General features: G+C 48.2%; 3 protein-coding genes across 3 annotated transcripts in view; 2 read left to right on the top strand and 1 right to left on the bottom strand.

The window, feature by feature from the left end:
- CTU1 (cytosolic thiouridylase subunit 1) overlaps window positions 1-645 on the bottom strand; it is an 8431-nt gene extending 7786 nt beyond the window's left edge. The window contains exon 1 of the mRNA XM_032612855.1: window positions 535-645. The gene's annotated coding sequence lies outside the window, so the exon portion shown is untranslated. The remainder of the gene's footprint in view (window positions 1-534) is intronic.
- Window positions 646-22920: 22275 nt separating this feature from the next.
- LOC116744063 lies at window positions 22921-45122 on the top strand. Its single transcript, XM_032613363.1, has 17 exons — window positions 22921-23072; window positions 23139-23516; window positions 23717-23995; window positions 24226-24273; window positions 25565-25661; window positions 26584-26665; window positions 29179-29348; window positions 31633-31787; window positions 35064-35135; window positions 35201-35564; window positions 35602-36080; window positions 36302-36349; window positions 38786-39043; window positions 39129-39413; window positions 39720-39810; window positions 39995-40241; window positions 44287-45122. The coding sequence occupies exons 1-17, from the start codon at window positions 23039-23041 to the stop codon at window positions 44467-44469; spliced, it is 3270 nt and encodes a 1089-aa protein (XP_032469254.1). The 5' UTR covers window positions 22921-23038; the 3' UTR covers window positions 44470-45122.
- A 12601-nt stretch (window positions 45123-57723) lies between these two features.
- On the top strand, window positions 57724-58376 carry LOC116743859 (UPF0193 protein EVG1-like). The gene is given in 2 exon segments (XM_032612941.1): window positions 57724-58135; window positions 58138-58376. Coding segments are annotated over 2 exon segments (651 nt in total).
- The last annotated feature ends 9298 nt before the right edge of the window (window positions 58377-67674 follow it).

Raw genomic sequence — 67674 nt, 5'->3', positions numbered from 1 at the left:
TGACGGTATCCGTGGTGACAGACCTGTCTCCCCCGTTGTACTGTGAGCTCACTAACGGCAGGGACAGGGTCTGCTTCGGCCACCACTGACTTCTCCTGCCTCGCACGGGATTTGGCACAGGGTCGGTGCTCAGGAAAGATCTGTAGGCTGAGGGAATAATAAATGCGCCCGGAAGACAAGACCCAGACCCCCAGGGATGCCTCCGAATCGCAGCCCTGTCGGAAGGACGGAGAGTGTTTAACATCATTCTATCAAAACAGAGGTTCCAGGACAGAGTAGGGACCTCCGGGACGTACCCAGTTGGAAGCGGGGGCAGGGAAATGGTCGAATTCCAACCTGGGAGAGGGGAGGGGCGAGCAAGAGACAGGCCGGACTGCAGTGCCCAAAGTGGGGATCCTGGTCAGAAGGCCTCTGCGATACAAGCGTTGGGAAATCAAAGGCGAGTGGCTTCACCCCCAGAGAGACCCTCAACCCTCACACGGCACCGCAACAAAGAGCGGGCGCTCACGAGCCGACCAGCTGGTGAGGAAATACCTGAGTAGAACGCGGTGCTGTATGGTCCAAACTGCCGAACACGCGGAACTCCGGCGCGGAAGTGGCTCCAGAGACTACGACTACCACAAGGCCTTGGGGGGCTGTCTTGCCTACGACTCCCAGAACCCCATGCAACAGCTCCACCCGAAGCACCTGTGGTTACTGGGCTCTCAGCCTTCAACTCCCAGCAGTCCCTGCGGCCCCTTGTTTCGCTCTGCCTACCACACCCAAAATGCACTGCCTTGTTTCCGTCTGCGCCTGCGCACGGGCAAGGGACGCGGGGCGTGTACTGTTTGCTGCGGTAGTAACCTGTTACCATGCCGGACGCTTAAAAGGCGAAATGGCTGTATTCGGATGATCTGCTTTAGTGGGATTATTATAGACTTTTAGAGGGATTATAGAGCACATTATTTTTACCCTTTGAGGTGGGGTTGCGGGTGGGAATTGAAGGTGGGAGTGCGGGGTTTGGTCGTGGGTGTAAAAGGAGACAGCGCATGCGCAGCGCAGAGAGCCTGAAGGTGGGGGTTCGGAATGGATCTAGGCATTGCCTGCAGGGGCGGTAATGGCGCGTGTGGACGCGTAGGGTGGGGAGAGGGAGCAGTGTGTGTGTAAGCTGCGGTCTCTACGCGTGCATCAGCCCTAGAGCCTCCGACTTCTGAGACTGAGGGTTCCAAAGACCCAGATCCCTGAAACTCACTAGTCCCTAGGACCCGTGTCATAGAGACTCGGAGTTCCAGTGACCCAGAGACCCAGACCCCTGAGACTTCAAGCAGCCGAGAGAACCAGTACTCTAGAGACAACTCTCCCCAACCAAAGCCTAGAGACCTGGAGAGTTCACCCCCCAGGCCCTCGAAACTGAAATCTGAGGGCCAAAGAAGACCAAAGATTCAGATCTCTTAGACGCAGAAGACCAGAGATCCTGGGCCTCAGAAACTGAGACCCAGGGTCCCCAAACCAGATCCCCCCAAAACTGGTGTTCAAAGGTTCTCACGATGAAGGGACTAGAGCCTCAGGGATCCCAAGACAGAGGTGCACAGCCCCAGGGTGTGCGGGTCTGTGGTGAGTGATGTCACGAGTGACTTGACAGGCACTGTGGAAACCATGTTTTCCTCATGACAGGGGAGCCATGATGCCTTAGTGTAAGATGAGATGGCCTCCATGAAGTCACCGTCAAGGGTCATCATGGGCCAGTTCTTGTCATCACTGGCTCGTTGGTTCATCTGTTGAATGGTCATTTCCTGAGGTCTCCTTGTGCCAGGCTGGTCCTGTGCTAGGTTCTGGTGACACAAGCGAAGTCACAGTCCTCTGAGCCCTCTGCCTGGTGGGGGTGAGAGAGACCCCCACCAGGCAGACTATTATGTATTATGTAGTTAATACAGGTGACAAAACTTGACGTGGGTGTTAGGAACTCTGGAAGCTGAGCCTCAATCACTGCTAGCCAGGGCATCAGGGGAAAAAATTCAAGCAGAGATTATTAGACAGTGTGCTTAGCACTTTACCTGCACTGTCTCAGTTTGTTCATCTGTAGAATGGGGATGATCATAGCAATACCTGCTTTAAAGGGCTTATGTGAAGTCAAATTGAATTAACAACACCTACAAAGAGTGGTTTATGCTCTAGAAAGTTTATTCCAGTTGCCAAATTTGAAAGAACTGGTAAAATGAATCTCCAGAGGTGGTGAATTTAAAGCATTTTGGGGCACTTTCCTTGGAGGTCCAGAGGCTAAGACTCTGCGCTTCCACTGCAGGAGGCACAGGTTCGATCCCTAGTCGGGGAACTGAGATCCCACATACTGCGCGGCACAGCCAAAAAAAGAAAAGAAAAGAAAAGCACTTTCACTCAAGATAAAGTGGAAGCAAAATAAATGCCCAACCTCATTTGAAAGTTTTATTAAATATAGCACATTCCCTCTTTTTTAAAAAAAAACAGGGGACTTCCTTGGTGGTGCGGTGGTTAAGACTTTGCACTCCCAATGCAGGGGGCCGGGGTTTGATCCCTGGTCAGGAAACTAGATCCCACATGCGTGCCTCAAATAAGAGTTCGCATGCCACAACTAAGGAGCCTGCCTGCCACATCTAAGACCTGGTGCAACTAACTAACTAACTAACTAAATATATTTTTTTTAAGTGAGAATTGAATTTAGAAGACTGGGTAATTGCCCAGAAAAATAAAATAGAACAACATAAAATCATACTTCCAATAGGACGTATAATAGAGAAAACAAATGCCCAGAAAAAAAAAAAGAAGGGAGTCTACCAAGGTGGTAATCAAATGTCGTTGGCTCTGGGAAGCTGGACCTGGTGTTGATGATGTTATAGACCATACCGTGACACCATTTAACCTCATGTGTGGGATGGTGCTTTGCATAGAGTAGGTGTTCAATCAACATTCAAGAATGAGGGAAAGTCAGCTGGTCCCTCCAAAACCTAGATCTAAACATTCTATTTAATAAGTACAAATCATACCTAGTAAGGTCTTATGAGAAAACATATTTTAACATTTTTCCTGAAATATAATAGTTAATGAGGATTATGACTACTTCTCACTATTATTATAATTACTTGCTGAAACTGACGGTCCCTCCCCGATGAGTTCCTATCAGTTCATTTCTCAATCTCTCTACATAAGGTCCAATACTCTCCTGTAATCCTTCTCTCTCTGGTCCCCATTAGTGTCCTCAACCTTAGGCCCCATGGTCTTTCCTGTAGACTCACTGTCCTTTATTCCTTTAAGCAATTAGGACAGGCAGACATGCAGAAGCATCCCTGAGGATGAACTAGGAAGCAGAGAGAAAAATAAGAGAACCCCAGCCCACTGATAAGAGGGTCTTCTTGTCCCCCAATCCTTTTCTGTTAAGAAGACCTTATCTTTTCACCACTCCAGGTTATATGTCTTCCTTCCTGGCCTGAGTCTTGGATCCCATGCTTGAGGGATCAGACCCCTCCTGGAGCTGGACGATTTTTGAGCTCAGGATCTGGCTCTATTTCAGCACCACGGGCAGCGCCACCCTGTTGTTTGGAGCTCACCAGCCTGACACGCCACAGGTTATCTTCACTGAAGGCTTCAAGTTACCATTTAAAAGTCATCCTTTAAATACAGTATATGGGGGAATTCCCTGGCGGTCCAGTCGTTAGGACTCGGTGCTTTCACTGCCATGGCCCGTGTTCCATCCCTGGTCGTGGAACTAAGATCCCGCAAGCCGTGCGTTGCAGCAAATAAATAAATACGTACGTACCTACATACGTACTTACATACAGTACGTGAGAAAATTGGTGGTGAGTAAGCCTCCAACTTCCCTTTTCCCCTATTAGCTATAATTCGTGTGGGCTGCTAGTTTGGTTATGTATGCTAGTTTGGTTTGCACAGCAAACCACCCTAAAACTCAATGGCCCCAACAATCATTTAGTGCTATCTCATGGTGCTATGAATTGGCCAGAGACCAGGTGGGCAGTTTCATTTCTAGTTTTGCCTTGAGCTCTTTCAGGCAGTCGTGTTGAAGCGGTTGCTGGGGCTGAGGATGAAGGTCTAACCCCTCAGGGTTTCTCTGTGTAGCATCTCTTTCCATCAGAGTCCCCTTACATAGATGCCCAGGGATCCATGAGGCAGGAGCAGAAGCTGCCAGGCCTTCTTAATATCTGAATCATACAAATCTCAGGACGTCTTGTCCTCCACATTTTATTGGGAAAAGCAGTCACGGGCTCAATCCAGATTCGAGAGGAAGACATAATAAATTCCATTATGTAATAAAAGGATAACCATGTTTGCATAAGGCAGGGGTAGGATTGTTTGGAGTGGTCTTTGGAGACTAGTACCTACAGCTACTCATCCGTCTGTCAGCTGCACCCTCTCTCTGTTGGGGGCATTACCCCTTCCTGTCAGGGGTGTTCAGAAAATGAAATGAGACCATATCTGTAAAAGGGTAGCACAAAACTTTCACCTTCCCTGAGCTTGGACCGGTGTCGACAGCCTATGTTGTTGAATGTCCATAGGACATTCCTGAGGGTTGCCAGAAGGTCAAGGAGGAGAAACAGAGGTCTTCCTTTCCCCTGAGCGCTTCCTCGCAGGCAGACCTGGACCCTTTCCAGCACATCTGACACATTGACCTTCCTGAATACAGACCTAGGGTCCCTGTTCTTTGTGATCGGCTCCCCCTCCTCTGCCCCAGGATCCCTGGGAGCAAGTCTTGGGCAGAGGCCCGACCCCTGCTGGGGCAGAGGTGGGGGTGGTCACGAACAGAGCACAGAACTTGGTTGCTGGTGAAGGATTCCCAGCACAGTGGGAGAGTAAGTGGGATTGAGAACATAGTACCTGAGAGTCCAGGACCATCTGCAGAATTCACATACCCTGTGAGTGCCTGAAAGTCCCTACTCTGTCTACCTGGCCTATTCCTCTCTGAGAACTCACCTTCTAGTCCAGAAGAACAAGAGCCCCACCCATCACCTGCCTTTGTTTCTCCCATCACAGGCATTTTCCCTATGGCACTGAAATTGTCAAGTAACCTGTCCCCCCAATCAGATGCTGCTTTCCTCAAGAGCAAGAGCTGAATCTTTACTAGAAACCTAAAGGCACAGTGTGGGTGGTTGACGAGTGACTGAAATTTCTTCCCTCGCCTCATTGTAAGAGTAGACAATTCTTCCTTCTCATATTAACATACACTTCTTATCACCCAGTCAATGAACCCTGGGCAACGATTGATGAAGTGTGTCCCTGTGCAGTCAATGGTGCATGAGACAGGGGTCCTGTGTGATTTGGACAATTCACTTGCCCACTCTGAACCTCAGTGTCTTCTGCGAATTGCATAACTGGGGCTAAAAGTCCTCCTAGCTCTGATGTCCTGTGGTTATAAGTTCCTCTTTCGCACACTGTTACATTCTCTGTGGCTTCCCTGTGTCTCTCCTCCAATTATTCTGCTTTTCTTTGCAAATTGAGGACCATGGGAAATAGTTTGGGCATAGCCCCGCCCCTCTGAGCACAGAGATGCTGTAATTACCCCTGCTAGGAGAGAGTGAGTTGGCCAGGACGGGGGTGGGGGGGAGGGCGGCAGGAGGGGGATGGGGCTGCAGGATGAGATACCAGCTGAAAATGCCGGAGTTGGTGATGGCGTGCCCTGCATGCTTAGACCCCGCACCTTCCCTTCTCAATTATCCCAGCACCGACGCTACCCCGTGTTATGGGTAATGGTTCCAGGAAGGGGATGATATAGGACGGGCAGATTCATGAAGCTGAATGGAAGAAAACAGATGGCAGTTCTCTCTCTTTATACCGAGTCTTAAGAAAAACAAGTGCAAAGCCATAGTACTAAAGGCAGCATGTTCGGATGTTAAAACTACAGAGAAAAGCAAGGAACCAAATAGCATTAAAGTGAGGCTAGGGGCTTATTGAAGGAGTGGGGTGTGGGAATGGGGAAGAGAAACAAGAGAGAGATCCTGGGGGGCTGGCAGTGTTCTATTCCTTGGAGGGTGTTCGTTTTGTGTTGAATCAGTAAATTGTCTTATATCTTTCCCCAATAATATTTCCAAAAAACCCAGCATGGCTCTGAGGAGTCACCACTTGCCATGCCTTCCAACCACTTCCTCCCAGCCCCCAGCCACACAGTTAAAAATAATCTTCTGTCAGTTCAGTGCATGTCTCTTCTCTCACGAAATTCTCACCATCCCCGAGGGTGGGCGACTGCCGGGCTGGTGTTCCTCGCTCCAGGTCTCCTGCACACCTGTACTTCTGGGGGCAGAAGCTGCGCGGGCAAAGCCCCAGAGGCTGACAGACCCCCACCACGGTCTGGAGTAACAAAGAGAAGTGTGGTCATGAGACACACCAGCAGTGAAGAAATAATCCTGGCGCCTGGACAGCCACAACACATGGGCTAGTTTCCATCCCTTTCGAAATCCGTACAGAGAACCATGCTCTGTTTCCCAGGCATCCTGAAAGCCCACCTCCCCTCCAAGTCTTCCATGTGTGTTAATACACAGAATCCTCAACTCCACTGCCCGAGATTCCCCTCTACTCAGTCCTCCTGACACTCAACTTCCAACCCTGTGGGGACAGCGACACCCTACACCCCTGTGCATCCCCCATCACAGCTCCAGGTGCCAGGACATCTATTGTCTCCCCACTGGACGGTGACTCAAGGGACAGCGTCTAGGCCTGGTGTGTGACGTCATGAGCAGAGAGGGGATGCCCATCACATGGACACTGGGAGAGGTCCCCTCCACCTCCTGTGTCCCTACGTCCCACCCTGGCTGGACCGACCTCCACAAACTACACCCTGCGACTCAAGGGGTCTGGCCAGAAGGGACCAACTTTCACTTTGCAGAAGATGACCCCTGAGGGGAAGGGCATTGACAGGGAGGCAGGAAATGGAGCTCAGGCCCAGCATGGGGTGTGGATTTGGGCAAGTCTCTCACCTTCCCTGGTCCAGTGTTCCCAGGAGTGGACGTGGGGTGGTGCGTGGTTGATCTCTAAGGGCTCTCCTGGTGCCAACAGTCTCTGGCTGTGAAGTTCCTCCTCTGAGGAGGCTCAATGTTCTGACCTCACCCACGTCTTCCTGCTGGGGCTCCTCTAAATCTTGCAACGTTTAGTTCCTGAAAGACGAACGCTGAGAAACAGACTTTCCCTGGGGGACCCTGGCACTGTCAACCCCAGACGTGCTTCTGCTGCTGCTGGTGGCCCTGTTCTGGTAGACGGAGGGGGCCGAGGGCCAGAGGGAGTCCAGGAAGGATTACATGTTGCAAGTGCAGGGGCTGGTGACGGTGCAGGAGGGCCTGTGTGTCCATGTGCCCTGCTCCTTCTACCATCCCAGGAGATGCTAGACTGACTCTACCCCAGTTCATGGCTACTGGTTCCAAGATACAGACTGGGAGGCTCCAGTGGCCACAAACAATCCAAATCATAAACTACAGGAGGAAAATCAGAGCTGAATCCTCCTTCTTGGGGACCCCCAGACCAACTTCTCCCTGGACATCAGAGATGACAGGAGGAGGGACAATGGAAGATACTTTTTTTAGGTTAGAGAGAGGAAGAATGAAATGGAATTACATGTCTAACCTGGTCTCCTTGTATGTGATGGGTAATGAATAGGATCCAGGAGCGGTCACAGGGGAAGGCCTTAGAGGTCCCTGGGTAGGGCTGGGATGAGACACTCCTCCTGAGATGGGGGTCGGGGTAAAGCAGGTGGGGGCTCAGAGGGAGTAGCTGGACCCAAGCCTGAGGCTTCTCTCAGGGCCGCACCTCTAACCATATTCTCTTTTTTTTCTTTTCTTTTCTTTTTTTTTGCGGTACGCGGGCCTCTCACCGTTGTGGCCTCTCCCGCTGCGGAGCACAGGCTCCGGACACGCAGGCTCAGCGGCCATGGCTCACGGGCCCAGCCGCTCCGCGGCACGTGGGATGCTCCCGGACCAGGGCACGAACCCGTGTCCCCTACATCGGCAGGCGGACTCTCAACCACTGCGCCACCAGGGAAGCCCCTGCTGTGCTTCTCTTGACTCGTCGTGGCGACTTATATTTTCTATTTAATGTCGCTCTAAGAAAAATTAAACTTTAAACTATTAGCGTCAGTTTACCATTCGTCTTTCTATTGTGCAATGCCAGTTTTGAATACAAGGACATTTAACCCATCTATGGAATCCCGGAGTTTGCGCGATTCCTAATTCATCAGTGGTACAGGTGTATGTATTCTGTTCTTAACAGAATAGTGGAAACACCGCACTGCAGTAATTCAAATTTGTGTGTGTGTGGCAAAGGGTACCTAGCATAAAATGGACTCTTTTAACCATTTTTAAGTAGTATACAAGTGCCGTGGCTTTGAGTGCATTCACATTGTCGTGCAACCGTCACCACCATCACTCTCCAGACCTTTTTCATCTTCTGAAACTGGAAATCTGCACTCATTATACAATAAGGTTTTGTGTTAGTCTTCTCAGCCTGCCGTAACATAGTACCACGGACCGGGTGGTTTAAAAAACAGACCTTTATTTCCTCACGGTTCTGGAGGCTAGAGGTCCAAGATCAAGGTGTCTGCAGGGTTGGTGCCTTCTGAGGCACCGTCTCTCCTTGACTTGTGTATGGCGGTCTCCTTGCTGTCTTCATAGGGTCTTGCCTCTTGGTGTGTCAGTGCCCTAATCTCCTCTTCTTGTATGGGCACCAGGCAGATTGGACTAGGACCCACCCTAATGACCTCATTTTTCTTTAGTTATGTCTCTAAAGGTCCTGACTGGGGGGATAGGACTTCAACATACGAATTAAGTTGGGGGTAAACAGTAGGTTCATAACATTCCCTGTTACCTCAGTGTTTTCATTTCGCTTCCTGATACAGGCACATTCTGCCCACGTGCTCTGCCCTCAGATTCCTGATGAGTAAGGAAGGATGAGAAGGAGAAAGAACTCTGGGGCCCTATCCTTCCATTTCCTCCTAGGGCATCATTTTCAGTATAAGCTGTTGGCTAATGCAGGGAACTAATGTGATAAGAAAGGATGTAATCGAATTCTTCAGTCTTTTGTGTTTCTTAGAATGTCATTGCCTTCTTTCTGCGTTCAAAGCAAGTTCTGATTTGGATGAAAAGCATAGCCTTTCTGGGGGGCACTATCACCACCGCCACCCCCCACTTTCTCAGTCTTAGAACACGCTTACCTTTTTTTTTTCTTCTACATTAGTTATGTTTTTAACATCTTTATTGGAGTATAATTGCTTTACAATGGTGTGTTAGTTTCTGCTTTATAACAAAGTGAATCAGTTATACATATACATATGTCCCCATATCTCTTCCCTCTTGCATCTCCCTCCCTCCCACCCTCCCTATCCCACCCCTCCAGGTGGTCACAAAGCACCGAGCTGATCTCCCTGTGCTATGCGGCTGCTTCCCACTAGCTATCTACCTTACCTTTGGTAGTGTATATATGTCCATGCCACCAGAGGGCTTCACAGGCGAATTCTATCAAACATTTAGAGAAGAGCTAACACCTATCCTGCTGGAACACACTTACCTTGATTCACGTTGAGTTTCACCAAACTCCCACACGTTGTGATGCTATCAGAATTCTGCCCCTGGGTCATCTTGAATGTTACATACAAAAGGGGCGGGAAAGAACAAGCGTCCATGGTGGGGGGTGGGGTGGGGAGGGGGGTCTTTATTACTAAAGAGAAGTGGGGGATAATAGGAGGAGACCAGCAACCTCTCTCACAGAGAGCTTCTGACCGGACCTCTTTGGCGACATCCGACATGGAGCTGCCCCATCAGATGGAGTTTTGTGCCAAGTTATTGCAGAGAAATGTCCCTCCCTTTTATTCAGACTGTACGTGATCAGCGATGACTGGTCCAATGAGTCGGAACCAAGATAGATAGAACCGGTTTCATTCAGAGCCCAGTTCCGGTTCATCGCACGAACCTGAGAGTTTAATGCAGTGAGACCCTCGGGAGGTGATTGCAGGCTTGCAACACCTCCCAGCCTCCAGAGACTCACTCTCCTGCCTTGAGGCAGACGCCGGAGCTGGCCCTGGCCCATTCCATCCTGGATTCCCTATTACTTGGAGCATCTTGTCTGAACCCTAGTCAGGAGCATGAGGTCTCCTACATCATCAGCCCCCGAACATCCGGAATCAGAGAAGTCTGACCGATGTTGCGGAATTGATTCCCTCCGGAGACACATGCTAATACCAGGTACAGCTCCCCTTAGCCAGCCCCAGTGCTCACCTGGGAGCAGGGGGCAGCCAGGGGAGCAGTCTCGAAGAGCCCTTAATCGCTTTCCGGAGCCCAGCTTTGTTCTTTCTTATCAGAAGAGCAAAACGTCACAGCCCCGCCCACGGCAAAGTCCTGCCTGGTGCAGCCAGCATGGACATTAATAAGCTTCCACTCCCACCTATGTATCAGGCCAGGAGAGCACAAGGAATATTAACCTGGAATCTCTGTGGAACTGTAAACAAGGTGGAGTCCTAATAACCCCCAGCCCCCATCCTTGTGGACCTGCCTGGGCAAACCCCATCACCCCAAGTGCATCCGACCACCAGGGGGAGCCATGGAGTTGTGAAACGCGGCAATCCCGTTCTTGGTCTACATCCTCATGGGGGTACAGTAAGAATTGGATAGAGAGGGTAAGTGGCAGGGTCCCCTATCAGCTTCCAGAGAAGAAGGGAGTGGAATGGGAAAATAGTAATAAGATTAACAGTAGCGGGGCTTCCCTGGTGGCGCAGTGGTTAAGAATCTACCTGCCAATGCAGGGGACACGGGTTTGAGCCCTGGTCCCGGAAGATACCCACATGCCGCGGAGCAACTCAGCCCGTGCGTCACAACTACTGAGCCTGCGCTCTAGAGTCCGCGAACTACGACTACTGAGCCCGCGTGCCTAGAGCAACAAGAAAAGCCACCGCAATGAGAAGCCCACGCACCGCAACGAAGAGTAGCCCCTGCTCGCCACAACTAGAGAAAGCCCGCGCGCAGCAACGAAGACACAACGCAACCAAAAATAAATAAATAAATAAAATTTAAAAACCAATAGCACTGTTAATAATAACAGTAATAATAATATTATTATTTCCTATTTTTCATACCTATGCAGTGAACTATAAATCTTGAGATAGATTAGCCCCTGAGTGAAAGGGTGGGAACTAGGCATCAGGAAGAAGTTGATAGTCAAAAAATATGAATTGAGGGCTTCCCTGGTGGCGCAGTGGTTGAGAGTTGGCCTGCTAATGCAGGGGACACGGGTTCGTGCCCCGGCCCGGGAAGATCCCACATGCCGCGGAGTGGCTAGGCCCGTGAGCCTCGGCCGCTGAGCCTGCCCTCCGCAACGGGAGAGGCCCGCATACCGCAAAAAAAAAAAAAAAAAAAAAATATGAATTGAAAAAGTTGGGGTATTCCCTGGCGGTCCAGTGGTTAGGACTCAGTGCTTTCACTGCCGTGGTGGGTTCAATCCCCGGCGGGGGAACTAAGCACAGCGCTGCCAAAAAAAAAAAAAAAAAAGATGATCAGGGCAGTGGAAACCTGTGCAGTGATCCCGGTAATTCCCTGGATGAGCAGCAGAGGGTGCGCTACCAACGTTCCCCAGGGAACGTTGAGCTAGATGCACAGCTGCAAGGGTCCAGACCTCCTGGGGCAGTGAGATGTGCCCAGACTCCAGTTTCTAAAGGGAACTTACCTAACCTCTGCAGGCCGCAGTGTCTTCATTTGCAAAGTGGACATCACAGCTCCTACCTGTATGAATCTGAGAGCAAAAACCAGGCTGAATCAAATCAACACCACCAAAAAAGCAAGGAGAGAGAGAGGCCCTTCCATCATATGCACCCTGAAATCCAGCCACATCTAAAGCCAGGCCAAACTATGTCCTGAATAAAAAAAAAATAAAGGGGACTCAGGAGGCAGAGACATATAAGACAGGAGCCCCAGACCTGGTGGACAAGTCAACACTTAACTCCAATCCACATTTTATCCCTCACTATATATTTTTGTGGGGTGGGGGGCAGGTTGGGGATTAGGATTGTACTGTTAAAAACAGAAACAGACCCACAAACACAGAAAACAAACTTATGGTTACCAAAGGGAAAAGGGTGGGGGTGGAGGAGAGAGGGATTAATTGGGAGTCTGAGATTAACATATACACACTACTACATATAAAAGAGATAACCAACAAGGACCTACAGTATAGCACAGGGAACTCTACTCAGTATTTTGTAATAATCTATCAAGGAAAAGAGTATATAAGTCTGAATCTCTTTGTTGTACACCTGAAAGTAGCACAACATGGTAAGTCACCTATACTTCAGTTTAAAAAACAAACAAACAAACAAACAAAAACCCAGATGTTCTAGAGCAGCGGTTCCTAACCTTTTTGGCACCAGGGACCGGTTTCGTGGAAGGTAATTTTTCCATGGACAGGCGCAGGGAGGGGGGATGGTTCAGGCGGTAATGCGAGAAGTGGGGAGCAGTGGGGAGCAGCAGGTGAAGCTTGGCTCACTCGCTCGCCCTCCACTCACCTCCTGCTGTGCGGCCCAGCTCCTAACAGGCCGAGGACGGTACGGTCCACAGCCCGGGGGTTGGGGACCCCTGCTCTACAGACAGGAAGATGAGATTCAAATCTTGTCTCCAAGCAAGAGCTGGATCTGCTCTCTAGAAAGCGGGGTCATGAAATATCGCCATGCGGTAATAGTCTATTATAAGTTGACAACGGTTTAACTTTAATCCCATAACCAAATGCTACAATTTCACCCCCAACACTTTACGTTCTTCGTGTGGCAACTTATATCTTTTTATCTTATGTATCCATGAACAAATAGTGGATACTTTCAGACTCAAATTAAAAGTGATTTACACACCACCATTGCCCTGTTACAGTATTCTGTATTTCTCTCTTTGTCTGCCTTTACCAGTGAGTTTTACGCTCCCACATGCTTTCATGTTGTTCTTTACCATCCTTTCGTTTCAACTTGAAGAACCCTCTCAAGCATTTCTTGTAAGGCGTTGTGCTAAGTGGAATAAGTCAGCCACAGAAAGACAAATGCTTCCTGATTCCACTTCTATGAAGTATCGAAAATAGGCAAATTCAGAGAAGCAGAGAATGGAGTGGTGGTTGTCAGGGGCTTGAGGGAGAGGAAATGGGGATATAGTTTCAGTTATGCAAGATGAATGAGTTCTAGAGATCTGCTGTACAACATAGCGCCTGTAGTTACCAGTACGGTGCACAGGTAAACTCTGGGAGGTGATGGGTATTTTTCTTATTTTGGTTGTGGTCATTGTTTCACAGGTAAATGCATATGTCCGAACTCATCGATTGCATACATTAAATATGTCCCATGTTTATAAATTATATCATATATAAATGATACCGTATATAATTGTATGATATATAAATTCATATATAAATTATATCTCAATACGCAATTTAAAGCAAAAAAAGAAAGAAAACGAGTTGACATCTCTGAACCTCATCACCGGTAAATGGATCATCACTACTGACCTCGGCAGGTGGTCGTAAGGCTCAGAGGATCTGTTGTAGGTAAATAATTTAGAACAGTAATTAATCGACACTAAATGCTCACTCTAACATGCTTCAACCTTAACTGGACTACATCTGGCTAATCATACAAGTCTCAGATAACCTGTCACCTGATTCCAATAGCTGTTGGGTTTAATTAAGACTAGAAGTTGAGGAATTGTTACTGCCATCTGATGGCCACAACCTGATTTCTGCCTCTGAAAATCCCCAAAGGGGGGTGGTCTCAAACAGGCAAGAATGCCCTCCCTCATCCTCGTTTGGTGAACCGCGGTTTCGCAGTAGATTCTGTTCTGGCTTCTCTGCACTAGATGGGAGGTTGGTAAAAAGTAGCATTCCAGGAACTTCTGCAGAGAGAGAGGAGGGCTTTTCGTGGCTGCTACACAGGAAATTTTGTAACAGAACCTTACCGCACACTGATACAAACCTATGTCCTGCCTTCATACCAGACACAATTTGCCCTTCCCACCACAGAATAAACAGTAGTCTGTGTGAATCAGGCATCTCCGGGCACACGCGTACAAGGTGCTCAGAGCATGTGGAAAGCAAGAGAGACAGTCGCACGTGTTAACCTTGAGTAAAGGAGGTGCTGCCCAAAGCAAAAGCCTCCATTAAAAAAAAAGATTGGGCTTCCCCGGTGGCGCAGTGGTTGAGAGTCCGCCTGCCGATGCAGGGGACAAGGGTTCGTGCCCCGGTCCGGGAAGATCCCACGTGCCGCGGAGCGGCTGGGCCCGTGAGCCATGGCCGCTGAGCCTGCGCATCCGGAGCCTGTGCTCCGCAACGGGAGAGGCCACAACAGTGAGAGGCCAGCGTACCGCAAAAAAAAAAAAAAGATTGATGTGGGATGCAAGCTCCAGAGCAGTTTTGCACTTTGAATTAGGCGGAGAGGAACAGCCTTCATCCGTGTACTCAAGCATTCTTTCATAGAAACCTGTAGTGAGCTGCTGTTTTGGACCACCTCTTCACGTGGGAAATTACAGAAGCAGAGGTTCAGGTTGTGGCCACCGGATGGTAGTAATGACCCCCCCACCCCCACCTTTTAAAACAAACAGATGTTGGGATTAGATGTGTGGTGATTCAGGGGAAAACCTAGAAGAGCGAGGGCTCTGCTCTTCCGCTGTTCCAGCTCCTATCACCGAAATGCTGGAATTGCCTACGACCCACCCCACTAAACAGTGAGCGGTGAGGCCAGGTCTTAGTCCCAGCCCCTGGTGCACTGAATGTGTTCACTCTGTATTGCTAATTAAACGAAGGAGTGAAAATCTTCCTCCCTCAGCTCACTTGGGGTTCTTCCACACCCTTCTACCTTTAAAGCCAACGCGGGCTGCTCCAGAACTAATCCCCAGCAGGAATAATAGGCCAGCATGATGAGAAGTAGTGACTCATGCCTGCCCGGGAGTGCCTTGGTCCCTGGCGTGCAAAGCGGGTTCCAAAGGGCAGGACATGGAGAGGCAGCCAGGAGACGGCGGAGCAGATCTTGCCTTTCCGAGTATCTTGGGTTGTCCGTTGCCCTCTCTGGACTTCAGTGTCTCTCTGAAAAACGAGTAAGTGAGGACCATCTCCCAAGACAGCCTAGCTCTGATGAGAGCAGGTCTAAGACTCCTCTCCCTCTCTCTCTCTCTCTCTCTCTCTCTCTCTCTCTCTCTCCCTCCCTGCCCCTCCCTCTCTCCCCCTCCCCCCACACACACTTGTTTTCAGGACCTCCTCTTGGTCTTAGCGCTCTTGGTTCCTTGAAAGAGGGGACCTAGACGCCAGAAAAGGGCTTGGCCCTTCCCATTCCAGAGCTGGAGCTGCCCCTACCGTGTGGGAATGAGTAAGTAGGATGGGGGCGAGGGCTGAGGTCAAGCCTCTCACCCCCAGGGCCTCAGGCTGAGCATCTGGATTTCCAGCTGGAAGTGAATAAGTCCTTGATGATACAGGAGGGCTTGTGCATCCCTGTGTCCTGCGCCATCTCCTACCCTCGGGATGGCTGGAATGAATCCACACCTGCCTGCGGCTACTGGTTCCAGAAGAGGGACAAACCTGGTAAGGATGTACCTGTGTGGCCACAACCCACCTGGACTAGATATTGCAGGTTGGGATTCAGGGGGTGATTCCAACTCCTTGGGGGACCCTGGGAAACATAGCTGTGCTTTCAGCATCCTGGAAACCAGGATGATGGCGAATGGGACATATTTCTTTCCAGTGGAGAGAGGAGATACAGAATATAATTACTAATGTGGCTTGCTTTCTTTGCATGTGACAGGTATGGAATTTCCTATGAAGAGGACAAGACGGAATGTGAGGACCCCATGGAACCTGAATGCTACAGACGGGATGGTGTCCCCCGCAGATTCATATGTTGAAGCCTTAACTCCCCAGCACTGACTTATTCAGAGTGCTTTTCCAAGATCATTGAGATTCAATAAAATCATAAGGGTGGAGTCCTAAGATTGATGGCCTTATAAGAAGAGGAAGAGAAAGAGCGATCTCCCTCTCCCCGCCACACTCCCTGCCACATGCATGCTATGAGGAAGGACCCTGTGAAGACACAGCAGGAAGGCAGTTATCTGTAAGCCAAGAAGGGAGCTCTCACTAGGAACCAAATTTGTTGACACTGCGATCTCGGACTTGCCAGCTTCCAGAACTGTGAGAAATAAATGTGTTTGTTCAAGTCACCTGGTTGGCGTTTTGTTACAGAAGCTGAGCTGACTAAGATAGGTTCCCAATCAGCAGTGGGATTATTCAAACGAGCCCATCAAATCCTCTCGCGGGAACCGGGGGTCAATTGTGGGCGCAGGTGTGGCCTCCAGCAGGAGTGGCAGGATGACAGAGTGTCAGCCCAGGACGAAGGGAGGTGAGAAATAAAGCAAGACCTGAAGGCCAGCTGAGGGCACTGTGAAATGCCAGGTGTCACATGAGCAGCGAGAATGAGGGAAGAGGTGAGAAGAGCCCCCCTCCCCTGATCTACCCTCTGGGCGATTTGGCCTCTTCATTGACCCTGGGCCCACAGCAGGGTCCAAGAGCTGAGAATCTTCGTTATTGTCCCCTCAGAGTCCAGGCCATGTCCAGTTGATCATTTGTGTCCAAAGCAACCTGCTGACAAAGCCTGTAACCCTGCTGCCCCAGCCCGTGTTTCCACCTTCAGGGTCTCCACCAGACGCTTGTAGATTTGTCTGTGTCTCCCCGGGGTGGCGGGGAGCATCAGGACATGTATAGAGTTGGCTGTGTCTCCTCTTTGCCTCCAGACTCATCACAGACCAGACGCTCACTCTGTGTTTGTTGAGTGAAAAAATGACGGAGTGAATGAATGAATGGGTGAACTGCTTCCAACAGTTACCTAAGACCCTTACTCATCTGTTATGCCCCAGACACCCACACAGAACCACCAACACTCTGTTACCAAACCAAGCTTGGGTCTGCTTCCCCGACGCATAGCAAAGCCAATCCACTGATACCAAGATGTGGTGAAGGAAAGTACAGCATTTATCGCAGGGCACCAAGCAGGGAGAATGAGTAGTTTGTACTCAAATGACCTGAACTCCCCTCCCCAGTGGCTTTCAGAGAAGGTTTTTTTTTTTTTTTAATTTATTTTTGGCTGCATTGGGTCTTCATTGCTGCATGCGGGCTTTCTCTAGCTGTTACGAGTGAGGTTACTCTTCGTTGCAGTGCACAGGCTTCTCACTGTGGTGGCTTCTCTTGTTGTAGAGCATGGCCTCTAGGTGCCCGGGAGACAGTAGCTGTGGTGCGTGGGCTCTAGAGCGCAGGCTCAGTAGTTGTAGCACATGGGCTTAGTGGCTCCGCGGCATGTGGGATCTTCCCAGAGCAGGGCTCAAACCTGTGTCCCCTGCATTGGCAGGCAGATTCTTAGCCACTGCACCACCAGGGAAGTCCCTAAATGCATTATTTTCTATTGAGGAAAAATCAGATAAAATAATATTCACCATTTTAGCCAGTTTAAAACGTACACTAGTTGGCTTTGAGAACATTCACGATGTTATACAACCATCACCACTACCTAATTCCATCCATCTGATGTTTTCATCACCCCAAAGAGAAGCCTGGTACCCATGAAGTAGTCACTCCCCACACTCCCCTCCCCAGCCCCTGGCAACAACTGATCTGCTCTCCGTGTCTCTGGACCTGCCTGTAGTGGATACGTCATACAAGTGGAATGTTACAAAACAGTGGCCTTTTGCGTCCAGCTTCTTTCGCTAAACGTTTTCAAGCATCATCCGTAGAGCATGTATCAGTATCAAGTCCTTTTTGTCTGAATAACATTCCATTGCGTGGATGCACCAGCTTCTCTTCATCCAGTGAGCAGTGGATGGACATTTGGGTTGTTTCCACTTCTTGGCTATTACAATGCTGCTATGAACGTTGCTATACTTTTCCTTTTTTTTTTTTTGGATCATTGATTTCAGTTTTCTCGGGTATATACCTAGGAGTGAGATTTCTGGGTCAAATGGTCGTTTCTAATTTTAAATTTCTGAGGAAATGCCAGATGTTTTCCACACTGGCAGCACCATTTTACATTCCCACCAGCAATGTATGAGGGTTCCAATGTCTCGAGACCCTTGTTGACGTTATTTTCCTTAAAAAAAAATTCGAGCCTGCTAGTGGGTGTGAAGAAATATCTCATCGTGTTTTTTTGTTTTTTTTTTTTTGCGGTACGCAAGGCTCTCACTGCTGCAGCTTCTCCCGTTGTGGAGCAGAGGCTCCGGACGCGCAGACCCAGCGGCCATGGCTCACGGGCCCAGCCGCTCTGCGGCACGTGGGACCCTCCCGGACCGGGGCACGAACCCGCGTCCCCTGCATCGGCAGGCGGACTCTCAACCACTGAGCCACCAGCGAAGCCCTTGAATTGTTTCTTATATAGCTTTTATATAGGCTGGATATCACACACATATCGAATCTATCATAATTTGCAAATATTTTCTCCCATTAAATGGGTGGTTTTTTCACTTTCTCAGTCGATTGATGAGCCGGGTTTTTCATTTTCATGAAGTCCAACTTATGCATTTTTGTTTTCTGTTCAGCTGCTGGAAGGTAAGGGCATGGGGTGCGCTGATACCCCGGGCACATGGGGTTCGGCATCCGGTGGATGAGGGAAGCCTGGAAGACCAACGTCCAGAGTCCTCCTGGGAGCGGAAGGACACAGGATTGAGGTCCAGCAGATGATTCCATCCTGCTCCCACTTTCCTGCAGGGCAGTCGGGGCGCGTCGCAGCACAGGTGATTCTGACGGCCATCTGGGAAGCGGCTGTCAAGATCCCGCTACTCTTCTTGGTCCTCATCGCCCTCCTGTGAGCACCCCCAGGGAGGGGGGGAGGGGATGGGTGGGGAGGGCAGGGCACAGGTGGCTGCACCCTGGAACCAGCGCTGGAGGGGGCGGGGGCGGGGCCGGCAGGAGGCTGACGGGAAGGGGGAATGGGGTGCGGAGCCTGGGGGCGGTGAGGAGTCCCCGGGGGCGGTGAGGAGTCCCCTGGGGCAGGGGCTCCTCCCCGCCCAGTGTCAGGGTTGAAGGTAGCCACTGTGCTCTAGAGAGTCTGTGGGGCCAGACCTGCCCTCTCCCACCTCAGTCATCCCCCCGCCCCTGAACAAGGAACAGGGTGAGTCTGCGGCCCGCGGCACCCGATCTGACCAGAGCCTGGTCTCTTCTCTGGCTCAGAGTGACGTCCCGCAGGAGGAGGGCAGCCAGGCCGGCAGGAGGCGTGTCAGATGCAAACGCCAGGCCTGCAGGGGGCGCGTCTATTGCAAACGCCATTCCAGGTTACCCCTCTGGGTGAGTGATGTCGGCATCCTACCACCCAACATCCCACTGCACACCTGCCCCAGAATGTCCCCCAGGATTGCTCCACTCAGCATACCCAAAGTGGAGCTGCCATCTTCCTCCCCAAACCCACTTCTCTGCTGGGTTCCCTGTCACACTGATGACAAGGTAGCCCCCATCTCTAAGGCCAGAAGGAAGGACGGGGTTTGCCCCCTTTCATCCCGCTTCTCTTCTCCAGAATCCAGTAATCATTAAGTGCTGTCCATCCTTCCTCCTATGCACAGCTCGTCCTGCTGCCCGTCTCCTTCCCATCTTGACCCCAGTCGTTCCAGCAGCCTCATCTCTTCCCTGGGTCTCTGAACCCACCCACCTCCTGCCTCCATCTCCCTGGGAAACACAGGCCTCCGGACTGTTCGCAGAGACGGTTACCATCCACTTGCTGCACAGCACGGACAGCTGTGTTTCCTCTCCACGGCCAGAGACCAAGGTGCACACACCACTGGCTGGATTTGCAGCCCTGGCGGGCTCTGCCCTGCTGGACTCTCCACCCAGATCCCTCCTCTCCCTGCATCTCCCCACATCTCCACACCCAGCCTGGCCAGACCTCTGTGACTCTGAGACTTTGTATGTGCAGTCCCTTCCCCTGAAACATCCTTCCCCCTCCATTCCTGCGTCTCTAAGTCCTGAGCATATCCTCAGGCTCAGTCTTAAATGTCACCGTGTGTGTGTGTGTGTGTGTGTGTGTGTGTGTGTGTGTGTGTGTTTCCTTGTCTGGTTTTGGGTGGAAGAGTGGCATACACTTAATTATAGACTATTCGGCAAGAACTATTGAACATGTACTCTGTGCCCCCTTGTTGGAGGTTCCCAGGGGGCAAGAGTGAACACAGCATCAAAAATCTCTGTCATCGGGCTTCCCTGGTGGCGCAGTGGTTGAGAGTCCGCCTGCCGATGCAGGGGACACGGGTTCGTGCCCCAGTCCGGGAAGATCCCACGTGCCGCGGAGCGGCTGGGCCCGTGAGCCATGGCCGCTGAGACTGCGCGTCCGGAGCCTGTGCTCCGCAACGGGAGAGGCCACGGCAGTGAGAGGCCCGCGTACCGCAAAAAAAAAAAAAAAAAAATCTCTGTCATCAAGCATAGAGAATAAGCTTGTGGTTACCTCGGGGGCGGGGGGGTGATGGATTCGGAGTTTGGGGTTAGCAGATGTGAACTATTATATATAGAATGGATAAACAAGGTCTTACTGTACAGCATAGTGAACTATAGTCAATATCCTGTGATAAACCATAATGGAAAAGAATATGAAAAAGAATATGTATTATATGTATATGAATAACTAAGGCACTTTGCTGGACAGCAGACATTAAACACAACATTGTAAATAACTATGTTTTAATAAAAAAAATTTTTTTTTAATCTGTGTCATCACAAAGCTGTCTTTCTGGATATAAGAAGGATAGAAACATTAAACAATAAGAAAAAGTATTGAGTCTGTTTGATGGTAATATGTGTTTGGAGAGGCATCAGGCAGGGGGCGAACACGTGACATTTGGGGCTATTTTCTATCGCTGAGAGTGTGCCCGAGGTGATGTTTGAGCCAAGACTTGAGAGCGGAAGAAAGCAGGTTCTGTGTTCACGTAAGAGACAATTATCCCAAGGGCTTCCAGGCCAATGCAAGTATCCGGAAGCCTTTGAGGAGAGCAGAGATAGGATTGAACTTTCATTTGAAAAGGATCCTCATGGAAATGCAAATCCAAACTACAATGAGGTATCGCCTCACACCCGTCAGAATGGCCATCATCAAAAAGTCTACAAATAATAAATGCTGGAGAGGGTGTGAAGAAAAGGGAACCCCTCTGCACTGCGGATGGAAATGTAAACTGGTGCAGCCACTATGGAGAACAGTATGGAGGTTCCTTAAAAAACTAAAAATAGTGGGCTTCCCTGGTGGCGCAGTGGTTGAGAGTCCGCCTGCCAATGCAGGGGACACGGGTTCGTGCCCCGGTCCGGGAAGATCCCACATGCCGCGAAGCGGCTGAGCCCGTGAGCCATGGCCGCTGAGCATGCGCGTCCGGAGCCTGTGCTCCGCAACGGGAGAGGCCACAGCAGTGACGCGTACTGCAAAAAAAAAACAAACAGAAAAACAAAAAAAACAACTAAACATAGAGTTAGCATATGATCCAGCAATCCCACTGCTGGGCATATATCCGAAGAAACGTCTAATTCAAAAAATACGTGCAGCCCAATGTCCATAGCGGCACTGTTCACAACAGCGAAGACATGGAAGCAACCTGAGTGTCCATCCACAGATAAAGGGATACAGATGTGAGATATATATATGAATATATATAATGGAACATTAGCTAGCTGTAAACGAATGAAATAATGCCATTTGCAGCAGCATGGATGGACCTAGAGATTATCATACTAAGTGAAGTAAGTCAGACAGAGACAAACATTATATAATATCACTTACAGGTGGAATCTAAAAAATAATACCAGTAAATTCATTTACAAAACAGAAACAGACTCACAGACATAGAAAACAAACTTATGGTTACCAAAGGGGAGAGGGATGCGGGAGGAATAAATTAGGAGTTTCGGACTAACACATACACACTACTATATATAAAATCGACACTCAACAAGGACAATGCATAGCACAGGGAAGTCTACTCAATATTCTGCAATAACCTATATTGGAAAAAAGTCTGAAAAAGAATAGATAGATGTATATGTATAACGGAATCACCTTGCTGTACAACTGAAACTAACGCAACATTGTAAATCAACTCTACTCCAATACAAGATAAAAATGAAACTAAATTGAAAAATAAATAATTTGGAGGCCCGTTAAAAAAGGAAATTTCCTTTGCACTGACATAGAACGTGTGCTCGCCCGTTTGTTTTACATGAAGATGCTACATGGTTTTTATTCTGAAAATGCCATTAAAAGTTTGTGAATCAAAAAAAAAAAAAAAAAAAAAAAAAAAAAAAAAAAAAAAAAAAAAGTTTGTGAATCAACATAGTAGAAGTGAAAAAAACATCCCATGTCATATTTTTAGAAAATACCGAGTATGCTGCCGGACTCTCGGCAATCTCACCACTGATGCAGCTCTAAAGCCCGACACTGCTGCCTGTTTGGGGAGGAAGTGATGGGCCCGGGTGGGAGCATCTCCCGGGCAGGGACCAGGCCAGCCGTATCCCTTCTGGTCTCCAGGTCAGCAGCCCAAGATGCTCAGTGTTGGGGGAAGGAGTGAAGGCATGATTGGCTGCTGCCTTCACGTCACCCAGGAGCCCCTTCTTGTCTTCTGCCCCAGACGTTCACACAGACCCTAAAGAACCCTACATCTTGCAGGACCGACCACCCGAGGGTCCAGGTGAGGCTGGGACCCTCCAGGTCAAGAGAGGAGCTGAGCGGCTCCCTGGTGTAGACAGCGGCGCTCAGACGGGAGGACCTTAGGAGGCTCACCGTGTCCTACGCCTCCGTGTCCTCAGAGGCTCTGGTGCTGGAAGGACCCACCCGAGATGGGGGGCAGGACAGGGCTCTCCTCCTTGCCTGCTCCTCTCTGGGCAGGTCTCCGGGGTCTCTGGACCGAGGGGTGTCCGTCCGCTCTGTGCGGAGGGGGGCCGAGCTCCGGCTCTGCAGTTCCTCTTCTGTGAACAGCTGGGTCTTGTGTTCCTCCCCGGCTTCCCGTGGGTCTCCCCGCAGCCTTACCTCCCTCTCTCCTGCCCCTTCTCTTTTCACACACAGGACGCCCAGAGGCCCTCCGTCTCAGAGATGCTGCCGCTGCTGCTGTCCCTGCTGTGGGCAGGTGGGTGGGCTGCGGGGAGAGGGGTGGGCAGGGCAGGGGCTGCAGCTGACCCTCGTTTCCCCGCAGGGTCCCTGGCTCAGGACAGCGAATACTGGCTGGAAGTGCAGGACTCCGTGACGGTGCAGGAGGGCCTGTGTGTCCGCGTGCCCTGCTTTTTCTCCTATCGCTGGAAAAAGAGCGACAAAACCGCCCCAGTTTTCGGCTACTGGTTCCGGGAAGGGGCCGATGAGAGGCTGGCTGCCCCTGTGGCCACAAACAACGCAGGACGTGAAGTTCAGGACGAGACCCAAGGCCGATTCCACCTCCTAGGGGACCATGGAAACGATTGCTCCCTGGACATCAGAGACGCCAGGAGGAGGGATCAAGGTTCATATTATTTTCATGTGGAAAGAGGAAAGACATTACGGAGTTATAAGTCTAACCTGCTCTCCTTGCATGTGACGGGTAAGGAGCGGGGTCCGGGAGAGGCCTCGGGGGAAGGACCTGGAGCCCCAGGGCAGGACTCGGATAGGACCTCCTCCTGGGAGGGGTCGGGGGTAAAGCAAGTGGGGGGTCAGAAAGAGGGACTGGACCAAAGCCTGAAGCTTATCTCAGGGCTGCACCTCTAACCCTCCTCCTGACCTCGTCTCCCCGCTCTTCATCAGCCCTGAACCACACACCCCACATCCTCACTCCTGCGACGCTGGAGGCGGGCCGCCCCGGGAACCTGACCTGCTCTGTGCCCTGGGCCTGTGAGCAGGGCATGCCCCCCATCTTCTCCTGGACGTCAGCCGCCCTCACCTCCCTGGGCCCCAGGACTCACCTGTCCTCAGTGCTCACCATCACCCCACAGCCCCAGGACAATGGCACCAATCTCACCTGTCAGGTGATGTTCCCCGCAAGCGGTGTGATCGTGGAGAGGACCATCCAGCTCAGTGTCACCTGTGAGCGCTGCGCCGTGATGCCTGGGGCGTGAGGGGATGGGGGCAGGTGGGCCAGGCCGGGGATGCTGGGTGTTGTTGCCTGGAGACCTGGCTGAGTAGGAGGGCCTAGAAGACAGAAGCCCTGTCCCTCTTGCATTTCTGTGGCTTCTGGGTGTGTGTGGGGGGGATGCCTACGCTTATATCACCCCAGTCCTCTCACTGAGGAAGGAAATCCTGTCTTCCTCTCTTAGGTGCTCCACAGAGCACAGGAAGTGGTGTGTGCTCTGGGGATGGCACAGGTAAGATGGAGCCCCCCCCCCCCATCCATGGGGCATTGACTGGAGTGGGTTCTCTTCCAGGTTGGGTCAGAGCTGCACTTTCAGAGCTCAAATGGTGCAGGTCGGGAGTGGTCCTGCATTTAGACACAAGAAGCCCCCATTAGGTCTCTTCCGGCAGTATCTTCCGACTCTGGTCTTGCCAAAGTGACCCACACCTCCCTCTCTGCCTCTTCTAAATATGATCTTTATCTTTCTCCGGTCACCGAAGGCCTTGCGGGCGGGCATTTTTTAAGTAGACTTTTATCTTTAGGAACCGATTTGGGTTCGTAGCAGAATTCGTCAGAAGGTAAAGAGACTTCCCTTGTCCCCGCTGCACTTTCCCAGACACGCATGGCCTCCCCCCAACAGCCTGCCCCACCAGAGGGTACCTGTTACAATCGATGAATCTCCACTGACACGTCATTTTCAACCAAAGTGCATGATTGACATTAGGGTTCCCTCTTGCTGTTGTACATTTCATGCGTTTGGACAAAGTATAATGAAATGTATCTGCCATTATAGTATCATACAGAATAGTTTCATTATCCCAACATCTCTTTGGACCATTTTTGTGACTGTCAGCCCCTCAGCCCTCACCCTGAGCCCTCTCTGGAGCCCAGCGCTCCCCTCACTGCTGCATTCCCACTGGTCATAACATCTGGTCGCCCGTCTGGGCAGAGCCCCATTAGGGCTGTCTCAGCAGTGCCCACCAATCTGTTGACAGGTGACGCCCAGACGCACATCCCTTGCCCCGGGTGTCGGGGTGCCACCAGGCAGGGCCAGGAGAGCTGTCTGGGCTTCCTGCTGCCACCTCCTTCTGAAGGCACAAAAGATCACCGTGGACCCTGAGTGACAGGGCCAATAGAGGCCAGGAGAGCAGATTTAGACCCCCTCCCTGGAACGAAGGAGAGACAAGGCCCTTCAGCATCCCACAGTGCTCTCTGTCTGTCTGTCTCTCTGGAATGTCCACGGGGCACAGAACCTCATGGCTCTGCTGTGGCCAGGTCTGGAGTCTTTTGCAGAGAGACCCTGGATGGAGAAATAGCTGACTCCACGAAGAGCTGAAGTTTGTTGAGAGTATGTGGGCTGGAGAGGAAGTGTGGCATAGACTGTCCTTTTGGACAAGGCTGAGGTCCTACAAACGGTGGGGGAACCTAGGGGCTGAACCCTCGGTGGGAAGGGAGGGGCACTCCTCTCTACCTGCTAAGGAGAGGAGGAGACTTATATCTCCTCACCAAGATTGGAATTCTCCCCGAGTCTCTCTTGTATGCAGGAAAATTGGGGACCAGGGCAGGAGTGATTGAGGGGGCCCTTGGGGGAGCTTGTGTCACCATGCTGCTTGTTCTCTGCCTGTGCCTCGTCTTCTTCACGTGAGTTGGGTTGGCTGTGGGCCAGTGGAGGAGAAGAGGGGCCTGGAGGGGTTGTGCGGACCCAGAGCAAGGGTGGGGCGCTGCAGGGGTAGTGAGGATCCAGCTCGTAGACACCCAGCCAGACATGAGTGTGTTCCCAGCCCTGGTCCGAGATCCAGAAGCCGGGAGGGAGAAGGGACCTTGTTACAGTCTTGTTATAAAGGCTCCTGGGCTCCCTCTACCCTTTTAATTTTTATTTTTTATTGGAGTAGAGTTGATTTACAATGTTGCGTTAGTTTCTGGTGTACAGCAAAGTGAATAAGTTATGCATACACATATATCCACTCTTTTGTAGATTCTATTCCCATATGTCATTACAAAGTAGTGAGCAGGGTTCCCTGTGCTATACAGTAGGTCCTTATTAGTTATCTGCTTTATTTGTAGCAGTGTGTATATGTCAATCCCAATCTCCCAATTTATCCCACCCCTTTTCCCCCTTGGTAACCATAAGTTTGTTTTCTGCGTCTGTGACTCTATTTCTGTTTTGTAAATAAGTCCATTTGTACCATTTTTTTAGATTCCACATATAAGCCATGACATTTGCCTTTCTCTGTCTGGCTTACTTCACTCAGTATGACAATCTCTAGGTCCATCCATGTCCCAGAAAATGGCATTATTTTGTTCTTTTTCATGGCTGAGTAATATTCCACTGTATATATGTGCCACATCTTCTCTATCCATTCCTCTGTCGATGGACATTTAGGTTGCTTCCACATCCAGGCCATTGTAAATGTGCTGCTATGAACGTTGGGGTGCATGTATCTTTTCGAATTATGGTTTTTTCTGAATATGTTGGGCTCACCCTACTCTTGATCTGCCTTAGTCACTCACTCCAGCCTCAAAAGAGACACCCTGTGTCACAGACCCTAGTGTCTCCCAACAGAGCGAAGACCTACAGGAAGAAAGCAGCCAGGACTGCAGTGGGTATGGAGGACATCCAGCCTGCCATAGGACCAACTTCCCCGGTGAGTGACACGGGCATCCCGGCAATGCAGCGTGCCCTGCAGATCTCCCGGGGTGGCCCACAGCCATGCTCCATTCAGCATGTCCAGAAATGAGCTCTTCCCCTTCCTGCTTTTTTGAAAATGTAGGATTTATTATGATTCCTCTGTGTGAGGCCAACAGATCAGGAGACGATTGTCACAAAAAAGACAGGTAGTACAGTTCCCAAGAGGAGGGGGCGTGCCACACCCTGCAGGGCCATGAGAGGCAGCACAAGGGTCTGTCAAGAGGCAGAGGGAGTGAGGAGGAAACCTGGGCAAGAGATTTTGTGGTTTATGTGGGAAGGAACAGGCAGGGTAAGCAGACTGAGGACTGTCTAGTTTGAATGGTTTCAGAATGCTCTGGGGTGTAGGGGTTGTCTCTGGTTTTCTGGTACCTGGCCCCGGGGCGATGAGAGCAGGATAATGGTCCAGAGAGTAAGAGTTTGATAAAGGAAGTGGTTTGGGCTGATCGATTTGCAATATGAAGGGCAGGCTTGCAGGCAGACCCCTTAGAATCTCTAGAACTTGACTAGCACTGGCAGGGGCAATCCCTCGAGGGTTAACAAAGCCCCAGTTGTCAAAACATCAGAAACACATGGTGAATACATCCCTAAATATACTCCTGCTGGGTTCTCCAATTCATCCCTGGTACTCTTGTTCCTGACTCCCAAACAGAGATCTATGCCTTTCCCCCATCACCTCTTCCTGCACTGATATACTGCAAAGCACGTCTGTGTTTCTTCTAAATACAGCTTGATACAAACGCTCCCTTTGAGCTGAGCTCCCCACTTAGTTCTTATCCTGCTGAAGCCTCCCCACCTTCCCCCAAACATCTGCATTGCCTGCGTCTGCATTGCCTGCATCTGTATTAGACAGTCGTCCCATCCTGCCCAAGTGTGAAATGCACTATTTCTCCAGTGCCTAGCAACTTGATTGACATTTAGGGCGGGAAAACCAGAGTCAGCTTTAACGCTGCGCTTCTTCCAAACAGGCTTGCTCAAGCAAAGTAAGATTTCTGCCCCTCAGAATCATTGCCCATCTGCCCCCTTCTCCTCACGTGTCCGTATCAACCAGCCCTACTCATGCTTACCCTCTGATCCCTGACTTTCATTCATTTCTTGAGCTATGACTAATACGGCCATCACCGAGGTTTCTGAGCGAATCCATCACCCATGCCTTCACTTATTCCTTCAGCAACTATCTCCCACTTGTTGATTGTTCTGAGAACTTGGGTAATGTCTGTGTTTTTACGGAGACACATGTTACGAGTGGAAAATGTCCCTTGCTGTCAAGGACTTACATTTACTGAGGGGAGTGGGGCGGTTGTGGCGAAAGCAAGGAACAGGTAAGTAGGGAAAATATACAGGAAATGAGAGCTATGGAGGGAAATGCAATGGGAGGGACAGTTCTGGGGGTGGGAGTCTTTGAGAAAACACCTGCAGGAAGGGAAGGAACACAGTGTGAGCCCCTGAAAGAGAGTCGTTGAAGGGCTCTAAACAGAGGGAGCCACAAGTGCTGGGCTCAGAGGTTGGGACAAACCTGACGCATTGGAGAGATGCATCACTTAATCATGATGAAGCCTCCATAAAAATCCCAATAGGATGGGGTACAGGGAGCTTCTGGCTGGTGAACAAGTGGAGGTGCTGGGAGAGTGATGTGTCTTGAGAGGGGATGGAAACCCTGCCCCCCTTCCCACATACCTTGCCCTGTGTGTCTCTTCATCGGACTTTTCCTGCCTTCCTAAGCTATATCCTTTTATAATAAACTAGTAATCTAGTAAGTAAATGGTTTTCCTGAGTTCTGTGAGCCACTCTAGCAAATTAATCAAACCTGAGGAGGAGGTCATAGGAACCTCTGATTTCTAGCCAGCTGGTCAGAAGCACAGGTGACAACCTGGACTTGTGATGGACATGTGAAGTGGGGGGGGAGGCAGTCTCATGGGATTGAGCCCTTAACCAGTGGGATCTGACACTATCTCCAGGCAGATAGTATCAGAACTGAGTTACGTTGTAGGACACCCAGCTGGCGTGGGAGAATTCCTCGGTGTGGGTGTACAAAGAACCCACACATCTGGTGTCAGAAGCGCTGCGAGTGTGGTAAGAGTAAAGGAGAGACACACAGGAAAAGTGAGTTTTTCCATAAACGCCCTCCTGTTGATGGAAAACCTCAGGAAACCTCAGAGGGCCAGGAGTTGAGTTTGTGATAGATGTGTGACCCTGGGAAGAACCTACCCTCTCTGAGACTTCGTTTCTCTCCCTGTAACATAGTAATATTTTCTCCATAGGTCTGTGTGGGTGCTCAGTAGAACTGGAAAACAATCTATAGCATTACATTTGTTGGATGACGGAATAAATGGCACCTTCAGAAACGTTTGGTAACAGAATGGAAGAATGAATAGACGCTCTGTCCCAGAGTCAAATTCACTTCCTGGACCCTCTCTCCCTTCTCCCCCCGAAACTACCTTGATCTGACCCCTTCCTTTGCTCTCCATCCAGGATCACCGGCAAGAGTCCAAGTTAGAGGATCCTCCTTACCCCACGAGCTCGGCAGGGGCCACCCCCACCTTGGGGATGGAGGAGGAGCTGCATTACGCCTCCCTCAGCTTCCATGGGATGCACCATCCTGAGGAGAGCACCCACTCAGAACACGCGGAGAACAGGACCAAGTGAGGAACCGAACGCGGCCTCAGCCTCAGCCAGAACGTCCATTTCCTCCACAGGAAGGGGGACCCACAGGCTAATCCTTAGAGACTTAACATCCCCATAGGTGATGGGTTTATGAACTACTGTTAGTGACTTTCCTGCTATATTGGAACTATCTTAGGCTTTGCGTTCAGAGAGACCTGGCATCAAATCCACGCTTTTTCATTCATTGAGAGTATGATAGCATGCGTGACACCGTTCCCCTCCATGTCTTGGTTTTCTGCTTTGGAGAAATGGATGTGAGAGGCCCGGCAACACGAGGGTGTTGTAAGGATTAAACGAAAGTACCAGATATGCAACAGAAGTCTTCATACATTGTGACCTTTGTCCACTGAAAAAAAAGGACACCACCTAAAAGTTGCACGTTATGTTTTATTTGGGGACCTTGCTGAGGACTGTAGCCTGGGAGACAGCCTCTCCCATAGCTCTGACGAGCTGCTCCAAAGAGGTCGGGGAGGAGCCAGGATATAAAGGTGTTTGTGCTGAAAACAAACAAACAAACATGTAGTCGAACATCAAAAGATGTCTAACCACAAAAATCAGACGTCTCAGAGTAATGACTTTGGAGCTTTTAGAGCTTTTCTATGTATGGGAAGATGCAGGAGTCTGAGCTGATGGGAAATGATTCCTTAGATATGCGCCTTAACGATCTAGGGCCAGGATCGTTTTTTTCTCCATCCTGAATTCCCCTCAGGGCACACCTTCGGGGGAGACCGCAGTGGTTGATTGTTTAATGGAGGACAACATCCTTTGTTTACTGAAACGGCAGGCAAGATTTTTTTTGTTTGTTTGCACATTTCACCCAGAGGCTGGGTATGTCCTGTCCCGGGCACCACATCCGCTACGTGTCAGTCTCACTGTCTACTCAAAACCCTCCCATGGATCCCTTCCTTCACTGGACCTCCAGCACCATCTCTTTCCATTCCTGAATCTTCCCTTTCCACCCTCCCTGTCTTCTACTAGTCCTGCTATGGCCAAAATCAAGTAATAACATTTAGAGAATTTCCTAAATCTTAGAGCTGACCATAGCCAAAATACTGCTCTCTCCTCAAGCCCAAAGAATAATTTACAAGCTTCTCAACCTGACGTTTTAGGTCAGGGGTCAGGAGACCTTTCTGCTAAAGGGCCAGATAGTAACTATTTGGGCTTTTCAAGCCATAGGGTCTCCGTTGCAACTATTCAACTGTAGTGCAAAAGCAACCATAGACAATTTGCAAACGAATTAATGTGGCTGGGTGCCAACAAAATTTTATTCACAAAAACAGGCAGCCCCAGGGTTGTAGTTTTCTGACCTCTGTTCCAGGTTATTCTTAGTCTCACCCAATCTGCTTCTCCATCACCGTACCCCAAGCCACCTATCCCTCAAGCCATTCTCTAAGAACCCATTCTGATGCATCCCTCACTGTCTTTGAGCACCTGCATCTCTCCTTCCAGGAAGACCCAGCCCCATGAAGTCATCTGGCTAACACCTTCTTATCCTTCAAAGTGAGTTCAAAATTATAGTCTGGGTTGAGAAGGTAGAGGGAAGCAAGAGCTTGTAAACGTCCTCCTACAAAGCCTAACACTCTAATTTTACTGCAAATCAGCTGAAACAAAAACAGCCCCAAATATACCAGCAGTACCAAAACCATGGCAGGGATAATGCATGACGCCCCAGTTTCTAAAGTGACACTTGAACAGATGAAAGATTCTGGTGTGGTGTAAGAAAAGGCTTGGTGCCCAAACCCGGCGCCTACACCCAGAAAGAACAGTTAAGTCAGACTTTCATTTATGATAATGTCAGCCTGCATGATGTGACTCAACACATTAAAGGTCGATGGTTAGCTTTCCAATCCAGGCAAGATGACATTGGCCCATTGTTCCCTGCTTCTCCCTCTGTTCACAACTATAAACCCTGCGAATGGTGCAAGACACAACCAAAGGAGAATTCTGGAAAGTGGTAAGAAGGCAGGTCGGTTTAGGACCCCAGGACTGGAAAAACAATGCAGAGTCAGGGCATCCCAGTTCCTACAGCCAAACGAGGATGAACACTCACACCCACCGTTTCCCAAACCCTGACTGAGAAACAGTCAAGGGTTATCATCGTAGTGTCAGGAATGAGCTCACCTGTCCCATCATCCGGGTTATGTCCTCTCTCCCTCCTTGGGGCTCTCACCGCCCCGTCCTCCCCGCTGCACCAGCCCAGGCCACGCCCGACTGTGATTGTGTCTCCATCCCCCTTCCTGACCCTGGCTGGTTCTCCTCCAGTGGTGGCCTCGCCTTAGCCCAACCCCACAGGACACTGCTCAACAGATGGGAGACAGGCACCCAGGGTGCAGGAGCGGCCACCAGCTCAGCCAGTGGAGGGACCTGCCTGAACACCGACCTGTTCGGCACGTCCTGGCCTGGGGAGGGGAGCGGAAGTGTGGCCAGAGGGGAGTAAGAACGAGTAGAGATCAGAGCCGGTGCACGGAGTGAGGCAGGAGACAGATGGGCTCCAGGCTAGACCTTTACAACTGGCCTCTTGTTAACACGTCCTGGGGTGAGAAGAAGATGGGCTCCAGGCCGGACATTCACTCCCAGCCCCCTGTTTACATTTCCTGAAGCAAGAGACAAACAGGCTCCAGGACTCCATATTTATGACCGGACTCCTGTCTATCTTTCGAGATCTGCACCTCGATATAAAAACCAGCGACAGAAATAGGGTAAATAACCAGACACTGGACATTTTTATGGCAGGAACAGAGTGGGACAAACCCTGTTAAAAGATCAAGAGGCCATGCATTTCCCATCCTTGGGGCGAGGGAAACATTGCACATGCGCAGAAAGGCTCCTTGGGGTCAAAAAGGAGGGGGCACCACCCCATAACATGTGAGGCTAAGTCCGTCCCATAGGCCTCTGGGCTGGAATCCATCTTGGAAAAAAGCTGCGCACGCATGCTGTTGAGGGTCCTAGGGCAGGTCAGGTGTGGAAAAAGAAACCAGATAATTGGCCAAAGGTAAACAAAGACCCGGAAGAACGGCCCTATATGAATGACGTAACCGCCTTTTTACGGGGCTCTTCCTCATTGCGGGGGGACGCCCACACCCTTTCCCTCCGGGTGTGCGTCTCTGCCTTGCTTGTATCTTAACTAAACAAACTGTTTCTCTGTGTGCTCTCCCACTTGTTGTTGTGCTGTGTCTCTAATAATAAGCTTTGTACCTGTTTTTACAGTTTTGCCTCCGTGAGAGATGCATTTTTCACTGGGGGCAAGGGCCAGGGGGTGTGGTGGCCGGGATTCCTGGTTTTCATCCAGGCTCCGCAGGTTCAATTCCTGGGCAGCGAAGTAAGATCTCGCTTCACGCCACCACTCGCTGCCGCCACTCTGAGACCAGGAGGAGAAGCCGCGGTGTCCCCGGGTTACCACCTCTTTCATTCCCTTTTCTCCTCCTGTCCTTGGAGTGGCCCCATCCTGCAGGCTGACCACTGGCCACTGTGTGGGCTGCGTCAATTTGGGCTGCTCTAGGCTGCTCTGAGCCCTCCACTTGTACGAACACGTCGAATCTTCGGGGTGACCCCGTGGGTTCACTTGCTAGGGCTGCCGTAAGGAAGTACGGCCGACTGGGTGGCTTGAGCAACAGAAATTCATTTCCTCACAGATCAGGAGGCTGGAAGTCTGAGATCAAAGTGTCAGCAGGGCTGGCTTCTTCTTATTATTATTTTAAATTTTTTAAATTTTTAATTGAAGTGCAGTTGCTTTACAGTGTTGTGCTAATTAATGCTGTACAGCAAAGTGATTCAGTTACACGTATATAGACATCCTTCTGAGGCCTCTCTCCTTGGCTCGTAGATGGCCGTCTTCTCCCTGTATCTTCACGTGGTCTTCCCCCAGTAGGTGTCTGTGTCCTAATCTCTCTTTCTTACAAGGACACCAGTCCTATTAGGTTAAGGCCCACCCCAATGACCTGATTTTATATTAATTACCTCTTTAAAGGCCTTGTCTCCAAATGCAATCACATTTAGAGGTACTGGGGGTTAGGACATGCACGTATGAATTTGGGGCGTGACACAATTCAGCTTCCAACACCGTGTGAGCATAGGCACACCTCTGCACAGAGTGGTTAAGCCCCTCCCCAAGGCGGCACAGCAAAGATTAGGGAAGCCGGCTCCAGCCTAGAGCCATCTGCTGCAGAGCCTGTGCCCCTGAGCCCCGCATTAAAGCCCTCAGGGGAGGAAGCCCCAGGGAAGCGCTGACCACCACGAGCTTCTCGCTGAGGGTGGGACTCAGAATGACCCCTGAGGAATGGGCAGGGTCAGACACCTGACCTGCAAGACAGCCACAGAAGAGTCTGTAGAAAACGCCCACCTCTGTCCTTGTATCAGATTCTCCCACAGACGAGGGTTGAACTCTGTGATCCTTCCATGTGACAGATGAGAAAACTGAGGCTTGGAAGGGAGAAGGGCAGGGCCCACCTACCTCCAAAAACTGGCATCCCCCCCGTGTCACACTGGCTGTCACACTGGCTCCCAAGCCTGGCATGTGCAGGGAGGCCTGCGGCAGGGGGCTGTGAGCAGGTCAGGAAGCTTCAGGACCACCTGTGGGATCATGTCCTTGTGACCACCCTCCTGGATCCTGGTCTCATCCTCTCTGTCCATTTACACCTGGGAACTCGCCTTCTAGCTGCATGGAGCGATGGGGTTTCCTCCAAGCCTCTATCTGGGCTGCCCCTATCTCACACTGTATCAGCAGGAGCTGGGGCGTTGGAGAAGTTCTCAAGGGTGGAGACAAAGTCTGTCGCATTCTTGCCTTGTGCTCCACTCCCCTGAAAGGAGAGGTGCACCTGTGCCGTTGTCGTGTTCATTTTGTTCCCAAGTCCAAGCCTGCTCTGCTCGCCTCACAACGGGCGTGTGAATCAGAGGTGAGGTGTTGAGGGAAGGGATGACAACTGTATTCGGAAATCTGGCAGACCTAGAAGACAGCAGACCAGTGTCTCTGAGAAACCATTTTACTGGGGCTTGGATGCCAGTTTCTTTTACAGCACAGAGAGGGAGAGGAGATGAGGAAGTAAAGTAAAAAGGCCACAAGCTTTGCAAACATCTCCTGGAATGGCCAGCCTCGGGGAGGGAATGTGTTCATTTCTTCTCCCTTGCAGCCATCCACGGGTGGAACAGCGTCCAGACGTTTCCCTGAACCAAGGCACTTTGTTTTAACCTTCAGGCAGAGGGGCAGGGTTCCCCGAGGCAGGCCATTATGTAGAGACAGTATCCTTTTAATGAACAAAAGCAGTGGAAAGCAAAGGTTAAAGTAGAGGAAACAGATCCAACATGGAGTCAGGATTGACTCTTCCCTGTTACAATTTCAGTAACTAATCACCACCTCTCTCACCCTGGCGGGACCCATCCCCGTCTTTCATGCATGGAGCTTTCCCGGCTGCTCCTCCTGCATCTCACACCTGACGGGGACTGACCGGCCTGATTTCCTGCGGACAGAGGTGTGGGAGGGACAGGCTGTGGACAGGGATCCGGGAGACGCCTTTGGGCTGTATTCGCTGCTCGTGACCCTCACCAGGGCCTTGCACGGAAAGTAGAAGTGGTGACTCCCCAAGGTCCACGCAGCTCCGGCAGCATGTGGGTGAGGAGTTCCTCTTTTGTGGTCGGCTACCTTCTGACCTCAGCTCTGGGCTTCCTGTGGGGCTTCCTGTCTATCCTGTGACACGAAGGCCCCATCACTCTTACCCCGAAGATGCTGCTGTTGCCGCCACGGCTGCTGCTGCTGTCCCTGCTGTGGGCAGGTGGGTGGGCTGCGGGGAGAGGGGTGGGCGGGGCAGGGCTGCAGCTGACCCTTGTTCCTCCGCAGGGTCCCTGGCTCAGGACGAGAGATACTGGCTGCAGGTGGAGGGGTCTGTGATGGTGCAGGAGGGCCTGTGTGTCCACGTGCCCTGCGGCTTCCGCTATCCCCGGGAGGACTGGGACGACTCTGTCCCAGCTTTCGGCTACTGGTTCAAGGAAGGGGCCAGAAGCCCCCAGGATCGTCCAGTGGCCACAAACAACCCAGGTCGTGAGGTGCTGACGGACACCCAGGGCCGATTCCACCTCCTTGGAGACCCCCGGACCTACAAGTGCTCCCTGGACATCAGAGATGCACGGCAGGGAGACACGGGGACATACTTCTTTAGGGTGGAGAGAGGGCCTTCTGTGAAATATAATTATAAACAGACGATGCTCTACCTGCGTGTAACAGGTAAGGATGGTGTCAAGGAGAGGACACACAGACACAGGGGCCCTGAGGGCCCCCAGGGCAGGGCTGGGAGGGGACCCCCTGTCTTCTCATCCTGGGAGGGGCCCTAGGGGACCTAGGAGGACAGGCCGCTGCGGCTGGCCTGGGGCAGAGACAGCTCTGAGGGGCACACTCGGGGCCCCCCCTCCAGGGCCTGGGTCTGTTTCTCTCTCCTCTTCAGCTCTGACACAGACACCCGACATCCACGTCCAGGGGACCCTAGAATCTGGCCTCCCCAGGAATATCACCTGTGCAGTGCCATGGGCCTGTGGGAGGGGGACACCCCACACCTTCTCCTGGATCGGGGTTGCCCTCACTTCCCTGCACCCCAAGAGCCCCCACTCCTCGGTGCTCACCGTCACCCTGGGGCCCCAGGACCATGGCACCAACCTCACCTGTCGAGTGACCTTCCCCGGAGCTGGCGTGAGCACAGACAGAACCATCAGGCTCAACGTGTCCTGTGAGCGCGGGGCCAGGACGCCGGGTCCCTGAGGGCGGAGGGCGTTCGGGATGGGAGGGAGGACCTGGGCTACTGCGTGCTGAGCCCTGCGAGCTGGGACTGGGGAGGAAGGAAAGAGGACACTACTCCACCCTCTTCCTATTTCTAATGTTTCTGGGGGAAAAGGGCCGATGCCTACCTTCCTGCCACTGAAAAGGGGACAGTTATGTCTGTCTGTCCAGATGCACCCCAGAAGCCGACCATCAGAGTGTTCCGGAAAGAAGACACAGGTAGGTCTAAACCTCTCTTCTCCAGGGGTGTGGTGGAAGTGGAAGTGTCTCTGCCCTTCGGAGCAGAGCTGGGGATCAGAACTCAGATGGCAGAGAGGCTCAGGCCTGGGGTGGGGACAGCAGAGGTGGGAAAGCCCCCACTGGCTCATCAGCTTACACACTGGCCTCCCCCTTTCGCTGACCCTGCTCTCATGGGGTATCGCGTGGCCTCTTCCTTGTCTGTTGGACGTGGCTGTCCCCACTGCCAGGGTTCCATCCTTGTCCCACATCCCGCCCTCATTCTCTTTAGGATCTAGACCCCACCTACTCCTTCAGTTTCCTTCCCTCATTTTAATGTTATTGTTTACAATAGTGAGCATACGGGGCTTCCCTGGCGGTCCTGTGGTTAAGCCTCCACGCTCCCAATGCAGGGGGCGCAGGTTCAGTCCCTGTTCAGGGAACTAAGATCCTGTATGCCGCACGGCACAGCCAAAATAAATAAATAAAACAAAATATAGAACGTAGTTTAAAAAAGAAAGAAAAGAAAAGAATAAGCATACAATGTGTGTTAGTTAGCTCAGGCCGCCACAATAAAATACCAGAGACTAGGTGGCTTAAAAACTAGGAATTTATTTCTCACAGCGCTGGAGGCTGGGAAGTCTCAGATCAAAGGGCCGGCTGATCGGGTTCCTGGTGAAGGCTCGCTTCCTGGCTTGTGCACGGCTGCTTTTTGTCTACGTCCTCTGGTATCTCCTATAAGAACACTAACGTCATCGCGAGAATCTCAATCTCATGACCTCATCTAACCCTAATGACTTCTCAAAGACCCATCCAAATACCTCCAAATGCCATCATATTGGAGGTGAGGGCTTTGACATATGAACCAAATACCTCCAAATACCATCGTATTGGAGGTGAGGGCTTTGACATATGAATTTGAGGGGAACATAGTTCAGTCCCTAGCAAAATTTAATAAGAATAAAATAGCATTCAGCACTTATGTATCTCCCCTCTTGGTTATCTTTTCGAGTAGAACCTACACACATACATTTTAAAACACACACATATATGCAGCTCATGCTACCCACGTGCTTTGCATCTCTATTAGTATTTTTTACTAAACTTTTCATGTGGAGTAATTTTAGACTCACACGGTACAGAGACTTTCCACAAATCTCTCACCTCATCATTAAAACCCTCCATCAACATGGCGTATTTGTCACAGCTAAGGAAGTGACATTGGTACATTTCTACAAACTAAACTCGCCTTTTTCTCAAACTTGGTATATCTTGGAGATTTTCCTGTATCTGTACATAGGAAACCTTCTTCATTCTTAATAATGAGCCCATGGTTTTCCAATTAGAAGTATATTATATGATAAAGTACTTAATAGGTCTCCTGTTAGTGGAAAACTATGGTGTTTCCAGTCCTTTGCAAAGACAAGACAAATGTGTGGGTCTGGAAGATTACTCCTGAGAGAGAAGAAAGTCCTAGATCAAAGGGTATGTTTGTAATTTCTACAGATATTGCCAAATCGAGCCACACGGAAGTTGTCCTGCTTATACTACCCCCTGCCGTGTGTCTACTTCCCTGCTAAACATTTTCTTCCTTGCTGATACCATAAGTGAAGACACTATCGTGTTACTTGCATTACCATTTTGTGAATAGGTTGCGTATCTTTCATTGTGTTTAAAAACCACGTGTCTTTCTTTTTTTCTTTTTTATTGCGGTACGCGGGCCTCCCACTGTCGTGGCCTCTCCCGTTGCGGAGCACAGGCTCCGGACGCACAGGCTCAGCGGCCATGGCTCACGGGCCCAGCCGCTCCGCGGCACGTGGGATCCTCCCGGACCGGGGCACGAACCCGTGTCCCCTGCATCGGCAGGCGGACTCTCAACCACTGCGCCACCAGGGAAGCCCCATGCGTATTTCTTTGTGGTCTTTTTCTTGATGATTTGAAGAAACTCTTTTCATATTAACGCAATCATCTGTGTATACGTTGAAAGGATTTATTTCCAGCCTAATCATGGGCTTTTGACTTAGTGTATGGTGATTTTGCTAGGCAAAAACATGCCATGTTTCTTGGCCACACCGCGTGGCTTGTGGGATCTTAGTTCCCCAACCGGGGATGTAGACTGTGCCCCCTGCAGTGGAAGCACAGAATCCTAACCACTGGACCGCAAGGGAACCCCCGCCATTTTTTTTTTTTAAGTCGCATTCAGTGATGTACTGGGACTAGCTCTTACTGGTTGGCGAGAGCCCGTTGTGCAATTGTGTCCATCTTTTCCCACTTCTGGGTTCAGAGGCTTCAAATCAGGTGCTTGAAATTGGCCAAGATGGGCGTTTTTACACAGAGGAAATTGACAAGTGCTACAAAACGGGAAGATATGAGCCATTAGGCGATGGAAGAGACAGATAGACAGGCAGACTGAAGCTAGCTTTCTCTCTGTCTTGCCAGGACCTGAAAGTCTGGGCCAAAGCCTATCTCTCCCAGTCCAGGAGGGCCAGTTCCTACGCCTGGACTGTGTTGCCGACAGCAACCCTCCTGCCAGGATGAGCTGGATCCGGGGGAGCCTGACCCTGAGCCCCTCCAATTCCTCGAACCCTGGGGTCCTGGAGCTGCCCCGGGTGGAACTGGAGGACCACGGGAAATATGTCTGCCGAGCTCAGCATCCGTTAGGCTCCAAGGAAGCATCTCTGTGCCTCGTTGTGAAAAGTGAGTTGGAACACACCTGAGGGAAGGACGCCTGGGTTCTAGGGAGGGGAGAGTCTCCTCTGATCCCTCCCATCTCTCCCCACAGACCCCCCGCAGCTGCTGGAACCCTCCTGCTCCCAGGAGGAGGAGGGTCTGCACTGCAACTGTTCCTCCCGAGCCCAGCCGGCCCCCTCCCTGCGCTGGCGGCTGGGGGAGGGGCTGCTGGAGGGGAATTTCAGCAACGCCTCCTTCAAGGTCACCTCCAGCTCGGCTGGGCCCTGGGCCAACAGCTCCCTGAGCCTCAGCCACGGGCTCAGCTTTGGCCTCCGACTCAGCTGCGAGGCCCAGAACGGCCACGGGAAACAGAGCGCCACTGTCCTGCTGCTGCCAGGTCTGGGAGCTATGAAGGGCCGTGTCCGGGGAAAGGGGACACACGAGCCTGCGTCCTAGAAGATACTGAGAGGGAGAGAAATGGGCCTGATTCAGGGCAACAGGAACTAGAGTTCAGGGTCCTCTGTCGGTTGGCTGGGGTGGGGGCTGGGGACACAGGAACCTGCAATTATATAGAAGGATGGGGGACAAAGGACAGAGTCCTGGATAGAAGTGGGCACACTCGTGGGTCGTGGATTTGAGAAGGCTGGTCACTTAGGTGCCTGCTTAGGGAGACTGCAGGTCAGCCCAAGCCTCTTACTTGCAGGGAGGCCAGCACCCAGGACCGGTGTGGTTTGGGGGGCCGTCGGGGGATCTGGCGCCACAGCCCTGCTAGCTCTCTGTCTCATCTTCTTTGTGTGAGTGGTGGCCCCAGTTTGGGACAAGACTTCCCAAGGTGGTGGTATGGGGGGCAAGGGGCGAAGGAGGGGGAGACTCGAAGACGTTTTCAAAACTCGAAGCTCAGAGCTGAGGGCCCCGGTGGAGTGATGAAGCCAGGAAGGAGGCCGTTAGTTGAAGCGGCATCAGGAATGTAGCCTCCTGACATCTTGGCCAAGTGTGGACTCTGGTGCCAGCCATCCTGGAGGAGGGAACAGGTGTTCCGGTCATGGTCTCTGCAGCTGGATGCCGGCCTGCATTCGGTCAGTCCTTCTCAGCTCCATGCAGTGAGTCCACCAAGCCAAGAAAGGCCCTGGTCTCTCTCTTCAGAGTGAAGATCTACAGGAAGAAATCAGTGGAGAAGGCGTCAAGCAGAGATGGCGTCCATCCCGCGTTGACTTCCATCTCTCTGGTGAGTGATGTGGGCAACTTTCCATCCAGTGTCTCCACTGGACACCTCTCCCCTAACAGGGGCCATAGCAGCTTACTCAGCACCTCAGAAAATGAGTTCGTCCTCCCCACCTCCAAATCTGTTCTTCCTCCTGAATTTCCTGTTGCGTTCAAATCACCCTCTCCTCTTTCCCCTCCATCACTTCCCAGAGCCAAGAATTGCCCAAGTCCTGTCCATCTTCCTTTTAGCAAAGCTCATCTCCATTTGGCCGCTTCCCTGCTGAGCCCTCACATTCTCTCTGCTGGGTCACTGGCTTCATCTCTCCTCCCCGAACAAGCTCTCGGCAAGAAATTCCCCTAACAGCTGTCCTTCAGTCAGCCTGTACTTGCTCCCCACTGTCTAGATCCAACAGAAGTATGATGCGAGCCATGTATATAACTTAAAACTTAGCCAAGATAAAATAGTAGAAAGGAACATGAGATCAATTTTAATATAATATTTTATTTAACCCAACGTAGCCAAAGTGTTATTTCAAACATCATGTCATCAACAGTCAACATAAACATACAAATTATTGAGATTTCTTTTTTTTCTTTTTCTTTCTTTCTCTTTCTTTCTTTTCTTTCTTTCTTTCTTTCCTTCTCTCCTTCTCCCTTCTTTCCTTCCTCTGTTTTCTTTCCTTTTTCTTTTTCTTTCTTCCTTCCTTCTTCCCTCCCTCCCTCCCCCTCCCCCTTTCTTTCTTTTTTTTTTTTAATTTATTTATTTTTAGCTGCATGGGTCTTTGTTGCTGCACACGGGCTTTCTCTAGTTGCAGCGTGTGGGGGCTACTCTTCGTTGTGGTGCGTGGGCTTCTCATTGTGGTGACTTCTCTTGTTGTGGAGCACAGGCTCTAGGTGCAAGAGCTTCAGTAGTTGTGGCTCACAGGCTCAGTAGTTGTGGCTCTTGGGCTCTAGAGTGCAGGCTCAGTAGTTGTGGCTCACGGGTTTAGTTGCTCCATGACATGTGGGATCCTCCAGGGACCAGAACTCAAACCCATGTCCCCTACACTGGCAGGTAGACTCTTAACCACTCCGCCACAAGGGAAGCCCCTCTTTCTTTCTTTCCTTCTTTCTTCCTTCCTTCCTTCCTTTGTTCCTTCCTTTCTCTTTCCTTCTTTCTTTCTTTCTTTCTTCTTTCTTTCTTTCTTTCCTTCCTTCTTTCTTCTTTCTTTCATATTTCTTTCTTTCTTTCTTTCTCTTTCTTTCTTTCTTTCTCGACTTTGAACTCCAGTATGCATTTTGTACTCACAGCACATCTTTGTTCTGACTCACGGCGTTTCATGGGCTCAAGAGCCACATGTGGCTGGGGGCTCCTGCGCTGGACAGCGCAGGCCTAGGAAATCAAGACCAAATTCTTCAGTCTGGTGTTCTGTGATCTGTCCCCTGCCAAGTTCTCCAGCCGGCATCCTGTCCCTCCCCACAAAATGAGCTTATTATATTCTATGATATTATGATTTATAATAAGAAATATATATTTGGTCTTTATCCCCTATTCCTGGCACAAAGCTCCTAGAACTCTTGAACTTTCCTGTGATGGGAGTGATAAAAGTATTTCCTGTTATATTCATGGGGTGACTTTTGGGAAGCACCTAAGGATGGGGGCTGGTTACTGGGAGAACCAACCATGCAATTGGGGGATTGGAACTTTCAGTCCCCCGCCCTGACCTCCAGGGATGGGAAAGGGGCTGGAGGATGAGTTCAATCCCCAAGGGCCAATGATTCAGTCAATCATGACTATGGAATGAAGCCTCCATAAAACCCCTCAAAGTATGGGGCTCAGAGAGCTTCCAGGTTGGTGAACAAGTGGAGATTTGAAGAGATTGAAGCAATCGGAGAGGGCGTGGAAACTCTGCACCCTTTCCCTATACCTTGCCCTACACATCTCTTCCATCTGGCTGTTCCTGAGTTATATACTTTAATTTAAAAAAACAGCTAATTTAGTAAGTGAAATATTTCTCTGAGTTCTGTGAGCTGCTCTAGCAAATTAATGGAATCTGAGGAGAGGGGTTGTGGGAATCTCTGATCGACAGCTGTCTGGTCAGAAGCACAGGTGAGAATCTGGGACTTGTGATTGGCATATGAGGTTGAGGGTGGGACAGTCTTGTGGGACTGATCCCTTAACAGTGTCAGAATTGAGCTGAATTGTAGGACACCCAGCTGGTGCTGCAGACACGCTTGGTGTGCAAATCCCCCCGCCCCTGCCCCATATTGTAAGTGGTTCCAGGATCCTTATATCTCCAGGCAGGGCTCACTCTTTGTGACTTTGTGCGTTTGCATTCGAGATTTCCTCTGTCCTGATCCCATTTGCACTGGTCAAGCCCTCAGTCATCTTTCTTGCCCCAATTAATTTATTTATTTATTTTTTATTGAACTATAGTTGATTTACAATATTGTGTTAGTTTCTGGTATACAGCAAAGTGATTCCTATATATATATTCTTTTTCAGATTATTTTCCATTATAGTTTATTAAAAGATATTATACGTAGTTCCCAGTGCTATACAGTAGGACCCTGTTGATTATCTGTTTTATATGTAATAGTATGTATCTACTAATCCCAAACTCCTGATTTATCCCTCCCTGCCTCCCCTGTAACCGTAAGTTTGCTTTCTGTCTGTGAGTCTGTTTCTGTTTTGTAAATAAGTTCTTTTGTATCATTCTTTTAGATTCTACATATAAGTGAAATTATATGATATTTGTCTTTCTCTGTCTGACTTACTTCACTTAGTATGATAATCTCTAGGTCCACCCATGTTGCTGAAAACGGCATTATTTCCTTCTTTTTTTAAAAAATGTATTTTATTGAAGTATAGCTGATTTACAGTGTTGTGTTAATTTCTGTTGTACAGCAAAGTGATTCAGTTTTATATATATACATATATATACACACATTCTTTTTCATATTCCTTTCCATTATGGTTTATCACTGGATATTGCTTTTTTTTAATTAATGAACTTATTTATTTATTTTTGGCTGCGTTGGGTCTTCATTGCTGCATGTGGGCTTTCTCTAGTTGCGGCAAGCAGGGGCTACTCTTCGTTGCAGTGCACGGGCTTTTCGTTGCAGTAGCTTCTCTTGTTGCAAAGCATAGGCTCTAGGCGCACAGACTTCAGTAGTTGTGGCACGTGGGCTCAGTAGTTGTGGCGCACAGGCTTAGTTGCTCCGCGGCATGTGGGATCTTCCCGGACCAGGGCTCAAACCCATGTCCCCTGCATTGGCAGGCAGATTCTTTTTTTTTTTTTTGGCAGGCGGATTCTTAAGCACTGTGCCACCAGGGAAGCCCTATCACTGGATACTTAGTTCCCTGTGCTATACAGTAGGGCCTTGTTGTTTATCCAGTCTATATATAATAGTTTGCATCTGCTAATGCCAAACTCCCAATCCATCCCTCCCCCACCCCACCCTCCTTGGCAACCACAAGTCTGTTCTCTATGTCTGTGAGTCTGTTTCTGTTTTAATTCATTCTTCTTTAATGTCACGCCAATTTATGTCATTTAAATATTCCCCTGCCCTATACCAGACCGACTGTCATCATGCATCCCTGTAATAATCACAGGCCTGTCCCCACCACACTGTGAGGCCCTGGGGGCTAGTTCAGGTCTCCTGCAGACCTCTGTGACTCTCACCCACAGCACCCTGCTTCTGTCCATCAAATCACAATTTGCGATTCGATAAGTTTTGAGTGTGCAACAATTTCATACAGTCCCCTTGTCCTCATAGACTGTGCAAGGTCAGGGATCTTGTCTGTGGAAGAATCACTTCACCTTGCTCACTCAGTCTGTTTTCCTAACTGTAAAATGAGGATAACATTTATATCATCCGTGAAGGGAAGTTGTAAGCATTCAGTAGGGTGAGAAACAAGGACAGACCACTGTGATTAAAGGAATGAATGAATGAGTGAGTGAATGAGTGAATCCTCAGGAAATGGGTGTGAAATGGATAAGGGAATAATTGCCCCCCTCACGCCCCAGGTTCCCTTCTCCAGACCTCAACAGCCAGCTCTGAAGCTCTTCTCTCGTCCCACTCAGGGTCACCTCAATGAATCCTGTTCAGACAGCCCCTCAGACTACCAGACCCCAGCTCCGGCCACCTCCACCTCAGAGAAGGAGCAGGAGCTCCATTACGCCACCCTCAACTTCCACAGGCTGGGGACCCACAACTTTGAGGACCAGGACACCACTGAGTACTCAGAGATCAAGATCCAGAAATGATGCCCCCGCCCCCAACCCCAGAACCAGGCTGGAGCCCAGAAAATGCATCTCTGAAGAAAATGTGTGCGAGGCACCGATCCTTGAAGACTTGGCTGCCCTCTGAGCCAGAGCTTATAAATGAGAAGGTGAAGCTCCTTGGAGCGGCTAAAGGGCACAGAGAGTCCTAGGTTCAAATCCAGGCCCTGGGAACCCTAAGGGTGTTATATCAGGCAAGTCACTTTACCTCTCTGTGCTTCAGTTTCCTGCTCTGTAAAATGGGGATCATGTCCATTAGGTACATTGTTAAGTGGGGAAAATGCACTTTGGGAGTTGTTAACTACATCGTTATGTGTTAAGTTAACCTCGGGATGGAGGGAGATGTCAGCTTTTGGCTCTACCACATATTTCTATTTTGCCTGACTGTTTTTAAGAACACGAATTATTTTTTGTGTGTTTGTTTTTCTGGGAGGGAGAAGATAAAACATGTATTATTTTTTTAAGTAAATCTAAATTTACCTCTCTGGATGGAGACGATATTTCCCAATACATGTATCTAACCCAGGATATATAAATTTAAAAATAAATTTGAAGGCTTCCCTGGTGGCACAGTGGTTAAGAATTCACCTGCCAATGCAGGGGACACAGGTTCAAGCCCTGGTCTGGGAAGATCCCACATGCCGCAGAGCAACGAAGCCCATGCACCACAACTACTGAGCCTGCGCTCTAGAGCCCTCGAGCCACAACTACTGAACCCGCGTGCCACAACTACTGAAGCCCACATGCCTAGAGCCCGTGCTCCGCAACAAGGGAAGCCACCACAATGAGAAGCCCGCGCGCCGCGACGAAGAGTAGCCCCTGCTCACCCTGACTAGAGAAAACCCGCACGCAGCAACAAAGACCCAACGCAGCCAAAAATAAATAAAATGATAATAATAATAAATATATATATTTTAAAATAAATAAATTTGAAAAAAATTTAAAGGGCTATGTAAAGAGCTTCCACAAATCCATTAGAAAAAGGCAGACAACCGAATAGGAAGACAAAATAGTCAAATGGCCAATAAGCATAGAGAAAAGTATTCAACTTCTGTAGCTGTCAAGGAAATAAAAATTAAAATCACAGTGGTGCCAACCGCATAGTTACACTGGCTAAGATAATAAAAATAATGTCAAGGAAATCAAGTGTTGAGGATATTACGCTAAGCGAAATAAACCAGTTACAGAATGCCAAAGGCTGCATGATTCCAGCTATAGGAAGTATTTAAGGAAATGAGACTCTGAAACAGAAGGTAGAGGGGCCCTGGGGGAGACTCAGAGAAGGGGAGTTAGGAAATTGCTCTTCAATAGGTGTAGAGTTTCATTTTTGCAAGATGGAAACATTCTAGAGATTTGATGGCCAACAATGTGCATATATTAACATTACCACGCACTTAAAAATGGTTAAGAAGGTAAATTTTATGTTATTTTTTTTTTATCGCAATGTTTTTAAAAGTACTATATTGTGGTTACCGGGGGCTGGAGACTGGGGGTGTCGGTGGACAGTTAATGTTTAGTGGGTACAGAATTTCCATTTCGGATGATGAAAAAGTTCTAGAGACAGACGGTGGTGATGTGAATACGCTTAATGCCATTGAATTGTACACTTGAAACGTGGTTAAACCAGTATGTCATGGGTACTTCATCACAATAAAAAATGTTTCCTTAAAGAACATCAAGGGGCTTCCCTGGTGGCACAGTGGTTGAGGGTCCGCCTGCCGATGCAGGGGACACGGGTTCGTGCCCCGGTCCGGGAAGATCCCACATGCCGCGGGGCGGCTGGGCCCGTGAGCCATGGCCGCTGAGCCTGTGCGTCCGGAGCCTGTGCTCCGCAACGGGAGAGGCCACAGCAGTGAGAGGCCCGCGTACCGCAAAAAAAAAAAAAAAAAAAACATCAAGTGTTGGTGAAGATGTGGAGCAACTGGAACTCTCCTACACTGAGCACATGAGACAGCCGTTCAACTCCCAGGTGTCACCCAACAGAAGCGCGTACACGTGTTCACCAGATGTATACAAGAGTGTTCATAGCAGTGCTTGTTGTAATGGCTGAAAACAGGAACCTGTCCAAATTCCCATCAACAGTAAGACAGGTGACAACAAGGTTCTACTGTATAGCACAGGAAACTGTATTCAGTATCTTGTAATAAGCCATAGTGGAAAAGAATATGAAAAAGTACATATATATATATACATATATATAATATGGCTGAATCACTGTGCCGTAAACCAGAAACTAACGCAACATTGTAAATCGACTATACTTCAGTCTAAAAAACAAAAAACAGTAAGACAGGTAAATAGAGAGTAAATTATTTACGCAATGGAAAAAGTAACAACTGCACACAACATGTATGAATCTTCCAAACAATGTTGAGTGAAAGAACCCAGACACAAAGCATACATACTATGTGATATCGTTGATGTGAGGTTCAGACAAAACTAATCTTAAAAAAAAAGGAAAAAAGGGCTTCCCTGGTGGCGCAGTGGTTGAGAGTCCGCCTGCCGATGCAGGGGACATGGGTTCGTGCCTCGGTCCGGGAAGATCCCACATGCCACGGTGCAGAGGGGCCCGTGAGCCATGGCCACTGAGCCTGCGCGTCTGGAGCCTGTGCTCCGCAACGGGAGAGGCTGCAACAGTGAGAGGCCCGCATACTGCAAAAAAAAAAAAAAAAAAAAGTTAAAAAGCAGCTTTCACTGCTGAGGGCCCAGATTCAGTCCCTGGTTGGGGGACTAAGATCCCACAAGCCATGTGGCGCAGCTGAAAAAAAATCAAAAACCCTAATCTTAGGTATTAGAAGTCCACATACTGGTTACCCTCAGTGGGTACTGGCTGTAGGAGGGCAGTAGGGGTATCCTGGGCTTTCCAGTAAGGATCTATTTCTTGATCTGGGCATTCATTGCTCAGATATATTCACTCTATGAAAGGTTGTTGTTGTTTTTTAAATACTGGGTCCGACTCCTATCCTTTTTTTTTTTGAAATTTATTTATTTTTGGCTGCATTGGGTCTTTGTTGCTGCACACGGGCTTCCTCTAGTTGCGGCAAGCGGGGGCTACTCTTTGTTGCAGTGTGTGGGCTTCTCACTGCAGTGGTTTCTCTTGTTGCGGAGCGTGGGCTCTAGGGCACCAGGGTTTCAGTAGTTGCAGCACACAGGCTTAGTAGTTGTAGCTCCCGGGCTCTAGAGCACAGGCTCAGGAGTTGTGGCGCATGGGATTTGTTGCTCTGTGGCATGTGGGATCTTCCCGGACCAGGGATCAAACCCGTGTCCCCTGCATTGGCAGGCGGATTCTCAACCACTGCGCCATCAGGGAAGTCCCTATGAAACATTTTTGAGTCAAACAATTATGATGTGTGCTCTTTTCTATATGAATATTACTCTTGAATAAAATTTACATTAAGCTTTAAAAAGATGATCCTTGTAAGTTTCTAACTCTGATTTCCACCAAACGATAAGCTTCCCCAGGGCAGGGACAGTACTATGTCCAGCCTTGTGTTTTCAGAGCCTAGCCTTGGACACAACACATAAGCTGGACTCAGTTACCCTTTGAAATGATTTGCACTCAAGTGCAAGGGGAAGACACAGCCGGGCTCTGCTAAGGCTTCCCATGTTGTTTCCAGCCCAAGCCTCTCTCCTAAGTTCTGAATCCCAGTGTCCTCCTCCACATCTCTCCCTGATTGACCGCAGGTGCTTTGCTTTCAGTGTATCCCAAGCTGGACTCTGCATCATCCCTCAAACCTGGTTCTCCCCTGGGTCCTCCGTCCAGGACTCGAGAATGTCCATCCAGTAGCATGGTGTCTGACTCCCAGTATCAGCCAAGGAGAGCATCGCACCCTTGTGCCTGGATTAGCTCCATCTCCCCACCAGGACACAACTTCTGGCCCAGCGCTTCTTGGATCTTGTGAAACAGGCCTCCTCCCCTTCTCCAGTCTCTCTGGTTTCCATTTAGGTTCCTCTCTGTCTGTTCCTCCGAGAGGCCACTGTCCTAACCACTTCCTGCATTGGTGAGTCTGCATCTTGTTCTCTCCCCGGGGGTTGTAAGCTTCTCCCGGCCACTGTATAAAGTGCCTCAAGACCCAGCTACCAGGTCCGGTAGTATTCAAGGCCCAGCTTTCAGCATGAAGCCTTCTTCAACCCTGTCCTATCATCTGGGGAAGAGTCTTTTTAAAAAATATTTATGTATGTATTTGCACTGGGTCTTAGTTGCAGCAGGCAGGCTCACCGGCTCCTTAGTTGCAGATTTTCAGTTCCTTAGTTGTGGCATGAGAACTCTTACTTGTGGCATGCATGTGGGATTTAGTTCCCGGACCAGGGATCAAACCCGGGCCCTCTGCACTGGGACTGCAAAGTCTTAACCACTGTGCCACCAGGGAAGTCCCCTGGGGAAGATTCTGGAACTCCCTCCTCTGGAACCCCACAGACCTCATTCATCTCTCCACTGTAGTTTTAATCACAGGGCCTAGAGGCTGTCTAACCTGTCTTAGTGAAGGCAGGGGAGGGCAGCTATTAAAACTGTAAGCCCCTAACCCTCCTACATTGTTGGTTGGGATGGAAATTGGTGCAGCCATTATGGAGAGCAGTATGTAGGTTCCTTAAAAAACTAAAAATAGAGTTACCATATGATCCTGCAATCCCACTCCTGGACGTATTTCCAAAGAAAACTCTAAATCAAAAAGATACACGCACCCCAATGTTCACAGCAGCACTAGTTACAGTAGCCAAGACGTGGAAACAACCTAAATGTCCATCGAGAGTTGAATGGATCAAGAAGGTGTGATATTCATATACAATGGAATATTACTCAGCCATGATAAAGAATGAAATAATGCCATTTGTAACAGCATGGATGGACTGAGAGATTATCATACTAAGTGAAGAAAGTCAGACAGAGAAAGACAAATACCACATGGTATCACTTACATGCGGGATCTAAAATATGACACAAATGAACTTACCTATGAAACAGAAACAGACTCAGTCATAGAGAACAGACTTGTGGTTGCTGAGGAGGGGAGGGGTGGAAGAGGGGAGGGGATGGATTGGGAGTTTGGGATTAGCAGATGCAAACTATTATATATAGAGTGGATAAACAACAAGGTCCTACTGTACAGCACAGGGAACTATATTAAATATCTTGTAATAAACCATAATGGAAAAGAAAAAAATTGTAAGCCCTTTCCTAATAACCACAAAATGGAAAAAATCCAAATATCTATCAATGGATGAATGGATAAACAAAATGTGATCCATCCCTAGAATGGCATATCATTCAGCCAGAAAAGCATGGATACACGCTACGACATGGATGAACTTCAATAATATGCTAAATGAAAGATGCAAGACACGAATGGTCACATGTAAAATTCCATTTATATGAAGCCTCCAAAATAGGTAAATCCATAGAGACTGAAAGCAGATTAGGGGCTGCGGGGGGCTTTGGGGAGGAGGAACTGGAGAGTAACTGTTTCATGGGTATGAAGTTTCTTTTGGGGGTGATGGAAAATGTTTTGGAACTAGATAGAGGTGTTGGTTACAAAATATTGTGCATATAGAAATGCCACTAAATCGTTCACTTTAAAATGTTTTGTTTCGTTCTGTTTGCGGTACGCGGGCCTCTCAAAATGGGGAGGACAACCTTCCTTAGCTCATTTTGTTGTTTTGAGAATTCAGTGAATTCACGCCCACAGGCATGGTGCAGTGCCCTGTGCTTGGTGAGCCGGCAGTGACTGTCACCTGCAGGTGGCTGGTCAGAGTGTACCCAGAGAAACACCGCCCGGGTAATCATTAAACTTACTAAACAACCGCTAGGTTTGAAGCTGTAAACGTGCGGCACCCTGATAAGCGGGTGTTTCTGCGGTCATGGGTAAAGGATGTTGACATGCAAGTTAGCAAAGGAGAAGTGTGAGGCTTATTTCAAGCCTTCGTGGTCAGGGTTCTGTTTCAATCCCCCCCCCCACCTTCTTCACCCGTTCCCACTGAGTCAACAACTCCCTGATCTGTCCCCTCTTCTCTAGCCCAGCCTGGCCTCTCTCCCCTGATCATTAAAACACCCTCCTCGGGCTTCCCTGCTGGCGCAGCGGTTGAGAGTCCGCCTGCCGATGCAGAGGACACGGCTTCGTGACCCGGTCCGGGAAGATCCCACATGTCGCGGAGCGGCTGGGCCCGTGAGCCATGGCCCCTGAGCCTTTGCGTCCGGAGCCTGTGCTCCGTAAACACCCTCCTCCTTAAAAATCTGGGCTCCGGTGTCATCCCAGCCAGCAGCAGCAGAGGGAGCGAATATGCAGCTCCAACTCTGTCCCTCTCCTCCTAAATGTCCTTCCATGCCTGCCCCTTTCCCTCAAGATGAAATATCAACTTCCGTGAGAGTTATTCAAGAATTTTCACGCTCACACCTTCATCTACCCTTGGCACTCCCTGGTGGTCTAGTGGTTAGGACTTGGCGCTCTCATCTACCCTAAACACACCCCCTTTTAGCCACCACTTCACACATCTTAGCCACGTCCCTGTCACTTCATGAAGATCTCATGCCCCTTCCTGTCTCTCCAACCTTCATTCATATGGTCCCATCCCACTATAATATTGTCCCCTTTCTCCATCTTTGCGATACATGCTTACCCTTTGAGATCTGACTCAAGTATCACCTCCTCAAACAAGCTATCAGTACCTTCCCTGCTTTACCCCGCCCCCACCCCTGCACTTCCCCGTGGGTGGATTAGAGTCTGGTTTATCAACCTCAGCACTACTGATATCTGGGCAGTTGGGGACTGAATGACTCTTTCTTGTGCGGGTGTGTCTTGTGCATTGTAGGATGTCAAGGGGCACCTCTGATCTCTATCCATGAGACGTCAGTAGCTTCCGCTGGCCAGTTTTGACAACCAAAAATGTCTCCAAACATTACCAGATGCCCGTGGGAGAGCAAAACGTCCCCCACCCCCAGCAGAACCACTGGGTTAGAGCCTCCCTCCTCTGCACTCACACAGATACTTCAGTGGAACGACAAACTTTCTCCAGTTCTTCTTTTCGAAGTCACCACAAACACCATTTCTTCACTCCTGGAAAAGTTTCAAAACAATTAAATGCATTTCAGTTCCTTTGCGTCGCATTCATGAGGGGAGCCATGGGAAATTCCTACATTTGTTCCTCATTTCTTTGTTCCCCAGACTTCTTTCTGTTGTTGTTCCCAATCTGCATCCTACCATACACCAAGAATAACAAAAGGAAGAAGATACAGTTTCTGCCTCAGACGAGTTCAAGTTCGTGGGGTAAGGTTTGGGGAAGGAACAGAAATACGTAACCTATTAAAACACAATGTGATGTGGTTCCTATCAGGATGGACATAGGGTATTAGGAGAAAAGCAGGAGTTGGCCAAGCAGAGAAAATGCAAAGCAGCCCAGGTAGTAATAACATCAGGTATAAAACAAGGAGGTGGGAGACGACCTGGCAGCTGTTTGGACGAGAGAGATCAGTGCGCAGTAGTGAGACCTGGGGTAAAAGACACAAGGTGAGGTCACATCCCTAGAAACTTTGACTGGTCTCTGCTCTCCAAAGACTTTGTAGCCATGTTGAGGAGGCTGGACTTCCTCCTTCAGTCTGTCACACAAAAAACAAATCTGGATTAAGATAAAAAGAGAGTTTGTTCAAAAGGATTATTGCAATAAGAGGAATGGGATTATTGCCACAGGGAAAAGGAAACTTCTCTTTGTTAAAAAACAAGTTTTAATAAAGTTTAAAATACGGAAATCATACAAAGCATCTCTTCCAATCACAGTGGACTAAAACTAGAAATCGATAACAGAAAGGAAACTGGAAAATTCACAACTATGTGGAAATTAAACAGCACGCTCTTCAACAATCAAGAGTCTAAGAAGAAATCACCAGGGAAATTAGAAAATACCTTGGGACAAATGAAAACCAAAACACATACCAAAATTTATGGGATGCTGTCAAAGCAGTGCTAAAAGAAAAATGTATAGCTGTAGACGCTTACATTCAAAAAGAAGAAAGATCTCAAACAAGCCACATAATTTTACAGATTAAGAAGCTAGAAAAACAAAACAAAACGAAACCTGAAGCTGACAGAAGGAAATAAATAATAAAGATTAGAATGGAGATAAGTGAAAGAGAATAGAAAAGCAATAGAAAAAATCAACAAAACAAAGTTGATTCTTTGAAAAGATCGACAAGACTGACCAACTTTTTTAAATATAAATTTATTTATTTAATTTTTGGCTGTGTTGGGTCTTCGTTGCTGCGTGTGGGCTTTCTCTAGTCGCAGTGAGTGGGGGCTACTCTTCGTTCTTGTCATTGTGGTGGCTTCTCTAGCTGCAGAGCAGGGGCTCTAGGCATGAGGGCTTCAGTAGTTGTGGCATGTGGGCTCAGTAGTTGTGGCTCGCAGGCTCTAGAGCGCAGGTTCCATGGTTGTGGTGCACGGGCTTAGTTGCTCTGCGGCATGTGGAATCTTCCCCGACCAAGGCTCAAACCCATGTCCCCTGCATTGGCAGCCAGATTCTTAACCACTCTACCACCAGGGAAGTGCAAGACTGACCAGCTTTTAACTAGATCAACTAAGAATGAAAGAGAAAAGACTCAAATTACAAAAATCAGAAATGAAAGTGAGAATATTACTACTGATTCTAAAAAAAAAAAAAAAAAGATAACCCAGATGAATGGATAAACTCCTAGAAACACACAATCTACTAAGACTAAATCATGAAGAAATAGAAAATCTGAATAGACCTATAACTAGTAATAAGATTGAATCAATAATTTAAAACCTCACAACAAAGAAAAGCTCAGGACCAGATGGCTTCATGAATGAATTCTACCAAACATTTAAAGAAGAATTAACATCAATCTTTATTAAACTCTTCCAAAAAATCAAAGGGGAGGGAACACTTCCTAACTCATTCTTTGAGGCCAACGTTACCCTGATACCAAAGCCAGACAAAGAGACTACAAGAAAATGAAACTACAGACCAATATTCCTTAGGTATGACAGTGAAACAGAGACAACAAAAGAAAAGTGAAAAAATTGGACTTCACCAAAATTAAAAACATTTGTGTATCTAGTAACATTATCAACATAGTGAAAAGGCAACACACAGAATGGGAGAAAATATTTGCAAATCATATCTCTGAAAAAGGATTAACATCTACAAGATATAAAGAGCTCCTACAACTCAACAAATATAAATGATCCAATTTTTAAAATGTCAAAGACTTGAATAGACGTTCCTCCAAAGAAGATATAAAAGTAATAATGAGATATTACTTCATACCTATTAGGATGGCTATTATCAAAGAAAGAAAAAATAGGGAGGTTGATGAAGTTTCAGAGAAATTGGAACCCTTGTGCACTGCTGGTGAGAATGTAAAATGTCGAAGCCACTGTGGAAAACAGTCTGAAGGATCCTCCAAAAATTACACATAGAATGACCATATGATCCAGTAGTGCCACTTCCGGGTATATACCCCAAAGAAATGAAAGCAAGGACTCAAACAGGTATTTGTAACCCAATGTTCATAGCAGCAGCATCACAATAGCCAAGAGGTGGAACAACCAAAGTGTCTATTGGCAGATGAATGGATGAACGAAATGTGGTGCATATATATATATATGTACATACATACATACACACACACACCAGAATATTATCCAGCCTTAAAAAGGAAAGAAATCCTGTTGCATGCTACAACATGGATGAACCTTGAAAACATTATGCTAAGTGAAATAAGCCAATCACAAAAGGATAAATATTATGGGGTCCCACTTAGATGAGGTACTTAGACTAGTCAGATTCCTAGAGAAAGGAAGTAGCATGGTGATTACAAGGGGTTGAGGGGAGAGAGGAACGGGAGGTGTTGTTTAGTGGTTACAGAGTTTAAATTTGGGATGATGGAAAGTTTCCTGGAGATGGATAGAGGTGGTGGTTGTACATCACTGTGAGTGTACTTAGTGACACTCAATTATACGCTTGGAAATGATTAAAATGATAAATTTTATGTAATGGATATTTTATCACAATTTTTTTTAAGGTAAGAAGTGGATTTATTTAGAGGGAAACACACTCCACAGACATAGTGTGGGCCATCTCAGAAGGCGAGGAAAGGCCTATCGCAGTTTTTAAAAAGAATATTGTGCTGTGTTCCTGGTCAGATTGTCCCCCAATTCATCTGTTAATTCAATGAAATCCCAATCAGAATTCTGGAAGGGGTGTGTGTGTGTGTGTGTGTGTGTGTGTGTGTGTGTGTGTGTGTGTGAGAGCCATCAGGGTGAGGGCAGAGTGATTTTTGTTTTTGAAATTTTTTTTATTGAAGTATAGTTGATTTACAATGTTGTGTTAGTTTCAGGTGTACAGCAAAGTGACTATTTTTTTCAGATTTTTTTCCATTATACTTTATTACAAGATATTCAGTATAGTTCCCTGTACTATACAGTAGGTCCTTGTTGTTTGTCTATTTTATATATAGTAATGTGTATCTGTTCATCCCAAACTCCTAATTTGCCATCCCCCCCCCCCATGGTTTTCATGAACATGGTCAAAAAAGGCTTCTCTGAGAAGAAAATTGACTCCTAAATTTCCATAGCACTACCCACACTACAGATTGGCTCAAGCCCTGAAGCTTGATCCCCTTCCCCCACCAGGCCCCCACACACAAAGGGGGGGCGGCGGGCATGTGCTTTCAGCTCCTGATTGGCTCTTGCAGCTGTGCATCAACTCCCAAAGCTTCATCTGCCTCATTGATTGGCTGTGGACTACTAATCCATGCAGTCACTGATTGGCTATGAAACAGGCCCATGCAGTAGCTGATTGGCTGCCGGGTGGACGCGTACAGCACATGCGCAGGAGGCACACAGCCTGGATCCAGAGCAGTTTCCACGTGGCACTGAGCTGCAGCCTTCCACTTGCGGACAGGCCAGGGCATCAGACCCCGCGGGGCCTCACGGGGCCGCGCTGGGCCTGTTGGCTTTCCCGTCAGTTATTGAGTGTAGAACCTGCGTTGGGACTGTCCAAACTGGGCTTCCATGAAAGTAGGGCATCTCTGTCAGTCCAAGTGACCTTGGGCAGCTAGGCAGCTACGTCGTCAGTGAGGCCTCCCAAGGTGGCTGTCCGTCCTGAGAGGCCTCCGAGATCCCCTTAGTCAGAAAGGCCAATTCTGGATCAGATTGGGAGGCTCCCTGAGAGCTAGCTCACCAGCTAGCCAGCCAGTTCACTGGGAGCCTGCCACCAAGTGGGTCACTCAGTCAGCCTGAAGGGGAACTAGGGGGTCACCAATATCAGTAAGATCACCAATCGGTGTGTCGTTGGAGGATCAGGCTAGCGCCCTGATGGGTCAACAGTTAGTCCCCTCGTAAATCATTTAATCAGCTAATCAGATCATCCACCCCCTTCACAGCCTGCCCTGTTAGTCAGTCAAATTAGGCTCCCTGTAAATCAGCCTCTTAATAAGTTAATCCCCCTACAAGGCACTCAGTCATTAGTCACACAGTTATCCCGCGTGTTGTAAACCAGCTAATCAGTTTCACTGTTAGTCCTTGGTTTCTCTAGAAAATTCGTTTCCTAGGCAACATAAGTAGGTCATCCAAAATTCAGTCCCGCCCTTAGGAAGTCTGGAAAGCCCTTTGCATTACTTACGTTCTGCTGAGGGAGGTGTACTGAGGATAAAGAATCTCCTGGAACCCTTGGAATGAGAGACAAAGGTAAAATTGGGAGGAGAAGTGATGGATGAAGGGCAATAGAAGGGCAGGAAAAAAAAGAGGGTAATGAGGATTCATTCCATGTATCTCTAAAGGCTGGCAGAGAGGAGCAAGAAGAAATCAGAATTTTAGAGCTAGGCTGATCATCACATCTCAAACAATCAAGCCCACTCATGTTACAGATGAAGAAATAAAAGGAAAACCAGAGAGAGGGATATAGTTGACCAAGGTTATTCCGTGATTTAATGGCTAAGCCTGGGCCAGGACCCAGACAGAGCTCGTTCCAACACCCAAATGCAGTTTTAAATCAGAGAACGGAAAAGGAAAAAAAAAAATTTGGCAGTGCAAAAAGGGAATGGTTGTGGGGTGTGAAGAAGAGAAAATACTTCATTACCTGGAAGGCTGGACAGCATCTTATTTATGTAAGTAAGAGAAAGGAAATCTGTTTTGACATGTGGGGATTAAGGGTTGGTGCAGAGTCCACTCAAAGTGGTCCTGTAAGGCATGTAGAAATATGGAACAGGAAAGTGGGTGGGGGTGGGGGAGAGGAAATAAAATATTAGAGAAAAAAAGAAAAAAAGCAGAGATCTGGCTCTAAACCAGAAAAACAGTGGAAACAGAAAGAGAGGACTTCCCTGGTGGTGCAGTGATTAAGAATCCGCCTGCCAATGCAGGGGACACGGGTTCGAGCCCTGGTCCGGGAAGATCCCACGTGCCGCAAAGCAACTAAGCCCGTGCGCCACTACTACTGAGCCTGCACTCTAGAGCCCGCGAGCCACAACTGCTGAGCCCGTGTGCCACAACTACTGAAGCCCATGTGCCTGGAGCCCATGCTCCGCAACAAGAGTAGCCCCCACTCACCGCGACTAGAGAAAGCCCACGCGCAGCAACAAAGACCCAACACGGCAAAAAAATAAATTAAAAAAAATTAAAAAGAGAGAGAGAAAAAAATTGAAGTATAAGAAAAAAGGGGGAAAAAAGAAAAGAGAGAAAGAAAAAGAAAGGAAAGCAGAGCTCTGGTTCTAGAACCAGGAAAAAACAACAAAAAAAAGGAAAGCAGAGAGCTGATTCTAAAACCAGAAGAACAGAGGTGTAAAAAAGTAGTCCCAATTCAAATGCTGAGAGAGGCCAAGTAGGTAATTTAATAAACAGTAACTAACATTTATTGAGTGTACACTATGTAAGGCTCTGTCCTAGTAATTTGTTTAATCCTAAGAATGACCCCATGAGACTCAGGCCCTTGACAGAGCACAGAGTCCTAACCACTGGACTGCCACTTTTTTGTGTGAAATAGCCTGATTTTTAAATGTTATCCCCCCCACACGAAAAAACTTGATTTAATAAATTAAGCTTTTAGGAGGCCAAACAAAATCTATTTATGGGTCAAATCCAGCTTGGGTACCACCAGTTTGCAACCTCTGATGCAGACCAAGAGTGAGGGAACTGACTTACCCAGAATCTTCCAGAAGCGGGAGACAAAGATTAGGCTTTCTGACTCCTGGTCTACTTCCAGGAAGAATCTAGAACCCTTAGGAGCCCTCCCATGGCTTCCCAGGAGAGGGTGGAGACAGTGACCAAAGGAACTGGGTTCTGGCGCTGCCCCAAGCCAGCCACTTACACCCCAGGGACCTGCGAGCTGCTGAGAGTGATGCTGAAGGAATCGAAACTGACAGACTTCCAACAGCGCCACATCATGGACACCATGAAACGAGGAGCCACTCTCCCCCTACAGTGCAGCCCAACTTCCAGCTAGAGGGTCTTGCCTTCCAAGCCGCCGGCCTCAGCCATCTGCTTGCCTCCCATCCTGGCTGCCCGGTCCCACCTCCAGACTGCCAGCGTGTGCCAAGACAACGGGGCCTACAGCCGGGAGCAGCTGAAGCCTCAAGCCACCCGAGATCTGGAGAAGGAGAAGCGAAGACTCCAAAATATTTTTGCCACCAGGAAAGAGCCAGAGGAATGGAAAAGAAAGCCCCTCCTGTGCGACAGGAGGGCCCAGCCCCTGAGCTGGACCGGTGTGAAGAACTGGTGAAGGAAATCCAGGAGAGGAAAGAATTCCTGGCTGACATGGAGGCCCTAGGGCAGCGCAGACAGTACCGAGGGATCATCCTTACTGAAATCTCCCAGAAACTACAGGAAATGGAAGACCTTGACCACAAGAGGAGTGAGGAACTTAGGAAAGCTCTTGCCACCACTTAATCTGCCTCCGGAGGGGGGCGGGGGAACCCAACCTCCACCACTGGAGCCCACCCCCTTGCCAAGCAGGGTCATCCCCAGGTCAGCCCACCCACCCCGGCCTTCAGCCACGTAAATGGTTGTATAGCACTGCCCACACCTAGGGTACCCTGGACATAGATAGCATCCTAGAAAATGGACCGTGTCTCAGAAAATGAGCTGATTCTCCTTGAGACTCTGCCCAGGGATCCTCGGTCAGCTGAGCCTCTGAGACCAGTCACAAATACAGACACATACACACACACAATGAGTCTTTTCTTGGGGAAAGAGCCACACACACAGTGAAAGCAAGGATCCAGGTCTCACCATCTTGGGTGTATGTCTAAAGGCATCCACTGGGCCCCCTTCCCTCCGCCTCCCCGACTGCGTGTCCTTGTGTCCAGCACATTAGGTTTCCTGAACTTAGTAATGAATATGATTCTTTTCTTCCTACCTGTCTTAGGACCTACTTATTTGACTTCTTACAGTTTGGGGCAAATATTTAACCAGTATGATCAACTGGCTAATAAAGCATATTTAACGTGAAAAAAAAAAGAAAAGAAAAGAAAAGAAGGAGGTGGAGGAGGGCAAATTAACCCTGAAGCAAGCAGAAGGAAAGAAATAAGAGAAAGCAGACATCAATTAAATTAAAAACAGAAGCAACTGATACTGCAGAAATACAAAGGATCATGAGAGATTACTACAAGTAACTCTATGCCAATACAATGGACAACCTGGAAGAAATGGACAAGTTCTTAGAAAGGCACAACCTGCCAAGACTGAACCAGGAAGAAATAGAAAATATGAACAGACCAATCACAAGCACTGAAGTTGAAACTGTGATTAAAAATCTTGCAACAAACAAAAGCCCAGGACCAGTTGGCTTCACAAGCGAATTCTATCAAACATTTAGAGAAGAGCTAACACCTGTCCTTCTCAAACTCTTCCCAAATATAGCAGAGGGAGGAACACTCCCAAACTCATTCTATGAGGGCACCATCACTCTGATACCAAAACCAGACAAAGATGTCACAAAGAAAGAAAACTACAGGCCAATATCGCTGATGCACATAGACGCAAAAATCCTCAACAAAACACTAGCAAACAGAATCCAATAGCACATTAAGAGGATCATACACCATGATCAAGTGAGGTTTATCCCAGGAATGCAAGGATTCTTCAATATATGCAAATCAATCAATGTGATACACCATATTAACAAATTGAAGGAGAAAAACCATATGATCATCTCAATAGATGCAGAGAGAGCTTTTGACAAAATTCAACACCCATTTATGATAAAAACCCTCCAGAAAGCAGGCATAGAGGGAACTTTCCTCAACATAATAAAGGCCATATATGACAAACCCACAGCCAACATCGTCCTCAATGGTGAAAAACTGAAACCATTTCCACTAAGATCAGGAACAAGACAAGGTTGCCCACTCTTACCACTATTATTCAACATAGTTTTGGAAGTTTTAGCCACAGCAATCAGAGAAGAAAAATAAATAAAAGGAATCCAAATTGGAAAAGAAGAATTAAAGCTGTCACTGTTTGCAGATGACATGATACTATACATAGAGAATCCTAAAGATGCTACCAGAAAACTACTAGAGCTAATCAATGAATTTGGTAAATTAGCAGGATACAAAATTAATGCACAGAAATCTCTTGCATTCCTATACACTAATGATGAAAAATCTGAAAGTGAAATCAAGAAAACACACCCATTTATCACTGCAACTAAAAGAATAAAATATCTAGGAGTAAACCTACCTAAGGAGACAAAAGACCTGTATGCAGAAAATTATAAAACACTGATGAAAGAAATTAAAGATGATACAAATAGATGGAGAGATATACCATGTTCTTGGATTGGAAGAATCAACATTGTGAAAATGACTCTACTACCCAAAGCAATCTACAGATTCAATGCAATCCCTACCAAACTGCCACTGGCATTTTTCACAGAACTAGAACCAAAAAATTCACAATTTGTATGGGAACACAAAAGACCCTGAATAGCCAAAGCAATCTTGAGAAAGAAAAACGGAGCTGGAGGAATCAGGCTCCATGACTTCAGGCTATACTACAAAGCTAGAGTAATCAAGACAGTACGGTACTGGCACAGAAAGAGAAATACAGATCAATGGAACAGGATAGAAAGCCTAGAGATAAACCCACACACATATGGTCACCTTATCTTTGATAACGGAGGCAAGAATATACAGTGGAGAAAAGACAGCCTCTTCAATAAGTGGTGCTGGGAAAACTGGACAGCTACATGTAAAAGAATGAAATTAGAACACTCCCTAACACCATACACAAAAATAAACTCAAAATGGATTAAAGACCTAAATGTAAGGCCAGACACCATCAAACTCTTAGAGGAAAACATAGGCAGAACACTCTATAACATAAATCACAGCAAGATTCTTTTTGACCCACCTCCTAGAGAAATGGAAATAAAAACAAAAATAAACAAATGGGACCTAATGAAACTTAAAAGCTTTTGCACAGCAAAGGAAACCATAAACAAGACGAAAAGACAACCCTCAGAATGGTAGAAAATATTTGCAAATGAAGCAACTGACGAAGGATTAATATCCAAAAATTACAAGCAGCTCATGCAGCTCAGTATCAAAAAAAAAAATAACAACCCAGTCCAAAAATGGGCAGAAGACCTAAATAGACATTTCTCCAAAGAAAATATACTACAGATTGCCAACAAACACATGAAAGAATGCTCACCATCATTAATCATTAGAGAAATGCAAATCAAAACTACAATGAGGTATCATCTCACACTGGTCAGAATGGCCATCATCAAAAAATCTAGAAACAATAAATGCTGGAGAGGGTGTAGAGGAAAGGGAACCCTCTTGCACTGTTGGTGTGAATGTAAATTGATACAGCCACTATGGAGAACACTATGGAGGTTCCTTGAAAAACTAAAAATAGAACTACCGTACGACCCAGAAATCCCACTACTGGGCATATACCCTGAGAAAACCATAATTCAAAAAGAGTCATGTACTAAGATGTTCATTGCAGCTCTATTTACAATAGCCTGGAGATGGAAACAACCTAAGTGCCCATCATCGGATGAATGGATAAAGAAGATGTGGCACATATATACAATGGAATATTACTCAGCCATAAAAAGAAACGAAATTGAGTTATTTGTAGTGAGGTGGATGGACCCAGAGTCTGTCATACAGAGTGAAGTACGTCAGAAAGAGAAAAACAAATACCGTATGCTAACACATATATATGGAATCTAAAAGAAAAAGGTCATGAAGAACCTAGGGGCAAGATGGGAATAAAGATGCAGACCTACTAGAGAATGGACTTGAGGATACAGGGAGGGGGAAGGGTAAGCTGGGACAAAGTGAGAGAGTGACATGGACATATATACACTACCAAACGTAAAATAGATAGCTAGTGGGAAGCAGCCGCATAGCACAGGGAGATCAGCTAGGTGCTTTGTGACCACCTAGAGGGGTGGGATAGGGAGGGTGGGAGGCAAGGACATGCAAGAGGGAAGAGATATATGTATAATGATTCACTTTGTTATAAAGCAGAAACTAACACACCATTGTAAAGCAACTATACTCTAATAAAGATGTGAAAAAAAAATTAACCTTCCAGAATTGGAAACAACTAAATTTTCAATAAAGTGGTTTTTCATTAAAAAAAGAAAAAAAAAAAAGAAGCGATACAGAAAAATCGGTTGAAACCAAAAGCTTGTTCTTTAAAAAAAAAAAAAAAAAAACTCAATAAAATTGATAGACCTTAAGGAAACTGACTGAGAAAAAGAGAGAAGACACAAATTTTGAGTACCAGGAATGAAAGAGTAGTTATAACTACAGATCCTAAAGACATTACAAGGATAATAAGGAATATATTTTTCAGAAGAGAACCTTTCTAAGCACTGGGAAGGACACAAAGATGTATTTGATGTAGGGCCTTTTCTCAAGGAGCTCACTCTTGGATAGATTCCCTGGTAGGGTATTTCATCCGTTTCCCAACGAAAGCAGTAACCAAGTGAAGAAGCGTGCGGTAGACCGTGCAGGTTTGTGTAGCAGCTCCACAAGGCTATCAGGGAACAAGGATCCCTATACTGTTGTCAATAATTTCCTCAGTCTGTGGCTTTGATCTACATGGTTCCTCATGGTCGCCAGATGGCTGCTCCACTTCCAGTATCACATCTATATTCCAGGGAAAAAGAAGAAGAAAAGCAGCAAGAAGAAAGTAGCGGTGCTAATATCAGAAAACCAGAACTCCCCAAAAGACTCCTGCAGATAGCCTCAGACATTTGGTATTTCAAGTAGGCAAGTCTCTCGAGATATTTGCCTAATAATAAATCTAACAGCAGAGTCTGTGGTTTTTATTTTTGCATTGTTCACGTGGGAGAAGAGAACAGTACCGTCCTACAGACAGGTATACAATTTAAGAAACAGAGATGTCAATTAAAATGTTATTGTTACCAGAGCAAAAAATTATCAAGTAAGACCACTGGTCAGAATTCCATTTTATTTGGATATCATTTTCATAAGACATGGAATAATTTCTAATGTCTTTGGAGTATCGTAAGACTGCTTTGTTTGAATTGTTCTTCCAAGGGCGGACTTATATCAACAGAGAACAGAACAAATCAGTACCAGTCTTGAATATTCATATGAAACTGTATATTGCAGAGGGGAACATAAATTATGTTCTTATAAACATTCTCAGTTTTGCACAATGTCAAATCAGACTCCCTGAACCTTTTTATAACACAAAACCGTATCTTTTGATTTATAGCTGCAGGGGAAGGAAACATCTTCAATTCTTTCTCAGACACGTTGCCTTTATCATGAACACTTAGTTTTTTTTTTAAAAATCGAGCTCTCAAATTTCATTAGCTAGTATTATATGCAAAAAACAGACCTTCAGAGCTCAATTGTGATGGCAAAAAATGGGGTAATGGCTGAATAGACTTCCATTTGGTGATAATAATTTAATAGCATTTTTCTTGTACTTGCTTCGTTGGTCAGAACTCTGTCAAGTGGCCAGCCCTAGATGTAAAGGAGGAAGGGAAATAGGGTTTTTTTTTTTAAACTGATAACTTCACCACCTGAACAAATTTGAAATAATAAGAACATACAAGACGGTAGATATCAGGCATCTCTTGGGTTCTGCCTGAGACATTGCTCTAAAAGAGATGAATATATATAAGTGCTGAAGAAAGTCTGAGAAAGGAGGCTTTTTTGTGGTTGTGAGGATCCAGGAAGGCTACCAGGAGGAAGTTACATTTGACCTGGGCTAGAAAGAGAGGTATGATTTGAATGTGGGCAGAGGGGAGAGTTGCAGAAGGATGCCATGAAAAAGGGGGTGGCCCAAGTAAACATACAGAGGTAGGAATGCACGGAGTAGATGTGGTATATATGTATACATACTTGTTTCTCTTAAGCTTGCAAAGAATGGCAGAAAGGGGAGCAGTAGAGATAGAGCAAGTGTGAGCCCAAATCATGGACAGCCTTGATGCAAGGCAAGGGAGTTTGGAATTTATCTTGCCAGCCGTAGAAATGTCTTTTATCACTCAAATGTCTCTTAAATATACCCCATCCTCTCCATCCCCCATAGCCACTGGGCCAGCTCAGACCACATCATCTTTCTCTTGAACTATTGCTTCCTCCTCAATGCAGACCATAGAGACCTTTATAACATCCACACCCGTTGTCCGCCCCCCCACCATGGTTCAAAACGTTTCCATGATTTCCACGACTTCCCCATTGACTTGCGGAAAAGCCTAAGCTCCTCAGCCTGGCATTTGAGACCCTTTAAAGGGAGAAGGGGCTGGGAGTGAAGACTAGAGGAAAGAGAAGAAAGCAGACATGGTCTTGAGACTCCACAGAGAGTCACAGGGAACCTTCCCTGTCCCTGTTCCCGAAGCTGCTCAGCCTCTGGTCCCATGAGGCTCCTAATTCACAGGTGGATGGACCTTAAGGATGATTGCAGAGATAAGAATACCCAGTAAACAGTGAATTTATTTCTACCTCCACCTTCTGCTTCTAACTGCTTCTCCTCTCCGGATGCATTCCAAATCCTGCCCTCCAGGACATGTGGATCTGAGATCAAGTGTTAGCAGCATAACAGGTCCTGATTCTCTCTTGTCCCTGAGATCCTGTTGGTGCTGATGGCACTACCACTGTTACGGTTGGGCAAGTGGAATGAGAGGCCGGGTAGGAGGTGGTTGAGAAAGCCAAGGAAGTGCCGGATTGGGCGTGGGTGCGGGGGTGGAAGCTGGGCTGGACTGAGGTCAGGTGAAGAGGTGAGGACCTAAAGACTTAAGTGCGTGATAAATAATACATAACAGACATCTTCCATGTGCATTTTCTGTGCTTGCCATTGTGACCCACCATGTGTCCCATTTTCTCTACCCAACAACTCCCTGAGGAATTATAGTCCCCATTTCACAGATGAGGAAACAGGCTTTGGGAGATCAAGCAACTTGGCCAAAGTCACTAGAAATTTAGCTAGTGGAGTGCCCAGCTCTTCTGACTCCTAGTTCCATTTTCATGCTCTGCCCCAGGCACTCTAGAACCCAAATTATCAATGTATCCACATCTGCTCTCTCAACATCATCACCTGTGCAGTGGGTGCTGTCAAGTCTTGGAGAAGACAAAAAGCGTGGTGGCCCAGAACCAAGTGTATCAAGATTCCCAATGTTGGGGACTGGACTTCATGTGTGGGAAGCCAGGGTCCAGGCCTCATGCTGTTACTCTTTTCTCTATGACCTCAGTCAGGGTCCTTAATCTCTCTCTCTCCTTTTTTTAAAAAATAAATTTATTTATTTTAGGCTGTGTTGGGTCTTCGTTGCTGCGCGCGCGGGCTTTCTCTAGTTGCGGCGAGTGGGGGCTACTCTTCATTGCACTGCACGGGCTTCTCATTGCGGTGGCTTCTGTTGCTGCGGAGCACAGGCTCTAGGCACGCGGGCTTCAGTAGTTGTGGTGCATGGGCTCAGTAGTTGTGTCTCGCGGGCCCTAGAGCACAGGCTCAGTAGTTGTGGCTCACGGACTCTAGAGTGTAGTCTCAGTAGTTGTGGCGCACGGGCTTAGTTGCTCCGCGGCATGTGGGATCTTCCCGGACCAGGGATCCAACCCGTGTCCCCTGCATTGGTGGAGGATTCTTAACCACTGAACCACCAGGGAAGTCCCTGTACCCATTTTTCTGATTTGAGAAACTACGATACAGAAATGATGCAACATGACCAAGGTTACAAGATACAGTTACTACCGACAACAAGAGAACTAAAAAATACCCAGCAGACTAGGTTGGGCTGGTGCAGTTTGGGAGTCTTCAAGACCACCCTCAGGTTCAGTAACTCACAAGGACTCACAGAATTCAGCAGAACTATTCTATTCCTGGTTACAATTTATTTATCTATCTATAAATATATATTATTTATTTATTTTGGCTGCGTTGGGTCTTCACTGCTGCGCACAGGCTTTCTCTAGTTGCAGAGAACAGGGGCTACTCTTCGTTGCGGTGCGCGGGCTTCTCATTGCAGTGGCTTCTCTTGTTGCAGAACCCGGGCTCTAGGTGCGCGAGCTTCAGCAGTTGTGGCACGCAGGCTCAGTAGTTGTGGCTCACAGGCTCTAGAGCACAGGCTCTGTAGTTGTGGCGCACGGGCTGAGTTGCTCCGCGGCATGTGGGATCTTCCCGGACCAGGGCTCGAACCCGTGTCCCCTGCATTGACAGGCAGACTCTTAACCACTGCACCACCAGGGAAGTCTCCCCTGGTTACGATTTATTATAGCAAAAGAACAGAGACTAAAATCAGCAGAGGGAAGAGCACATAGGGCAGGACCTAGGAGAGACCAAACACCAGTTTCCAGTTGTCATCTCCCAGTGGACAGCGCCCCTCCTCTCCCAGCAACAAAGTATGGGAAACTCACCAGACCTTGGTGTTCATCCTGGAGGAAGCAGAGAAGTCAGGGTGCTTGCTGACCCTTGACGCTGCTTCCCTACAGCCCCTGCCAGTCTGCTTTATTCTTCTTGCTCCTTGGAGAAGACTGCAGTGCAGCTGTTCCTTCCATGGGATCCCCACGCCCTCCGTGCAGTGGTTGATGGGAGGTGCTCCCATGGGTCTGAACAACATGAATAACACCCTCCAGGTGACTTTTAGCATAATTGCCCCCTTGGGCCAACAGCACCATCACCCTCCTCGGGGAGCCTGAAATAACCATGGGCCTCCACTGTGAGGGGAAGGACCAATATGGAATCCATACTTCAAGCAACTTCCTCATATCAGGTAAGTATACAGGGGTCTAGTTGCTGGGCTAGAACGACACCACCTAGGGACCAGGATGAGGTTGGGTACAGAGCCAGAGGAAAGAGTAGTGGCTCAGAATTTACAGGCTTAGGAGAAAAACTACTCTCACTTCCCTCTGATTCCAGATAAGAATTCAGTTTCCAGTGCGTTCGTGAAAGGGCTGACCCAGGGCGTTGTGTATGGACCCATTGCATCAGTACCATTCTCCTTCCTTGTTCTCCTTGTGTGAGTATCAAGTTAAAATTCAACAGCAAGCGGGCTTCCCTGGTGGCGCAGTGGTTGAGGGTCCGCCTGCCGATGCAGGGGACACGGGTTCGTGCCCCAGTCTGGGAAGATCCCACATGCCACGGAGCGGCTGGGCCCGTGAGCCATGGCCGCTGAGCCTGCGCGTCCGGAGCCTGTGCTCTGCGACGGGAGAGGCCACAGCAGTGAGAGGCCCGCGTACCGCACACACACAAAAAATTCAACAGCAAGCCTTCCCCGAAGCCTACCACATTTATTTACATTCTTTATTTCCTTCCTTATGATTCTTCCAGTTAATTCAGCTCTGTCAGTTTTCTTGATACAGACGCTTACATCATTACATTTCAGCCATTCTTCTTTTCCAGTTTTCCATTTAAGGCTATAAATTTCCCTGTAAGCATGACTGTAGCTGAATCTCACAAGTTTTAATATAAAGTCTTTTATTATCTTTTGGTTTAAATATCTCTAATTTCCATTATTATTTTTTGACCCATAGAGGTTTTTTTTAGAGGCATCAGTATTTTCTAATAATCCTCTTTTCTTTATTTCTATTTAAATCCAATAAGGTCAGAGAATATGCTATGCATGGTTTCAGTTCTTGATTTCTTTGTGACAAAATTTTTGTTTATATAAATAAATATTCCAATGTGGGCTTGAAAAGAATATGTATTCTACGCTTGTGGAATGCAGTGTTTTATATAAATATTATATATGTGT

The sequence above is a fragment of the Phocoena sinus genome, chromosome 19, assembly GCF_008692025.1.
Source record: "Phocoena sinus isolate mPhoSin1 chromosome 19, mPhoSin1.pri, whole genome shotgun sequence".
In the NCBI taxonomy this organism is placed as follows: Eukaryota; Metazoa; Chordata; class Mammalia; order Artiodactyla; family Phocoenidae; genus Phocoena; species Phocoena sinus.
This window is presented reverse-complemented; position numbering and strand designations above follow the sequence as displayed.

What these genes read in the sequence shown, in the direction of transcription:
- LOC116744063 (XM_032613363.1), top strand. Translation starts at nt 23,039, where the DNA reads ATGCTGCCGCTGCTGCTGTCCCTGCTGTGGGCAG. An exon ending in CTGTGCCTCGTCTTCTTCAC is followed by an intron (nt 25,662 to 26,583) that starts GTGAGTTGGGTT and finishes GTCTCCCAACAG; the next exon opens with AGCGAAGACCTACAGGAAGA. An exon ending in CACGCGGAGAACAGGACCAA is followed by an intron (nt 29,349 to 31,632) that starts GTGAGGAACCGA and finishes GTTCTCCTCCAG; the next exon opens with TGGTGGCCTCGCCTTAGCCC.